General features: G+C 39.8%; 7 protein-coding genes across 13 annotated transcripts in view; 3 read left to right on the forward strand and 4 right to left on the reverse strand.

Annotated features, from left to right (window-relative positions):
* The first annotated feature begins 57 nt into the window (after positions 1–57).
* LOC112463211 (separin) lies at positions 58–3125 on the forward strand. The gene is made up of 9 exons (XM_025029440.1): positions 58–665; positions 795–1011; positions 1096–1385; positions 1455–1591; positions 1669–1885; positions 1996–2303; positions 2392–2559; positions 2721–2866; positions 2960–3125. The coding sequence occupies exons 1-9, from the start codon at positions 423–425 to the stop codon at positions 3100–3102; spliced, it is 1869 nt and encodes a 622-aa protein (XP_024885208.1). The 5' UTR covers positions 58–422; the 3' UTR covers positions 3103–3125.
* Positions 3104–5907, reverse strand: LOC112463212 (mannose-1-phosphate guanyltransferase beta). 3 transcript variants are annotated; one of them, XM_025029443.1, is made up of 7 exons: positions 5824–5907; positions 5268–5533; positions 4766–4931; positions 4247–4640; positions 3971–4132; positions 3648–3879; positions 3104–3559 (listed from the first exon to the last, which is right to left on the reverse strand). In XM_025029443.1, exons 3-7 carry the CDS (start codon positions 4916–4918, stop codon positions 3391–3393), a joined length of 1110 nt encoding a protein of 369 aa, XP_024885211.1. In that variant the 5' UTR covers positions 4919–4931; positions 5268–5533; positions 5824–5907; the 3' UTR covers positions 3104–3390. The 3 variants fall into 3 exon arrangements, with proteins under 3 accessions (XP_024885211.1, XP_024885210.1, XP_024885209.1); XM_025029442.1 differs by having other exon boundaries at positions 5268–5536; positions 5824–5896; XM_025029441.1 differs by lacking the exon at positions 5824–5907 and having other exon boundaries at positions 5268–5809.
* Positions 5908–6231: 324 nt separating this feature from the next.
* On the reverse strand, positions 6232–7470 carry LOC112463213 (26S proteasome non-ATPase regulatory subunit 8). The gene is made up of 3 exons (XM_025029444.1): positions 7349–7470; positions 7018–7090; positions 6232–6924 (listed from the first exon to the last, which is right to left on the reverse strand). The coding sequence occupies exons 1-3, from the start codon at positions 7454–7456 to the stop codon at positions 6305–6307; spliced, it is 801 nt and encodes a 266-aa protein (XP_024885212.1). The 5' UTR covers positions 7457–7470; the 3' UTR covers positions 6232–6304.
* Positions 7471–9413: 1943 nt separating this feature from the next.
* Positions 9414–12656, forward strand: LOC112463236 (elongation factor 1-gamma). The gene is made up of 8 exons (XM_025029494.1): positions 9414–9520; positions 9648–9797; positions 10393–10456; positions 10537–10679; positions 10992–11294; positions 11383–11718; positions 11808–11960; positions 12425–12656. Exons 1-8 carry the CDS (start codon positions 9509–9511, stop codon positions 12578–12580), a joined length of 1317 nt encoding a protein of 438 aa, XP_024885262.1. The 5' UTR covers positions 9414–9508; the 3' UTR covers positions 12581–12656.
* Positions 12657–13553: 897 nt separating this feature from the next.
* Positions 13554–15401, reverse strand: LOC112463237 (probable 39S ribosomal protein L49, mitochondrial). Of its 2 annotated transcripts, none has more exons than XM_025029496.1 (3): positions 14935–15401; positions 14123–14309; positions 13554–14003 (listed from the first exon to the last, which is right to left on the reverse strand). In XM_025029496.1, the coding sequence occupies exons 1-3, from the start codon at positions 15049–15051 to the stop codon at positions 13729–13731; spliced, it is 579 nt and encodes a 192-aa protein (XP_024885264.1). In that variant the 5' UTR covers positions 15052–15401; the 3' UTR covers positions 13554–13728. The 2 variants fall into 2 exon arrangements, with proteins under 2 accessions (XP_024885264.1, XP_024885265.1); XM_025029497.1 differs by lacking the exon at positions 14935–15401 and adding an exon at positions 14507–14811.
* Positions 15402–16135: 734 nt separating this feature from the next.
* On the forward strand, positions 16136–26953 carry LOC112463235. Of its 2 annotated transcripts, none has more exons than XM_025029492.1 (7): positions 16136–16255; positions 17305–21660; positions 22108–22183; positions 22826–23088; positions 23246–23401; positions 23500–23813; positions 24126–26953. In XM_025029492.1, exons 2-7 carry the CDS (start codon positions 17329–17331, stop codon positions 25864–25866), a joined length of 6882 nt encoding a protein of 2293 aa, XP_024885260.1. In that variant the 5' UTR covers positions 16136–16255; positions 17305–17328; the 3' UTR covers positions 25867–26953. The 2 variants fall into 2 exon arrangements, with proteins under 2 accessions (XP_024885260.1, XP_024885261.1); XM_025029493.1 differs by having other exon boundaries at positions 22108–22141.
* Positions 26954–39696: 12743 nt separating this feature from the next.
* LOC112463214 overlaps positions 39697–50998 on the reverse strand; it is a 105218-nt gene continuing 93916 nt past the window's right edge. For 2 of the 3 annotated variants that reach the window (XM_025029446.1, XM_025029445.1), the window contains 2 exons: positions 41097–41433; positions 39697–40865 (listed from right to left, as the gene is read on the reverse strand). In XM_025029446.1, coding sequence (XP_024885214.1) covers positions 40280–40865; positions 41097–41433 — 923 coding nt within the window. In that variant the 3' untranslated portion in view covers positions 39697–40279. Of the gene's footprint in view, positions 40866–41096; positions 41434–43163; positions 43295–50998 lie in introns of those variants that run through there. The other variant, XM_025029447.1, reaches the window with a different exon arrangement.

Genomic DNA, 50998 nt, shown 5'->3' on the forward strand with positions numbered 1-50998 from the left:
TTATACAAAAATCTCTTACTTAATTAAAGATACTTACTTAGTTATCGTAACAATTGCTTAATATAATATAATATAATATAAATGTTTAATATCATTACAAATTACAAAATTGTGTGTATATAACAGAACTCAATATAGTAAGAAGTATGAAACTGTTTAGTGTCGTTGAAGGTTGAAGAAGAAGAATGGCAAAAGTGATCGTAAAACGAGTACTTTGCACGTGTATTGTTTCAAGAAAATTGATAGAAAAAAATAATAATCAAGTGATTTGCATGATATAGATTTTCGTTTATTGTGAAGATACTGCAGCTTTGCACGCCCGAATGACAGAGTAATGAATAATTTATTATTAAGCGTTATTGTTAATAAAGCTGTATATATATACATACGGAAGTAAATTTAGTAAATTAACGGAATTAACCATGTCTCATGTTGCTGACAAAATTATACGAATCCTACACGAGTGTCATCCTAACAAAGACGATTTTGAGAATAAGACAAAAGACTCGAGTGAGTCGAAAGAATCAAGAAAGAAAATCGAGAAAGAAAAGTTGGAGAAAATCAAGAGTGATGCAGACAAATTTTTCGCAGATACACGATGCAACTATATAGCAAGTGTTGAATATGCTAGTTTAAATAAGATGCTGGCTCTGTGTAATTTAGAGGTATAGTTGAATCTTTAAATTGTCTAGATATAAAGGAAGGATTATTCTACAAGACACGCACGTATACTTGGTATATTGTGATAACTGTTGAGAGATATATGCAATACGTTATTATATATTATTTTTCAGATTGGCAACGAGATCACAGCTATTCATCATTTGGTTGAAGCTCACGCAGTGATACTTCGACAACACATTTTGCACAGATATCAAAAGACTCACGTGCGCGAGTCTGTGTGGAATGAACCTCAAATATATGGGCTGAGACCAACACATGTAAAGTTCGAGACAAAATTTACGGACAATAATGAAGCGTTGAAAACGAAACTGTTAAACTTACCGAAAGGTACGCGATACCACCTTTGTCTTTTATTGTATTTACCTTTTTGTACCTTACAACGTTATCAAGTTTTTCCACGTTTGTTCGCAGAATGGTACATGATTCAGGTTACTGCCCAGTATGAATCTCCGACTATATTAAGATACAAAAAGCGTACATCCAACGTAATGCATGCTGTACATATTACGATACTTCCTACGGGTATATCTGACATAGAACCATTGTGTATAACTGTACCAAGACCCGCGACGCAAGTGTCCTACGATATCTGCGAAGAGATTCAGAAACTATTGGATGATTACACATCCGTGCTAAAGACCACTTATACAAATCATAAGCAATATTGGATGATGCGTGCAGATCAAAACAATAAAATGAAGGTAAAGGACTTGAACGTAGGCTAACATACACATTTTGCATAAGGAACATTTTTAACTGATTAATTACAGATAGCTATAAATGGATTGGAGAATGTATGGTTGAGAGAATGGAGAGTATTATTTATGGCCGACCCTATTGAGAATTTGGAAATGGTAAATGAGATTCATCAAATGATTGACAAATTAATATCAGATTTCAAATCTCCGTAAGTAATGCTTATCGAACGTTCGTTGTGCTCGTTGTGTTGTTTAAGTATTAAATTTTATTGTTTTACTCTTTTAGCAATGAGATATCAAACAGATGTAAGTGGCTTTTGAAGAAGGTATCGATAGGTGCGGGTTTTCTCACGCGTGAGGAAATAGCGCGTGCGATCAAGTTTCTACTTCCCGAACATGAAAAACTTGCAAACAACATCATTTTATCTATTTATGGGAAGTTACCATACATAAAAAACCTAGAGAATACAAAGCGGCAAACGTTGGTTCTAATTATTGACGAGGTAAACATACAATATGAGACATGAATTATACGAAAGTACGAATTTATCCAAGTTTGTTTTGTATATAAAGTATATAATTGCTTTTATTTTTTTATTAATTTTTTCTTAAGCACATGGATTACATAGCGTTTGAAGCTATGGAAATTATTAAGAACCATCCTACTACCCGTTTCCCATCTCTACATGTAGCATATGCATTATTTAAAGAACACGAAGATACTATAGTGGATGGTTGTAAAATAATTAAAGCTAGAGAAGACATGGGAATTTGCGTAGTTAATCCTTCCGGTGATCTTGATAAAATGGAAAAACGTATGAAGCTTTTTATGGACTTTTGGTTACCGCAGTGGAAAAGCTGTTATAATGCACAACCTGGTGAAGAAATGTCTGAAGCGTTAATAAATCGTGACATTTTAATGTAAGGATATTATTTCTCTATTAAAAGTCCTTAATCTGTTTATTATTTGTCGGAGATTGTACTTTGCTTCTCTTTTTCTCTTTTACAGGTATACTGGTCATGGAAACGGTATAGAATATTTATCTGGAGAAGATATTGAAAGGATGAGAGTGAAGTCTACCGTTTTATTATTTGGATGTAGCAGCGTGAAACTACTTGTAATAGGTGGAAGATATCCACCTTATGGCGTTTCAAATCAATATTTAATAGCGTGCAGGTAAAAAGAATGTATTGAACTGTTATGTTCGTGTCGTGTATAAGAATTTCTTTCCATTTAAATCTACATGAGAAATCGCATGCCAAACACGCTCCTTTTTCTCTCCCCAATCTACACATAAATGCATACGATCATACGTAACACGTTAATTTACAATTCAGTCCTTGCCTCTTGGGTATGCTGTGGGAAGTAACGGACGCAGATATCGATAAAATGACAACAAATTTCATGAGCACGTGGATTCCTTCGTCTTCGAAGAAATCATGGGCTGAGGTAGACATGGATAGTTGGAGTTCTGGTACTCTGAGTTAGTATTAGTATTTGATTGAAAATATAAATCATGCGTTTGTGCTTTCTCAATATCATATGTTCTCGATAACTTTGTAACTAACGTTTTCAGAATTTACGAAGAACGGAGCAAAGGATAAAACAAAAATGGAGCCAGAAATGTTAAGGGCAGTGGCAAAGTCTAAGAATAGTTGCTCGCATTATATGACGGCAGCTGCGATAGTAGTACGAGGTTTACCAATAAAAATAGTTTAAATCCTCGCTGATATCATTGATTATATATTTTTGCAACACTGATGTGAGATAGGTAATTTAAGTTTCTAAGTGTCGTGTGTAGTATGTGTAGTTTGCCAAAAGACAAGACTACAGTACGTTCACTTGTGGAACAAAGTTACATTTTAATTTTAATAATTTAATTTTTATAATGCGAAGATATCTCAGAGACGCATTTTTTATATAAAAATAATAAAAGTGAATTAAAAAGTCGTCGTTTCGATTGATCGCTGCCTTCAAGCCGACTCAAGCTCAGATTACGGTCTTTGGTCACATAATAATCTGCGGTTCTGGTACAGAAGTGGAAATGCTCTTGTGCGGCAAAACCTGTCCGCCATTAATATATAATTCATCCTTCACGATAACGTCTTCTCCTAATACAGTTGTACCTTCCATTCGCACCCATCGTCCTACAACGCTTCTCCAGCCAACGATACAACTGTTAACATATTTTTAATTATCTTGACATGAATATTGTCACATGAATATTCTATGAGGCTTCACATATATTTAATACTAATACTTGCCCATCTAGCCAAGCATGCTCTTTTATCACAGCTGCTTTCAGAATAGTGCTTCGTTTAATACAACATCCGTCAGCCAAAACGGCGCCAGGACCAATCGTGACGTTGGGTCCGATTCTACAATCCTTGCCAATCGTAGCCGTTGGATCTATCAAGACATTGCCCACTATACCCGGCCCGGAATAAAGCTGTTCGGGATGCTTTTGCCTCAATGAGGCAAGATACATAGACATTCCTGAATAAAGTTATGGACACTAACAATAGTAACTAATAAGTATATGACGGAACATTGCCGTTTGAGAAAATTCTAATACGCAAGTATTTGCCTGTGAGAAAATCTTTAGGTTGTCCCACGTCCATCCAGAAGCCTGGCAATTCCATGGCGTATAACTCTCCATCCTGAGCCATGCTTGGAAAGACTTCCTTTTCGATACTCGTAGGTTTCAATTCTATTCTGTTTAATACGCTCGGATTAAAGATGTACATACCTATATTTTACAAAAAAGACAGGGAGAAGATATATATATTATGTGTATGTGTGTATGGGCGCACACGTCGTAAACTTTTTCTAACCGAGTTTCAATCTTTTCCCTATACCATACCTGCGTTAATTTTATTAGATATAAACTCTTGTGGCTTTTCAATAAAGCTCTCAATCTTTCCATCTTCTCCATATACAACTACACCATACTTTGACGGCTCCTCTACTTTAGTGACAACTATAGTTCCCTCTTTACCATGATTCTCATGGACGTCGAGGAGCTGTTTAAAAGGAAAGTCGCAAATGATGTCAGAGTTCAAAACAAAAAATGGATCATCACTGGCAGATAAATATTCACGCGCGAGCGCAAGTGGCCCAGCGGTACCCAATGGTTCCGGTTCATGAGAAAAGATAAGTTTTACTCCCAGTTTCTTTGCCTCGTGAACCAACTCTTCTTCCATCTCCCGCGCCCGGTAGGAAACGGCCAATATAACTTCACTTACATTTGTCTGTACCTAAAAGTTCAGGAAGTTCAAGAAGAGAAGTATACCTTGGAAAGATAAGGAAAATCATACTTTGACGACATTATACCACATACTTGGTACTATGCTAAGTCAATATTCAGAGTATTTATACATACCAGTGCTTCAATCTGATGTAGAAGCATCGGTTTATTTGCAAACTCGACAAGTGGCTTAGGCCGACTTAGAGTAAGAGGTCGCAATCTGGTGCCATAACCACCCACAAGTATTAAAGCACGCATGGTTTGTAATTTCTTTCTTTTTTCATGCATTCCTACGAATATTCTGCAAAAACGTCATATATATTATAATAAAAACAAAGGTATTCTCTATTTTTGCAAAACGTGTATAATTACGTTGCACGGTCTACACATTATAATAACGTTGTTGTGACACAACCTATTATCAAATCATCCTCTATTATTACGTATTAAATCACAATTTATGACGGAAGAAATCAACGACCTCCATTCTAAATTTGCAAAATGTAAAATTATATTTTACTCGATATTACTCTTGCCCATTTTATTTCACTACAACAAGTAAATTTATTTACTCTTATTTTGTTATTTCCATCCTAATACCTACGTTACATCATTTATTTAGTAATATAATACGTACCTGCATTACGCCGCGGTATTATTTATATTGCTTATTGCCCTCTTTGTTGTTGAAACACACAATGTTACTACTTATGTTAACTACCGTCTACCGTCTTGTTAATGAAGAAACTTTGATATATTGTCACTATTGTCAGTAGTATGGCGGGCCACGCCAGTCGCCACGGGCCACGGCCACGGAGCCAAGTGGCCACGTATCACACGTATGACGTATGGCGTCCAGCCCGTCCAGGTCCAGTGCGTGCAGTGATACCTGATACCGCTGGGCTGCTGACAAATTAGTTTACGTAGTTATCCGCGACACAGAAATTCGTGAGACAACAAGTGAATGAGGGTCACGTAAAGAAAAGATACGCTATAGATTTATGTTTATGATACTAGCAGCTTTTTACATTCACTCGCATCGATAATGTTATCTCGCGAGAAAGAAATGTTCTTATCGTAAACACGGATATGTTCGGGTGAACACGTAGCACTTGCTTCTATCAGTCTCTAGCGGATCTTACGTGGCAAGCGTGGCAATAATTGTCTTGTCACCGAGGTCCGAGATACCATACCTTGGCCTATATCTGCCCAGCCCAGCCCATGTGCTTAGTGTCATCGGTTGGGTATTCGAATGACAAAGAGACAAATATTTTTTATAATATTTTAATTGTACACAAATTATTTATAACGACATATATCCAGAGACACTTGTCTTTTCACATAAACATATGACGTTAGACACTTGAACGTCTTGAACTGTCTATCAGTATCAGTATCTAAAAGCCTAAGCCTAACTCTAACCTATAAGTATAATCGAGCATGCGACACGAGTTTCGAATATATCGCTCGATACGCGTGCAACTCGCTGAGATAGCTAGGCGCTAGGCGTGGTATGTAATCTGATAGGAAATTTTATATTAAATAAATTTACATGATTTAGTATGTTTGTGTGTAGGTGTGATGTAAAAGGCTTCATTGTATACATTGCACAAGAGTGAAACTGTATTTATTTAGACAAATAAAATACAAAGAGTTGCATAAAGATAAAGCACGTTACACAATCATTTCCAGCTCTCGGGCATAGTCTATCGCGAGTGTTGCCAATTCAGAACTCGGGATAGGCTCCTCGGATTTTTTCTCGCTAGTCGTGGTAAAATAAAAATAGCCGTCCTTTGATAGATTCCAGTTCTTTTTGGTGGCAAACGCTTTTATGTCTTTCTCCGTGGTTAAATTGAGCATCCTTGCGGCATCCTGAATGGAAATTTTGTCGTATGCGCTTTCCATGCACGCGCCAATCTCGTCGCGAACGGTATTTAATAAAATGTCTATGAAGAAATTGTAGGATGCGGCGGGCACGTTACCCTTGGCCAGGAAAATCTTGTTGTACGAACCCTCCATCAAATACTGCTCCAAGCTTAGAGGATGCCTTATATAAACGTTTGACTGTATCTGATCGGACGGCAGGAGTTCCAGTTCCGTGTGAAATTCCGCGACGCGATTTTGCGACAGCAGAAACAAGAGATTGAGACCGAGAAGCTGATATTTGTAAGCCGACTCCATTAAACCGGATTTATAATCGAAATAGTAACACTTTAATTGCGCCATGTATCTCTCGAAGGAAGGTATATCCTCAGTGGCGATGCTCCATTGTGCTCCGATTTCCAATATGTCTCCTGTGGTTCAAACAAGATATATAAAAAGTTTCATTTTTCAATTATATTTCACTTATGTATGTGAAACACTTAGCTTACTAACGATTAACGTACTTGCGATTAATAATTCATTTTGACTGGCCGTGCTATTTGACGTCGGGAGGAACATCAGGTGAGTGAGACCGATCTGTGCATGAAAATTATCACCAACGTGTCGATATTATATTATATTATACTATCTATACTGTGCTATCAAACAAAATGCTACATATCTAAAAGCTGAAACGTCAAGAAGAATGATGATTAAAATTCGAAAACAAAGTCGCGGCAAATGATGACAATCCATTTCGACAATCCACAAGAGCGATGAGGTTATGAGGTATGAGATCGCTTATCAACAATTATCTCGCTCGATACTACGAATCAAATATGTAATGTGAATTACCTTCAATTGGTTGAGCACGTCGCCACATTTCTTCAAATTGCACGGTGTTCTTGTCCATTCGCGTTTTAAATTCTGATATGAGGCAACAACATCCTCGAGGGCTGCCATCTTTAATCTCACCACGAAACACGATACATCGAGATCGACTATCGAGATAATATACCAGTTTTTTTTAGCTGCACTGGCTGAACTGGTGCACACTAGTGCAGTAAATTAGAGTAGTAAGGTCTCACTCCAACTTATTGGCTGCGTTCAGCAGACACAACTGTTGAGTTCGTCTTATCAACACTCCGCGTTGATTGGTTGGCTCTAAAAGTAAAAGCCAATCACGTTTGACTGCTACTGAGCGGCTTGGTCTGCTGAACGCGCCCATTATACCAGTTCAGCCCAGCTCAGTCAGTGCAGCTAAGGCCCAGTTCAACAGTGGCCAGTTAGCTTAACTAGTAGTTAACTCTCACTCTCCGTCTCTATCTAACCTTTGAGTTAAAAAGAGACAGAGAGTGAGAGTTAACTACTAGTTAAGCTAACTGGCCACTGTTGAACTGGGCCTAAAAGAAACAGACCAAATATGATCTCATTGTCAGATATGACGGGAAAAGCTCCAGGGTTTTAGTGAAAATTATAAAAATGGACACATTTACTAGATTTCGACAAATAAAATTGTAGATACTCTAGTGTGTTTCCTCACTTTTGTAATGCGGGGTCTACACGGCGAGTCGTGGGTCGTGGGTCGTGGGTCGTGAGTCGTAGGACGTGACCACGCACAATCGATTATTTTCCTCAACGTCGATTGTGCATGGTCACGTCTTACGACTCACGACTTTGCGACTCGCCGTGTAGACCCAGCATTACTGTTAGGGCTGGTTTATAATAGCCGTAACCGTTGATTTAAGCCGTAATCTTTAAGAAATTGACCAATCACAGTCGATTATTCTTCTCACATTCGACTGTGATTAGTCAATTTCTTAAAGATTACGGCTTAAATCAACGGTTACGGCTATTATAAACCAGCCCTTACAAAAAAGTGTGTGTCCGGGGCTTTAAGCTAGTGAAACTCAAGCAGTAAGCAAATCAGCCAATCACAGTCAAGAACTTAAGGCACGGCCCTAAGCGGTAGCGAATCCATACCGTTTATTTCTTATGCTATTTCTACAATGCAAGTCGTAAAGTCGTGAGTCGTAAGACGTGACCACGCACAGTCGCGTATTCTTCTCAACGTCGATTGTGCGTGGTCACGTCTTACGACTCACGACGCTCACGACTTTAAGCTGGCCACACACACTTTCCGTAGAACGTAACAGTAAGATTTCGACCAATCGCGTTGCTCGATTTGAAAACGTACGGTCATACGTTCCCGAATCGAATAACACGATTGGTCGAAATCCTACTGTTACTGTTACGAAAAAGTGTGTGTCCGGGGCCTTACGACTCGCATTGTAGACCTAGCATTACTGCTTAAGTTTTTCTATGTGTCAAGGCCCTTAAGCCTCGTGTCCACGATGCTAGAACTGTGTCCGAGTTTCGGTTTAAGCCAATGAAACTGCTACTTTTCTGTAAGAGCTGCAAGTTGATTGGCTTAAACCAAAACTCGGGCGCAGTTTTAGCATCGTGTACACAAGGCTTTAGGGCCGTGGCCGTGTCTAAGAGTTCTTGACTGTGATTGGTTGATTTGCTTAAGGCTATTGCACGTAATAAAGTTTTAGTCATAATCGTAATGCTAAGTCTACAATGCAAGTCGTAAAGTCGTGAGTCGTAAGAATTGACCAATCACAGTCGATTATTCTCCTCAAATTCGATTGTGATTGGTCAATTCTTACGACTCGCGACTTTACGACTCGCATTGTAGACCTAGCATAAGGCCGTAAGAAAATAGACCACGCACACTCGATTATTCTCCTTGAGCTCGAAGAATAATCGAGAAGTTTTTCTATGTGCCACGGGAACGCGCTCATCATTGAAGAATCACGAGATATGAATATCTAGATGCACATATGAGGCGTTCGGTCTGAAAGTGCCTAACTTCAGGCGCGAGGGCGCAACCAGCGGCAAGTGTGTTACTCGCATTTGTGACGTACTTCGCGATGCGCGTTTGTTCAAGTAGGGCGATCTTTACCGGCCTTCTACTTCCTTGTGTACTTCCTCTTCTCGTGACTTGATACGATGGCGTCCGGAGTAAGTAGCTTTCACGCGGTTTTTCACCGGTCAGCATCCGCGTCGTGGCGCGCCAACGCCGGCGCTAAATTGTCGGGAAACGAAGCCTACATAATGCCTTATCCGTTACACTATGAATTTTTTCCAGATTCTCTACACGTACCCGGAAAATTTCCGAGCCTATAAGGCTCTGATAGCGGCTCAGTTCTCCGGCACCCAGATCAAAGTTGCCCAAGATTTCGTTTTCGGCGAGACTAACAAGAGCGAAGCGTTTCTCAAGAAGTTTCCGTTGGGAAAGGTAAATAGAATCATTCGCGAACAATTACTTTCGCTCGACTTTCTCATGAATCTGTTAATTTCATTTTATTTTGTGTGCAGTACGTGTAGTTGACATGCTGTTTCTCTTGTCACATATGACGAGAAGCTATAAAATACTTTATTACTGGTACTTTTGATTTATAACAAATTATTGTAAAATACTATCCAGATAATGTTCTTTTTTTACGTTCCAACTGTTCTCATGATTTTCATATTAAGAGTATTCTATATAAAAATATAACGTTTCATATGGTATGGTTAGAATAATATTTGATGCTAATATTCTTACACATTATAGGAATGTCTTTTATTCAACTTTGCATAATAGACCAAGTAGAATAATGCAATGATTAATTTTTTATATTGGAAGTGAATAAGAAAAAGTAAAGGAAGAAGAATAGAAGAGCAGCAGAGAAGGGTGCAGAGAAAAGAGAGAAAGTTTTTATATACAAGTGTTTATAAATTGTCAATTTATTAGTAACGTGGAATACAAGCACCTTTCTCAGTTGCGCTACCTGTACAAATTTATATTTTAATGATAGAAAACATTTCTCAACATATGTACAATTTTTAAGGTCCCAGCGTTTGAAACATGTGATGGAACATATATCACGGAAAGCAATGCAATTGCTTATTATGGTGAGATTTCTAAAAAAAAATATGTGTATTTTTTTATTTTCTTCTGTTATTTATTTATAAAACATATGCCATATTTATAGTGGCTAATGAACAATTAAGAGGAAAAACTGATATTGAACGCTCGTTGGTTATCCAATGGCTGGGCTTTGCTGATTCTGAAATTCTTCCTGCCAGCTGCGCTTGGGTATTTCCTTTACTTGGAATAATGCCATATCATAAACAGGTATTATTGAAAAATTTTTTCTGTATTAGTCACATCATTGATTTGATCTTGCATACATGTATCCTCCTTCAAAGGCAAAATTGGCATAATTACATAGCCATTTTTTGTAACTCAGAGAGGTAGATTAAACTTATATGCGTATTATATTTACATGCTTATATAAATGGCATGTGTTTTTACAATATCGCATATACATTTGTCTTTGTACAATTATACCATTTATGCTCACGCGCGTACACACACACACAATAAAATTATAATGTAAAACACTAATATAACATTGGTTGATTAAATTTATATAATTCCTTTTAGACTGTAGAGCATGCTAAGGAGGACATAAATAAAGCACTCACTGCTTTAAACTCTCATTTGCTTACACGGACTTATTTAGTGGGAGAACGATTGACTCTGGCGGATATCTGTGTAGCTATGACATTGCTGCATTTGTATCAATATATTCTTGAACCGGAGCTACGTAAGCCTTATCAGAATGTAAATCGATGGTTTCAAACGGTCATCTATCAACCTGAATCCATTGCTGTAATCGGTGCCTTTAAACTGGCGGATAAGACTATTGAATATGATCCTAAGAAATTTGCAGAAACTCAGGGAAAGGTTATTAATAAACTATATTAATGCGCGCGCGCGTGTGTGTTAATACAGTAAAGATTATATATAATACATCGTAAATTACCTTATACAGAGTTCGAAAAAAGAAAAAAAGGAGAAAGAGTCCAAGAAGGAAGCAAAGGAGCCAAAAGAACCCAAGGAGTCGAAGAAAGAATCTAAAGTTGTAGCAGATAAAACCCCAGCAGCAGAAGACGAAGCCGACGCAACGGAAGAGGCTTTAGCTGCCGAACCGAAAAAGACGAATCCGTTTGCTTCGATGCCTAAAAGCTCGTTTGACCTTGATGATTTTAAACGATTTTACTCCAATGAAGATGAATCTAAATCGATTCCTTATTTCTGGCAGAAGTTCGACTCGGAAAATTATAGTATTTGGCTCAGCGAATACAAGTACAATAATGAACTAACTAAGGTATGCTTAGGTACTTGGTTGAGAAATATTTGAAGAATTGAAAAGTATTGTATACTTAATTAACATATGTTCCTCTTGCGGTTGTGTAGGTTTTCATGTCCTGCAATTTAATCAGTGGTATGTATCAGCGGTTAGATTCGTTGAGAAAAGGTGCATTTGCCAGTGCCTGTATATTCGGGAAAGATAACGACAATACGATCAGTGGCATTTGGGTCTGGCGGGGACAAGATCTTGTTTTTACGGTACGTTTTGTGCAAGCATAGTTTGAATGAATATACATATATGAAGGGTATAGGAGAAAAACAATCAATATCCATTCGGAGTAATTCCAAGAAAAATGCAATTTTAAGTTTTAAGACATCAGATAACATTAGCAAGTTATTGAAAAAAGTACTGAATGTAAGAACGGATAGTGTTTACATTGTATGTTGGAATCTGATGGTTCTTCCTCACAAGCGCGTAGATTATGATCGTTTTTTCCCCAGCACGGTCCATCTCGGCTTTATTTCCAATGAATTGTAACTGTTTTTTTTTTTATATCAAAACAGATAAGGATTATGAAAGTTCTTTAAAAATGCTACAAGATAGCATGATTAGATAAATTTTGACAAAAAGTAGTTTTCCCTTGTACTCTTCGTGTGTGTGTGTGTGTGTGTGTAAAGAATATTTGTGAGTAAAAAGTAAATATACATTTCTTTTTTTTTAGCTGAGTCCAGATTGGCAAGTGGATTACGAATCTTACAATTGGACAAAACTTGATCCATCTAAAGAAGAAACAAAGGAGTTGGTCAAGCAATATTTTAGTTGGACCGGCACAGACAAAGAGGGACGCAAATTCAATCAAGGAAAAGTTTTCAAGTAAACCTTGAATCAAATAAGATAAAATAAAAATAACCCTATTCGAATGAAATAAATCTAAAGAAATGATAAAAAGTTTACATATGCCCTTAAAAATCCTGCATTTAAGAGGATAAAAATCAGCACCCAAGATCTCTTTCGCCTAAATACATATTCCTTTCCCTCAATCTTTACTTAATATGAAATCGTTTGTATACATAGTCCATCTACATTGCTTTATCGCTTTATAATATATATTTTTAGTTTTCAAAAAGAGATTTTATCGCGTATGTGAATACACATACGTATGATATACACTCACTCACTCATATACACACACACACACTCTCTCTCTCTCTCTCTCTCATGCACGCACACAACATACATATACACACGCGCGCGCGTATCATACGTGTGTATTTATATATAATATAAATGTAATAAAGATAAATATTTAGAATTTATATTGTGCAGAAAATTTTCATTATTATTTTCATATTCACGATTTTGTTTATTATTTTTCATATACATCTCCAATTATCATTCTCGATCAGTCAATACCAGCTGTGAATTCTTAAATTGAGTGAATCTCCGATTGGAAAAGATATGACATATGCAGGTACAAGTAGAAGAAACTGATATTTTGCGCTGTTAAATTTACGAAAAAATTTATGTAATAATTTTATTGTGCGTGTATCATTTTGTCGCAGTCAATGACCATTTGATTTGGTATTTTCACGAGAGATGATACAATACTTGGATTATATCCATGTATATTTTCCATTCTGAGTTTAAGAATTGTTATATATGTAACATATGTATGTACTTAATACATGCTTAACGTTTTAAAAAGCTATATGGATAATTTCTTTGATATCGATATAAACATGTATTTTCACAGAAATAAATTGGATATTGTTAAAGTCCTAAAACGACATGTTCTATCTTCTCAACTCTCAACTGATAAAAATACTTATATATTAATTAAATAAACGAAGAATATTGAATAATTTTTTATTTAAACAAAAGTTGCGAGTTATTTTACAAGGTACTAGGATAATTTTGCTCGACGACATAAAATATACAGCAACAAAGTTTGTTTCGTAACAAAGATTCATGGTTTATTGCATATTTACAATATACAATTTAATATGAAAATATTTCTACTGATTCTTAGAAGCCTTTCATGTCCATCCATTCTTTAACACGACTAACGCAGTCACCTTTAAATTTAATTATACCTGCAAATTCGTGTATCTGACTAGCAACTTTTTTTCTCATGCGTTCCTCTAGGAATCGCTTCATATCGCGTTCCAATGCCCATATATCTCCTTGAATTTTAGTAATCTCTGTAACTTTTTTAGCTCCTCTGAGACTTCTAGTCAAATACACAGGCTGCATGTAGTTTTTTGTACGTTCCACAAAATAGGTATAATCCGTGGGCAAGGCTGTTAAACAGAGAGAGAAAAAAAAAATTCGTTACTCCAAGGTGCTACCCAAGTACATGCATTTTTTTATGCAAAAGATGCGATGTACGAATAAAATGTATTTAATATTTGTCGTTTACCAGACGCTGGTTTATAGCCGGATGAGAATTTGATATCTCCAGTAGCTGGTTTAGGTATAATTTTGTATCTGAGGACACGCTCTACATATTTCCACTCGGTTGGGTCTTTTGTTATCTCGTAATCTGTATAATCTTCAGGTGTTGTATATTTGGAAGACGATTTATAACTACCCCATCTCTGTTGAATCTGAAAGACAAAAGTGATTTGTAAGAAGCTTCATATATACATATATATATATATATATATATATATATATATTACATTGATAATGTCAATATTTATATTAACTTGGGCAAGTTGATACAATTAATCGCTATTCAGGTAACAAACGCAAAAATCTTTGTATGTTTATGATAGACTTGTAAAAATAATATTTCTCATACATATGATAAAACGATGATATATTTATACATGATTTTTCATTACACGAACCGTCGAAGAACTCTACATTCGTAGACAGTGATACTTGTTAATAAAAGTTGGCTCGCGCGAGACGGATATTTTCACAGATATTAATCGACGTGATGACGATATGTCACCAAACCTTTCACCGCGGCCGGGTTGAGCCGTCGTCTCGTCCCGACTGTCCGCTCAAGTGCGCTTAACGGCGATCGATCGACATTGCGCGGGGATGGTTAACGAGTCGACAATAACAATAATAACAAATACGCCCATGACTATTTGGCGAGAATGGGGAGAGAAAGAGAAAGAGAGAGACCCTTTGATGACGATGTCGTCCCAAAGGTATGCCGAGGTTAACGCGTGGTGGAAAGTCACGCTGCGAACTCGTCTCGAGAAATCTGTCACGTACCTGAGGCCCCGGGAACGCGACTCGTGACGTCGCGGCGCGATACAGTGGCTGCACAGGCCTCGGAAATTCCGGGATCGCCGCGAGGTTACCGCGTGCGAGAATCCGAAGGGCGGCCATTTTGGGGACTTTGGTAAATAAGGGTCGATCGGTCGGTCGACCGTCGAGCCGTCGAGTCAGTCGAGTGACTCGAGTGTCGCGGCGGTGTCGGTGAGACGTGAGACGGTGGCCGCCATTGATGCGCACCGTACGGGTACGGGCGTACGCGTACGACACGACGGGCGCGTCCTCCCTTTCGTGCTCTCTTTCGTCAGCGCGGCCGAGTCGCCGTCCGCCGAGTGCCGAGTCTGGAGCGCGAGTCTCGTATCGCGGGCAACCGCGTGCAAACTCGCGCCGCTATTCGTTTTTCTCGCTCGGGCATCAGGCCCGTGAGGCCCGTGGCCCGTGGCCACCGCTGCTGCCGCCGCCGCCGTCGTCGACAACGACAAGGCCGACGAAGGCGACGAAGCCAATTTCGATAGGTAATAGATAAACGTGGCTGTGCGCTCGCGCTAATTTAAACGCGATACGTGCTACGTGCTAGTTGCTACGTGCTACGCTAAAATCCGCGTTGTAACGCGGGGTCAGTTAGCGCGCACGTACCGTAGCGTGCCGTGCCGTGCTGTGCCGTGCCGTAACGTTCCGAGTAGCGGACAGCGGTGGCCGGAGCCGGAGCGGACGGTGCTCAAGGCTCAAGCCGCTCAAGGCGCAGCGACGCAGCCAGCGGGAATCGGGATAAAGTGTAGTGAGGTGAGGTGAGAGTGAGGTTAAAGTCAAGTGTGGAGTGGAGTGGTGTGGTGTGGTGTGGTGAGGTGAGGCGAAGTGAGAACGCAGCTAGTGGCCGTCGTTATCTCTCTCGCTCTCTCTCTCTCAACACCCGGCGTAGCGACGCTCGCGGCAGTGCGCGCGTGCTCTTTTTAAGCTTTTTAAACTGGCATCGATTCAGGAGCCGGCTCGGCGTGGCGCGACCGCTCCGCTCAGGATCTCGACCGGGCGGTGAAACGGCACGGGGCACGAGGGTGCAATCAGGTGCGAAAGCCTTAGTGGCCTTAGCAAGCGTCACGCACTTGACGGCGCGGCGCGGTGCCTTGTTATCGCGAACAGACTATGCTCCTGGGAGAAGCCGTGCGCCACGGCCGTCAGGTGGCGGTAGCCGGGACACAGTGCGACTGGGACTGGGACGGCGCATAGACACCCTGCAACGGGACTGTCTTTTCCACGGGGATTGCTGCCCGCGTTCTCTCGCGATCACCACGGACCTACGGCAGGATTTTCGATCCCCAAGGTAAGTTCTAAGCGTCACGAGGGTCGCGAGGGAGCCGACGATCGGCCGTCGCCGCGGGCCTGCCGCGTCGCATCGCGTCGCGTCGCGTCGCGATCTCGAAAGCCCGACTGCCCGAGCCCGAGTCGAGCGCCGACCTTTTGTTTATTCGTGGCGATTTTTTCCCGACGGTTTGTCGCGACGATTTCGTCGTCTTCCCGGAGAGGCCCGACCCAATTTCTCGGCTCGATAGTTAGCGTGTGACGTGCGCATTCTCGCAAACGCGGAATCGCCGCGATCGGCTGGCCGCGAGCCGAGATATCGCGCGAAATATTTCAGTCGCGGTACCGCGAGCGGCGCGGCGGAGTGGCGAGTGGCGAGCGCAGCGAGCGAGCGAGCGAGGCTGAGGCGCTCCGTGCATCCGTGTGCTAACGCAAAGTTTGTCACGTAATTTTTCTGGTCGCCAGGGCCGCATCTATCCACCCCGCTCGCTATCTCTCTCTCTGCCTCTTCGCCTCGCGATTCGTGACTTGAGACTCCGTGCTCCGTGCTCCGTGCTCCGTGCGGCACGTTGTCTTTGCTCCCCGTCGCCCTTTCGCGACGAGAGATGCGCTCTCCCAATGCCCGATGCCCGATGCCTGCCTCTCGCGGCCCCTCGATCCTCGACCGTGCTTCGCCAAATCGTGCGTTTCGCACCGCGCGAAATGGTATCGTGCGCTCGCGTTGCGCTCGCGCTCGCGCGCGCGTGCGAACGTGAACGCGAGCTACGACCTACGACTCCTTGCCGTTGCAAAACGTGGATATTGACTCGCCATTTTACTTTTACATCCTAGTCCATCTTTTCATGGATATTTACAAATGTCAGATATTTCGGTAGTTTCTTCGCGTACGTACTTATATCTTGTACTGTTCACTGTCGAGTCTTTTGCTCCAAGCTTGCTTCTCGAACTCAGAAAGCTTTCTCGCGATCGTTTCTTAATAACGTTCCAACGATCGTGTAACGGTTGCCGTAATACGTTGCGTTGTAATATTTAGACGAGACAGCTGTTTAGAAAATATAAATGACGTTACAGGAGCCTAATGTGGGTGGAAGTGAGATGGCATCCAGGGAAAAGAAACCCTTAGCGCCTTCCAAATCGAAACAGAAGGCGAATAACGATCCTGTCTTGCTATCCAATGAGGTCAAGAGTAAGAAAGGCAAGGCATTGCCGAATATAAAGCAGCAGCAGCAACTTGCGCAAGAGATATTTGATACGGTAGCGACAGGTAGTCAACTTCCTGTTAAATTAGAAGCGAGCTTGCCGCGTAGGAATGCCCTTAAAAATCTGAAACGCAAACAGAATTTAAGAGCAGCCAAGGCAACGCTCATCAAGTCCAAGGTTTCCAGGAAAGTGACCAACAAGGATATACACAGGGTAGCTCCTTACGTCAAGAAGGGTGCCAAGGGTGCGAAGAAAGTTAGGCAGCCGGAGGACGCGACCGTCAGGGCAGCCGATATCGCTCCGAAATTTTCAGAAAATCAGGCAAACAACGGGGACAACGAAGGCAAGGGAACTACTGAGACACCGAGTAAAAGTGCCAAGAGTAATCTCAGGACCAAAAAGACCAAATCCGACGGTCAAAGTAAGGAAGAGGCTGCCGCCGTTCTAGCTACGTCATCTAGCGCTAAAGTCAGTCCGAAACTTGGCAGAAAAGGAAAAACGACGGATAGTCCTGATTCTTTGTCCAAGAGTGCCAAAACAGTCAAATTGACAAACTTGAAGAAGAATAGTACCGGTCTCGTTAAAGTTACGGAGGCTGACAGCAAGGGGACGACGAGTGCAGGGAAAAGCCGGAAGAGCACCGGCAAGGACGTAGATTGCGGTAGTGGTGCGAGAAACAATCTTAGCGTTGAAAAATTTCCAAAGGCGGCTTTAGACAACAAGACGTCTATTGATCTTACTATAGATCAAGTCATTGCCTCAATGTTGAGCGACTCCGAAAGCGTTACGGACAAGACTGAAGGAAAGGTGACGAGGAGTAAGAAAATGTTGGTGGAGGAAAATATTGCTTGCGATATCGAGATAAAGAAAGAACCTGACGATGACGTTAAAGTTACATCGGACGGAGAGTCTATAGAGACGGATCAAGGATTTCATTTTCAAAACGCCATTCAGTTGAGAAAAAGGTCGAAAGTCGGCTATATCGATCAAATATCTCAAAGGAGCTTGCGAAATGGAAAGCAGCGTCAATTGTCAGATTTGGGAAATTCCGCGGATAACGATTCGAAAAAGCGGCACAGGCTCAATTCGGATGGGACTGTTGTCACGGATCATTTGTTAGAACATATCTCGGATTGTAATATAAATATCGACTCTTGCTTCTCGGATCCTGGTTGTAATGAATCTCCAAGTATTGTAGCATCGAACAAAGAGGAGGTTTGTTCCAAGGATGGAGCGTCTAATTTTAACGAGGACATTGAGACTGGATCGGGAATAGAGAACAACAATAACGGCGATCGCGCAGACAGGACAGGCGAGACCGGGCCGATTCTGCGTTCCAAAACGAAAGCTAAAACTGTCGAGTGCGAAGCAACGAGAGACGACGATGTTAAAACTGAAGACGCGCGAGTAGCGCCCAGGTTAGGCACCGAAGCACAAGAAGATTCGAAGAAACTCAATAATTTGGAGCAAGTGAAGAAAGATAATATTTTAGCCAAATTTACAGACAAATCTAAAGGTCGTAGAAGTAGTTTAAACGTAGACGTGAAGAAAACGGTCAATTCCTTTTACAGCGCAGATAAATCAGACGGTACGTCAAAATCGGATATAGATCAAATGATTGAAGACATTAAATTAAATATTGCAAAATCTATTGAAAACAGGATCTTTGGCCCGGAGAAAGGTCTTGGATTAAGTAAAAATTTTGACGTGCCCAAGATCGAAGAAATTGTCGCCCCACTCAGTACGGAGTCTCAAAAGATGGGATTAGAAGACAGTACCGATGAGGATAAGCCCACCGTTACGAGAAATGAAATCACGTCAGATAATTCAGAAAATTCAATACCAAGAGTGGCCGATACTGCCAAAGAGATCGAAGAGAAACTAGTCAAGTTTGATATTGGGGAAGCGGAGACACATTCGCAGAACGTCCAAGAGAACAAGGCCTCTGATAACGACATAATTAATGATGTACATAGCACTTGCGAATCTACATGTAATATAAATAATAATAGCGCTACGCAACAATCTTACAAGAATATGGTTGAACCAGAAGAGAAGAACGTTGGTTGTAGTACAGCCAGCGGCGCCTTAGTCAACGTCAGTGGTAACGAGTCAAAGACATTGGACGAAAATAAAAAGATTACGAGAAAGTCTTTGAGAATCAACGATAAATGTTCGGACAGCGTCAGCAATAACGAGACGAGGAAATCGAATAAAACACCAAATAAAACGGTCTCAAATAAATCGGATAACGTGGAGGATGTTTTAGCGGATATACAAAAGTCTACGAGCGAAGAAACAATTTCAGAGGATCAGCTTTCGGATGACAATGCTGTGGCTTTATCAGTATCCGCATCGATGTCTCCTGAGCAAGCGGAGGAGAGATTTATGGAAGGACGTATACAAACGAGAGGAACAACGGGATCGGAAACTGAAATCTCTCTCAACGTAATGGATAATTCAGAAGAGTCAGAAACATTGGAAAGTATATCTCGTGAGGTAGAAAGATTAGTAGCGGAAGACCACTCTGCCAAACCATTACCAAATACTACAAGTGACGCGATACAAAGTAAAGATATGATTTCTGATACCAAGATACCGGATAAGGAGCGGGAAATTCTAAGTACAAGTAATCAGGAAGCATCTAGTTGCTGCGATGACAATTCTACGCCATTAGGACCACCTGTCAATGACACAACTGAGACACCGTGCAAAAGTTACGTAGGTGGCAAGTCTACTGAAGACACAACTGAAATGTTACGAGAGAGCGATGTGTCTTGTAAGACGGCGCAAAGCGTAAGGCGTTCAAAAGTGAACAATAACTTGCTACATGTACCACGTGCTCTAAACTGTGATTTGAATAGCGTAAATTCTCCGTCTGTACATTGCACCTCTGACCGACTGAACGATGAAACTACGGAGCTCGAGCACGGTAATAATTGTAAAGAATTAAACAAATCTAGCGTTACGTCAAACATGACTGATTGTGAGAATATCTCGGAGCAAACGTCAGGATACGATGAAGCTGCTCTAATGGCCGATCAAATCAATAAATCCTCGGACGGTAAAGATCCTGATGAGCGGAAACTTGTTAACGAGGAAAACAGGAGGGTGTTGAGAACTCGCGATAAGCAGAGAAAAATTGAAAACAGGCAAGCCGCATCTCGCAACCGAGAATACGCCGACAACGCAAAAGTCAAGATGGAGGAAGTTAATGCGATTCAAAAAACGCAGATTTCCGGTCTACAGAACGACACCGATGAAGTAATACAGAGCTCGGTCGATGGTATCGCTAGTGTCGAAAGTTTTCCGAAGACGGAAGATGGAAATGACTCATTAAACAGCAACGAATTGGATGTCAACGAACTCGAGCCTCAAGCTCGTAGCCGTCGCTGTAGAGAGGTGAAAAAACGCAAAGAGGAATTGTCGCACGTGCCCGGCAGCTCCAAAACCAAGCGTGTCAAGCGAGATTTGCGAAGATCCGACCAGCAAAACAAAGAAGAGACCCTGCTGGACAACGAGGTTGCTAAAATCAACGAGAACAACAGATCATTCTTGAGCAAGTATGGCAGCGTTAGTGCCAACGCCAGTGCGAGCGCCAGTGCCAGCGCCAGTATCAACGTCAGCGTCAGCGTCAGCGTCGACCGCACAGACAGCTTTCGTGGATTCTTCGAGCAAGGTGGATTGGATAAGGTCGACAAAGATCCTAATTTGCGCAGCAAATCGGAAAACGACATAACGATCGTTGGCGCAAAGACTGGCGGCAAGAGCGAGAAACGACAACTCTCGCGAAACCTATCCGAGAATCATGTGTCGCAACAGACGATTGACAATATAGACAGTATGCTGGAAAACGAACGCAAGACTCTCAAGACACCGGAGCTCGTGCACAAGGATTCCGACGAGACGTCCACATCCAGTGAATCATTCAACAGCGGCACGCCAAAGATTCTGGAAACGCCTGAAGACAAAGAGAGGAAAGAGTCAATTTTGCGATTATTGGGACTCGAGTCTCTGGAGGAGGCGGCAAAGAGACAAAATCAGCAAAAGACGAAAAAGGAACAGTCGTCATCCACAGGTACTTTGAAGACGATCATCAGAGTATCGCAAAAGGAGAAGGACAAGGACAAGAGAGGATCGCGATCTCCGTTGAAAATGGTTCTCAAGCAGCAGGGACGTGGAGACGGAGAGGGTGATTCACCCGAATTTTACACCATTCAAAAGGAGGTGAGACTCAAAATCGAAATTCTCGCTTGCTCGATAGAAAATGTAACTCATTTGCTTAGCATACGAATTTTTCTCGTCATACTTGTCTTTCTTTTATTTTCTTTTGATTTTTCTTTAGCCATTTTTGTTTCTTCGACTGATCTTTAGAATTCATGACATCGATTGTACTTAATTATTAATTCAGGAGCAAGTCATTCTTAGTGTGCAATCTATATGTCATTTTTTTTAGAAATTTATCTTTATAATTTCCGTGTACGTGCCAGGACGTGCGCTTCATAATGCGGTCAATGAATTTAAAGACTTTCGCTTCAACGCTGCATGCGTAAAAGACGAAAATTTAAAGGAAAAGTTGAGGATAATACGCGGGTATTGAATATTAAGCTAATGAGTTATAATTTGATATATTTTTTATCAATCCAATTATATTTTGTTTCTTTTTTTTTTCAGTTTGGAACCAGTGGTTTGGGAGATAGCAGCTCTGGTGCGAACCGAAAGTTCACTACTAACCACAGACATTCTTGCGGTAATCCTGGTTGCGGGAATAACTAAATTGATAATCTTACTTATTTTTTCCCTAGTTACCTCTTTCCGAAAATTTCACATTTTCTTTTATTCTAAGCTGATGATCACGTAGGCTAGTGCAGTATAACGAGTGATGATTCACATTTCCATCTCGGATATTTTAGAGATTAATCGATAATCAAAATCGTTAACTTCTAGTCACGTTCTCCTCACTTTTTTTTCTTTCATTATCTTTAAAGTTACTTGCTATATGCTTAAGGCAATTAAAAGAATGCAATATGCGTTACACAAGATATCTTATATATTTACATGGTATATGGTTTAACTGAAAAGCGACCATATTTCGTTTATCTCTCTCTACGATCTGATATGGAATATTGTGCAACACTTGGTTTACAGACCACTAGTTCCAAAAACTTTATACTCACTCCACTGATATTTTTTATAACAATGCATGTGCCAATTTTTCACGCTGTTTGCTTTTCGAATTAAAAGTTACCAGCTAACTTTTAACTTTTGCGTTTTTACTAATATCTCCGTGTTCACATTAAATTGTTGGTTAAATTAGAAGAAAAGTTTTACGTCGAGATGCAACATTCGACAAAACATTATATTATCTAACTCGTCAATTTTACCATCGTAGATGACGATAATGAGGAAACTACGCCCAAGGATCGTCAGTCGCTTGTTATTCCAGAGAAATCATCATCTTTTTCTATACATCCTGGGCGCGTGTGCGCCGACGTATGTTGCTACTGCTTTGGAAAGTTTGGTTCTTTGGACACGCCAATGCATCTAGCCCAAATAAAATCTGATGAGAGGCGCAAAAAGATTTTGAACATAGAGAGACATCTTACAAAAGATTCATGTCTGTGTGACGCGTGCTATCGTCATGTTGATAGAAAGGTTTGTTCATTTTCGATGCTAATGATGATGGTATCTGTAATTTACGGATCGTTATTTATTTATATGTATGTATACACTTTGTACCACAAAATAATTAGACGTATAATTAATTCCGATATTTCTGACTGAAAACTTACCTAAAATCTTGCTTCTTTAGGCGAACACTAGCCCGACAAACATGCAGCAAAAGCCGCAGAAACAACATAGACAATTGATGATGGCAAAGTGCTCAGCTCGCGAATGTCGTGATCCTGCGCGGCATCATGCTAAACGCCGTTGGTTGCTCAAGATAAGACCTGGCCTTCAGAATCAGGTTAATATTTGTAACTCGATTGCTTACGTATCTAGGGATGTTGGTGTGGCGGTAAATGACGTGTCGTTTGTGCATGCACACGAGAAATATTGTTGCAGGTCGACATAGACTGGGACTCAAGTCAACACACCACGATGTCATTCTGCGTTAATCATTACGAGAAGGTTGGACGCTTCTTGACGTGCGCGCTCTGCAAGCGCCGACTCACTCGACAACACACTTACCCGCTGACTAACGCAGAAATCGACGACTTGAATCACCTGCTCGATCCGCAAGGAATTCCCGTTTTACTAGCAGTCGGCACATTCGTGTGCAAACTATGTCGTTACTTCGCACAGCTGCAACTCAAGTACAGGGAGGTCGACAATATGAGTGTGAATCACAGGAGCTTCTGCAAGAGTTATCGAAAGCGGTGAGTATACAGGCTAAAGCGTTTATGATCTCTAAGTAATCTCCACTTATGTGGCGAATATAAAGATTAACCCTACATCACTCGCGTGTAGTGTAAGATACATCTCGGCCCTCAAAAATCTATCAAATTTACAAAGTAAAATCTTTTTATCGTTCGAACGCAGCAAATTGTTTCAAGTAAGGAAAAACTTTTGAATAATTTTAATAAAAAATAAAAAAAAACCACGCGATTAATGTGGGGTTAAAGAAACGAGAAAGAAACTTGACCGAGAAGAAACGGAAAGAACTAATGATGATACCTTTCGTCATACAGGATTCTGCATAATCTCGGAATCGACGTGATTGATGACGAAGACGACGATTCATCCCAACAGGTGAATCAAGCGAGTCAGATCAAGGACAGGAAGAGCAAGAAGAGCATCAAGAATTTACAGTCCAAAAGTGTAAACTCCAAGTCTCCGGAACGCACGAGCGGTACGTCGGAGAAGTCGACACCGGAACCGAACAAGAATGAGAGTACGACGGAATGCAGCTCTGAAATGGGTAACGAGAGTCGCGCCCCCAGGTCGGTCAACGATGAAAATGTCAGTATGGGTGCTCAATATCTCGAGGGCACCATGGAAAACCTGAAAAAGCGCAAGATGCTCGATATGCACGCATATCCGCCGGGCACGTCGATCTCCTCTTTGTGCGACGGTGTGGTGGCGAATGGGATGACACTCGGGATGGACGAGGTTACCTTGACACGATTGCCAAAGAGATCGAGGCTCAGTAGTAACAATAACAATAATAACAGCAATGACATAACGCCTGTGGTGCAGAGACTCGGTGCAAATCCCTCCATAAGCGTACGTACGCTTTTCCCGGGCGAGGAGGAGATGAATCTTCACGTAAACATTGAGTTTCAGAATGTGCGCGAAGTCACGCCGCAAGGATGGGAGAAGTGTGCGACGATGATCCAGTATGATCGCGAGACCAAGCATCTTTGGCAACAGTTACAGCGACCGTACGGCAATCAAAGCTCCTTCCTGCGGCACTTGATCCTTCTGGAAAAGTATTACAGAGCCGGCGATCTGATATTGGCGCCAAACGCCTCGCGGAATGCAATCAACTACTCTACATCGGTGCAAAATAGACTGATATCATACGAAGGTCCGGAGAAAATGGATGAACCTATAATGGAACCGATTGCGACGGAGTACAGTAATCCGCGCCGTTTGAGCGGCGGCTACGTGCTGGAAAAAGATAGACTGTCCGTGCCCGGCACGAGTTTGATATCCAGATTGTCGACTAACGGCAGCGGCAATGCGTCGTCATCGCATTCGGCGAAAGTGAACTCGCCGCGGATGCTCAAACTCAACTCGGGGGTGTCAATTATAAAAAAATCGCCTCCAAGTTTGCAACGATTGAGTCTGCCGTCTACTAGCGGCAGCGGTAATAATGTCAGTGGCAATGGCAATGGCAATGGCAACGGCAGTAGCAGTGGTAATAGCAGTGGTAGTGGCAGTGGCAGTGGCAGTGGCGGTACTGCCGTGACGACAAACGGTGGTGGCGGTGTGAAGCGGAGAGACGGCCAGGTTTTATCCGCCGTTTACGGCAGCGGCGGCAAGGTGTTTCAATTGAGCGAGTCGGACATGAAGCGAATGCAAACGTACAAACGGCAGAAATTAAATGACAGACCTGTTGCCGGCACGAACAACGGGTCGCCAACTAGCGGAAGCATCAGATCGCAATATCAGAAGACGCAGATTGCTGTTTCCGGCCACAACCAGCAGTTTCAGAGGCACTTGCGAATGCAGCAAGAGATGTTGAGTCGTCAAAGCCGTGGTGACTTTGAACCACTGATATGCGACATTACGCGTACTGCTACATGTGCGAATGAAAACAGTCCGACAACCGGTCAAAATATCCTTCACAACCTCAATTTGCCCAAGTCGATCCAGGTGACAACCAAGCCGACGTCGTCGACGAACACGCCGATTCCGATTTTGCCGAAAATCCCGAAATCTTTGACGGTAATACCGCAAACCGTCACGAGATCTGTTGAAAAGTGAGAATGAGAGATGTAAGTAGACGTTGTGTACGCAGCAGTTTCTTTTTTTTTTCTTCGTTTCTTTTTCTCTTAAAGGAGAAAACGCAGTGCGGTGAGAATGGAAGATCGATGGAAGATTGGTACAAGATTTTACTTGTACGCTTTTTTACGCGTTGATATCGATCAAATCTCGAAATTGCCGCCAAAACGAAGCAAGATGATAATGATGATTATGGTCAGTGCTCTGAGAGCAATTTCTGCCTTATGTGAGCGCATCGCGATATGCACTTACCGAGCCTGAACGCTCAAAAACACACATTGATTTTACCTTATGATTAAGACGAGACAAACTATAGCGATTTATATATACTTGTTGCATCGATCGTGATCATAAACTTGTAAATAGATTAGTAGGATAATTCGAGCAAATTGAGACACTCTTTGATTCTAACGATATTATACATATATTAACAACCAAAGTTTCGCTATAAAATGCATTAACGAAAAACGTGTTTAACAATGCTGTTTCCACGGAAAGTGCCTAAAATGACAGGAGGTAGGCGGGAAACCGTTACATTTATTACGTAATTATGCATATGAGATTCGGATTCTCTCAATGCGGTACATACCGTAGGTACCTCGTACGTACCTCGCGAGTCTCTAGTGAATATTGGTACAATCTGTAGAGTGAGCTTTCATGAAGAAAGATCGATAATGGTCGAAGCTTACAGTGACAATACGAGCGGAATAAATTCACAAAGTTTACGGATTTCAGAATGTCCTGTATTATAGAAGGTGTGGGGCACCGTAATCAACAAGGGGAGCTTTCCGACTAGACGGAACAAGTCGACGCAAACGTCGTTTTATCTTTCTTTTCTTTGGCAATGAGTAACAAAGACAAAACGACACTTGCGTCGACTTGTGTCGCTTGCCGAAAAGCTCCCAAGATAATTCCCCAAGCAGAAGCCTCTCGTTGGACCGCCAACTGTCGCTTGTAAATATTTTCAGATACGATCAAATAGACGCGCATGTGTTTCCGTATTGAAAATGTCTTCTCAAAGATTAATCGATTAAAAAGGAAAAAAATAGATTTTTACGCAATCAGAAAATTTTATATCTTTACTCGATCTTTTCTCACGAGAGATCACTTCCTTACCACCGGCTATACCATCGATTTATCATATGTTCTACACACACTTAGAAAGAATTCATTATTTTAACAGCATTGCGTCGATTTTAATTTAAACATATACAGCTTTTCCTTTTTTCTTTATATTTAGTTAATTAGAAGCGTAATAAGAAATGTATGTATTAGGTAGATGAATAGACTCCTTTACGATTTATCACGCGAAAGGATTTAAATTGTAAAGATCACTTTACTCAACTTGCTTACTTCTTGATTTTTTCTTGCTCGACATATCGAACATACCTATTTTTTTGAAAAGGGAGATGGGTGGTAGGGGGAAAAAGAGTGCAAGGAAAATATATATCGAATCTTGTCCGGTTGAATGATTGTTATCGGTAGTTCGTTCCTCTTATCGCGTCTAAAGAGAGAATTGGACATGGTTGCGCGGCAATCGTATACCAGCGATATGTGCTTGCACACTGCAAGTCACTATATTTTATCTACGTAAAAATCTTTTTGGGCGTTTGCGAGAACGATCCGAACAAATGTACATTATATAATATTGGCCTGCTCGACCTTTAGGAGCGTAATGACAAGATCGTAAGTAATTAAATAACAGTTAATTTAGGGAGGGGGAGGGAGAGAGAGAGAGACGTTTAATTCAAAGTGTTAAGCTGTTAAGGGAGTCGAATACATGCAAAGTGAGTATAGATTTAACATTCTTATTGAGCTTATTTATTACGTTACTATCATTAATACGCATTGTACATATAGACCGATAGTACATTATTATAATTTTTAATCGATCCATAATGAAAAAACGATTATGATAGAATTGAAGCATCCAACTCATTTGTAGAATTGCGGACGATCGGACGGTAAGAATCGACGATCGAGATGTTGCGCGTGAGACTGCGAGGATTTTCTTATTTCGTGCGTTTCTTCTTGCGTACATCTATTATTCGATATTTGACATTCAACGCGCATTATCATCACGCCACTTGACTCCACTCCACTCCACTCCATCCCATCTTCCTGCTACACACATGCGAGATTCTCTTCGCACTGTTCATATCAAACTCGGTAGAAACCTTTTCATTCGCATTATGCAAAAAATAGCGAAACAAACCATCGGTAATAACGTGTTAAATAGTTATGTCTTTTGTATTATAAGAAATATTTATTATAATTACTAGTACAAATTATTAGTAATCATTATTGTCTGTCATTGTTGCAATTGTTCTATTGTTTTATTCATATATTTGTTTATCTACATAGAAATATCAAAAAGTTCAATACGCTTGCCAAATTTGATGTGTTTTTCTATTTGCGCTTGGATCACAGATGAGAATTTATTTATATGTTTGTTTACATTCAAAATCTCCAAGGGATTTTTCAGATCATGCACACGCATTGTGTCACCAAACGTACGTAATTATATACAGGGTGTCCTATTTTAAAGTTTACAGTGCTGTATTTCGAGAATCGAAGATTTTATTGAAAAATGTTTCAGACAAAAGGTGTATGGTTTGGAGGGGGACACATGATTCCGATATGAGTCGTATCGTAGATGTCGTTTTCTAGAAATTTTAAAGGCGACTAATTTCTTTAATCCTTAAATGCCCCCTGGGGTCCAGCAGACCCCAGACTCTTTACAATGATAAATTTTCAAATGTTCTTGCCAAAAATGGAGCTCATGCTCCCATTGGTGATAGTTGAGTGATTGACCTACCCGTTTGTACACTTAGCAGTACTCAGTTTACTTAATTTTTTATACTATGTTGAAATTGAAATTTTAACAATATAAGCATTTTATTCTCTTTTTTAAACCTTGAACAACATTAAAAAAAATTTTCATAACTAAAGATAAAAAAATCAATGAGTAAGGAGACATTTTTCATGCTAGGGTCTTTTAGACCCCTCATGTCATTTACGAGATTCTTGAGAGGTGTGGCATTTAAGGGTTAATGGAACTTGATTTAAGTTGTAGATCTTGTCGAAACGTTTTCAAAACACTATAATAAAGCTGTTTTTAATAAAGAATTTCCTGAGATATTTTAATATATGAAATATCGTAAAGTATTCACTTTTCAATGACTTTACCTTAATACTTTTATTCATAGAATAATAAGAAGAATAATGATATTAATTTTTCGGATAATAATATCTAATCATTTTTATATTTGCAATTTTGCAAAATTAAATGTGTATAAAATCCAATCGAAATTTTTGAAATAATTTTTTTTTTTCAACAATTGATTTTTTTCATGATTCTACGTATAAAAGTAATGAAAGTAAAGTCATCAAAACATGACTTAACATGAAGGACATGAAAATACTTTTTGCGACATATTTCATATTCTATATTAATAAATATTATGACAAAATTTAAAATATCTCAGGAAATTCTTAACGAAAGTGAACTTTATAATAGTGTTTTGAAAACGTCTCGACAAAATCTACAACTTTTATCTCAAGAAAAAAACCAAGTATTATTTACGAAATTAGTCGCCTTTAAAATTCCTTGAAAACTCGCATCGGATTCATGTGTCCCCCTCCAAACCATACAACTTTTGTCTAAAACATTTTTCAATAAAATCATTGGTTCCCGAGATATAACATTGTAAACTTTAAAATAAGGGACACCCTGTACAATAATTATAATAATCATTGCTATTATGGATTATCTTACTGTTCAACTACTTGCAAGTTTAGTTATAATACGAGACAACCAATTTATCATTATTCTAACTAATCTAACTATTGGCAATCAAGATTTATTATCTTATATGATTTGTACGAGTGTTTCTGATAATGTTAAATGTTATTTTTGAATATACTTGTACTATTTTACAACTCTTCTATGATGTCACTTGTTTGTTAATCGAATCGGTAATGATACGTCCAACGTTATATATGTTACATTTTCATAAAAATCGTAAAAACAATTCTGTGCGAGAGAATCTTGTATCTGCTGTGAAAACAATTCCTTCTGCTCCAATGTACAGATATTCTTTTATAAATTGAAGAACTGTGTGTGTTTGTGCGTGCGTGCGTGCGTGTGTGTGTGTGTGTGTGTGTGTGTAGATATACTCTAGGCAAGTATAAATACGCGAAACAAAGTATCCATTTTACCGCAAAAATATTCAATATGCGTAATCAACGCGTATACACACATACTTGACGTGCACTCGTGGATTCACACTCATGTGTAAAACACAAACACATTTAATAAATGCACGCGTAAATGCGTGCGAATGTACTAATAAGAACATAGGTATATTATATGTATATTAATTATATATATATATGACACTACGTTATAAATAAAGAATTCTTTATAAATATGGTACATATATATATATAATAGCAGACATAATACACTATAATATAAAGAAAAATACGTGTGACGATACCTACGTTATATATATATAAATACTTTATTTTACTAAGGATATTTTTGATATACCTATACATATATGAATATATGTATATCGAACTAAAGAAAAAAAAGGCAAATCACTAGCAATATAGTGATGATGAATATAAATATTGTTATATTGTGCGGAGATGTTTCCGAAATCGCAAATAGTCGTGATGGAGTGTGTCGCAAAAAAAAAAAGAAAAAGAAAATACATATACACACAACAATATACGTATATATAATGTACAAACGACACACATATATGGATATGGAAATGGAATAATTGATATCGAATCACCTATACGTGTCTATTTCAATTTTTTTTTTTCATCATTCTTATAATTGCTGAACTTTCAATGGTTAAGCTTGCAACTTGTTATTAGTGAGAAAATCATCAATGGATCGCAGTGATTTTTTCTTGCGTTCAACAATTCTTATTTTCTCTTTTTATTTTATATAAATCCGCTCTTTGATTATTGAAATTGTTTTTCAGTCTGTTTGATATCTGGATAAACTCAAACCGATAAAATATCACATGTTAATATTTAAGATTTATTATTGCCATAAATAATCCCGATTTAGATTACGATTAGGAGATTTAGATTACCATAGGCAGTACGTGTAAGTTTGTATTTATTTTTAATGCAGAAAAAACGGATCTCGTGTGTAGCGTTAATTTCTAATTTTTTGATATACATAATTTTTCTTTCAAAATACGCAGCGCATTACCTTGCAAAATATTGGCGAAATATTAATGCGAGTACGTACGCGATCCTTAACAATTTTTATCAAGTTTCACGAAAGTGAGCGAAACATAAAGAGAAATAATTATTGTTGAGAAAAGTTTACAATTGTGTGTTATATTAAATCAGGTTTTGAGAAGTATGACAAAACTTTCCCATACTTAATTGCACGTATACTTTTTTGTAATATTTTTCATCGTTCATCGATTCATCTAGCAGCAAGAATAAATTTTTGTTGAAAGCATGCCATTGAGGGAGAATTACATTATCGGTCATCGTTGTGACGATGATTTTAAATTGCAATAATTCTAAACAGTTATTTACTTGGAATGCTCAATACATCATCGATATGAATTTACTCTCGCCATTTGCACGCATTTCATTATTTCATTACTCACGGCACACTCCACACGGCGCGTCGCGGCGCGGCGCGGCGCGTCCGCCGCGGGTGCACACTACTGCACACGCGTGTCACGCGACGAAGGAGAAAGAATTTGCAGATCGCGAACGAACAAGAACTGAGTTTAAGTTTTAAGAGTTCTATTTTTCTGGCGGCAGAAAGCGTAATTATTGTAAAAGCATGTCGAATGGACGATTTTGACTCTTGGCTGCCCTGACTGATTGTCCTGGCATCGGTCTAGTGATAATCATTGATTGATGAAATGATGAACAATTTATTATCAAACTTGTAACATACACATTAAGAGATGAGATGTGAAAATTACTCGCGGGACTTGTCGATAACAAATTTTCCTATCGTAATTTTGTTAAATCCGATATGCAACGACCATTGTTAAATCTTTGGTTGATTTAGGTATGGAAAAAGTAGTTTTCAGACCCTGAATTTTCTGATCTGAAGAGAGAAGTCTTTCGGTTGCGCGTGAATGACAATTAAATCAATTTCTTTTCTCTCTATTTATAGGCAAAGTGATAGTACTAATTGCTAGTCTGTCTGTTCGATCTCGATTGCTCAAGTATCCAATTGATCCAGATTTCACGTGATCCACACCCCCGATCGGCATCGTGTCGCCCAAGAGTCAACGAACGTCCCGAGAATGTCTAAGGATCTTACCCTTGCGAGGAAAAGTTGTAAAAATAATGCGAATGGATGAAGGTGATGCTATATTTCGCGGTGTCTTAATTGTTCATTGCGAGATACGTGATTGCATAGGGCATAGACCACGAGTCATATCAGGATTAAACGGATATGTTTTAAAGGTGAAAAGAGAAGAGCTGCTCGTTAACGAACGATGAGTGAGATGAGCAATTGGGTGTGTGTGTGTGTGTGTGTGTGTGAGCGTGCGTGTGAACGCATGCGTGCGTGTGTGTACATACAATGCAAATTTTTGTAGGAATAGAGGCACGTGTAAAATTATTTTATAATGACATTATTTGTAACATTGTTAATTATATTCTGGTTAGTTTTTTCTGCGAAGGAAATTATTTGCAATATTGCAAAAATACAACGAGTTTGCTCAAATGTGACTGACGCGTTAAAAAATTGATCCCGATCGCGAATGTCGCGATCGCGCTCATGATAGCAACAGCTTCATCCACTCGTCGATCGATTATTTCACTTTTTTGGTGACGAGGTACGTTGGCCGTGAACGATTGGATGTGAAAGCTAGCCGATTCACGCCTAGATGGACACAACTTTTCGGCGACACGTTTTTGGCATACCGGCATACGCATCAGAGAGAGAAAGAGAGATGATGGGGGGGGGGGGGGGGAATATTCTTGTTCTTTACGCACGTTTCTTATAGTCCGAATGGAATTTAGAATTGCTCCGCTTTCGCGCTTTCATCCTTTTGTGCTTTCGTGCTTTCGTCACGAAAAAAGTGAAAGGAGTAAAAATATCGCGGCCTTGATAACGAGAGCGGATCTCGAGGAAAACTGCGAGTGCAAAAGCGAATGTGATGGAAAACGGAGAGGACGTCGCGTCACGCAAAATGTTTCGGTGTTGTTTGCGTGTGCGTGACCGAGAATATTTTTCAGAAAGGTGATATTTTATTAGTGCGTAAAGAGATAAAACACAAGAGATAAATCGCCGCGCGCGCAGTCGAGAAAAAGAAAGAAAGAAAGGAAAAAGCAATACGAACGCGCACTTACAATTAAATTTTTTAGGCAGGTGTCGGACCTCTCGAGGCCGATGACATTTTATTACACGTTTTTAGACGTCGGAGATATGCCGAGGGAGGGACGACGCACGCGCGCGGCTCGTCCCTCTTGTCTCTCTTGACGACCGAAGCGAATTGACGAATCGCGAAAACGCACTCCCTCGTGTCTCTTCGCGTGCCTCTCTTTCCGATACTTGGTTCTCTACTCTCGGTCGACTGAGCTCGATTGAGTTAGGCGGAAAATTAGAAAATTAATTTGAGCCAAGTCGTTCGAGATCGGGTCGAAAGCAACGATTCGATTCATTCATCGATCTTTTTTAGAAACTTAGAAGCGAGGATTAATTTTAGTTAGCTGAGACTCTCGATTTAACGTTTATTTTTTTTCAACCTCTTGAAGTTGAAGAAACAAAGTTCAACCAACGTTTAACCCTTTATTCTTAATCTTTCATCGGGTACCTGGCACACGTAGGCTTACCCTTGCATGTATTTCTCTCACGCTCTTTCATAAATATTAGGAAATATTCAAAGGGTATCGAACATAGACCATCGGTCTCTCACAATCAGTCTAGACTTCAGATGACTTGTTTCGACATCCAACAAGTGGGACAACAATTATGGAGCGCAGCGATCCATAATTGGGGACTTGTAGATTTATGTTTGCGTTAGGTATCTCGATGAATGAATTATAAGATGTATGGCGTGCGAAATATATATATTGTAGAATGTAGACTAATAGCGATTTTGGATTCAACTGAACGTAATCACGTGACGCGTCAACTCGATCGTTTATCCGGTTTATCGAGTCGAAGATTAAAGCAAACGCGCGGTGTTTGTCACGATGTCGCGCGGCGCGGGGGAATCGCCCGCGATAGATGTGAATGAAACGCACAACACTTGTAACGCAGAACGGGGTTTGAGAGTGTTTTTGCGCGACCACGATGTGCCTCGTTTCGATCGTTCGCTCTTTGCGCGCGACCGAAGCCTTCTTTTTAAATAATAGGATTCTTCAAAAGATTAGGAACTATCACTCTTCGACGTAAGGATGTACGAGCACATTTGTATGCAATGGCAATTTTCATCGGGCTCGGGCTCGGATCGATTCGATTCGATTGCTAAAGTATAATTTAATGGTAATTAAGATCTATCTATCATTGTTACGATAGAGCGACTTTTGACTAGTAGCACGATTAAGATCTATCGTCGTATTTTTATATAAGAAGATTATTTTAGATAATGAGAATTATCGCGATATTCTCGTATGTACTTGCGTCTCATCCCGGCGATTGACTTTATATATACGTTCTTTTAATCGTTTCTACCTAGTTCTTTGAAGGTTGCAATTGGAATTCTTGTAGTTATTGTTACGAGTGTGATAAGTGCGAATTATAGATTCGTAAATGTATCATTGTCGCGCGAGCGATCTAAATCACATTGCCGGCCGTCGCAGTCGACGACATCCGATATTTCGGTATCGGGCCTTAACGAGAGTCGTCGTCAAGTGTTCCCCGTTCGATTAAATGAAGACGATCTCGAACGACACAAGAATGCCCAAGTGATAAAGTACTGGCAAGCGAACGAGAGCGATTTCCGCTTCTTAAGAGAAATCTTTTCTATTCTAATTTTATTCGCGGTAACGTCGATCGAGAGAAGAAAAGCGGAAAGAGTTCGGTGGGATCTATAAGTAGGATCGTGAGAGGCGCACCGAATGTTGAGATAATAAAACAGAACGAAGGGGAGGAACCAGGGGACTTTGTCTGTGTGTCCGAGCTCTTATCTTGACGCGCGTCCATGCTCACACACGCACACGCTCACACACACAACGCATACACATCACACACACAACACAGGCGCGGTGTTACTATTACGTTATTTAAATTAACACACGTTAACGCTAGTATGATAATCTTTTGTTTATTTAGTTTTTAAGCGTAATAGTTATTATACCATTAATTCTTCATCCTTTATGTATGTGTGTATGTATGCATGTATATATATATATATGTGTGTGTGTGTGTGTGTATATATATATATGTATATATATATGCACACACATATATACTGCGTGTGTGTGTGTGAGCGCGCGCGCTCGCGCGTGTGTGTATTCGCAATCTCAATAAAAAAATAATAAAAAGAACAAGAAAGCCATCAAAAAGTGTGCAGCCTCCCATTTCATTACCACTGCCATTGCGATTTACATATATAATGTACATGATGATAATTATATAACGATAAATAAACAATGTATAATATAATATAATATAATCTTGTCATTGTTTCTCATCTTGATCATTGTTGCTTGCGAACGAGGAGGCCGAGGAGAACGAGGAGGAAATCGAACAGACAGCGGTTGTTGCTTTTACAATTGTTGTTTATTTGCAATTTGTTCATATAGTTGGTAACTGATTTCGATTATAACTGACACTAGAAACCTAAACAACGTATGAAACTTTATACATGTCTAATTATCTTACAATTAGTAGTGCTAAGGCGACTATTTACAAGTAAACGCCGTGAGCCGTGTTTTTCGCGACGAGGTGTCGGGAGAGCTATACACATGGATTCTTACCCGTTACCTATATGCACATTGTACACATTTTTTTCAGAAACGTGGCCCAGGCGTTTGAAGGAAGTTTGGATCTGTCTGTGCGTTTGCGTTCAGACTTTGCCACGGAATTGTCTCTACCCACATAGTGCTTCCTCTGCTTTTTCCAAGATATTTCCTTCTTTTCAGTTATTTGAAAAATATCGAATTGTCGAAAATAATATCGTTAATAACAAGGATGGCTGGACTGTACGGCAAAATTCATTTCGGTTTCGTAATGCGGGCAGTATCCTATATATAATCGATATGTATACATCTCTAAAAAAAAAATATATATGTGTATATATATATATAAACATATACGTAGGAATCTTTTACTCTCGAAAAAAATCTAGATTTTATTTCTAGAAGATAGCGACTGCGACTTTCGCGCTAGAAACACTTGATACACGTCAGATGCTTCTCGTGATAAAAATAAAGATTCTTCGAATTTGACAAGATGCTTGCGAGTCGATGGCAGAAGCGACATGTATATGGGAGACAAATCATTCCGAAACATTATCCAATTCCTTTTAGCACTTTTGTGAAGGATAAATAAGTTAGAGAAAAAGAGGATTGTATGCTTGCCGACGCGATGGACCAACGAACGATGGTTGCGCGCATACGCAGCCAATCGGTAACCGTGATAAATCGGTAGGTCTTTCTTCGTGCGCTACTTGAAAAAGTTAAGAAGATAATACAATCGTTGCGGTTTGTGTCGCGGGCGTGGAAGAATGTCGCACAGAGTGCTGCGACATCGCGTTCATCGCGGTTTGAGTATATCGTTTCGTGATATTGAACAATTTCGTAACGTAAACGTATAACGAAAGTTAGTATTCGTATGTATGCGGCACGAGCAGAGCAATTGAACATTGAAACACGGTATTATAGTTTCTGAGTTTCGTAGAAATCGCCGATAAAAATTATCGTGAAAGAAAAAACGAATTGGCAAATACACCAGAAATGAAGACATTGCACTATGCAAAATCCGTCAAGAGCTCCTCATGAAGGATTCGTAAAGATACTTTGTTGCTCGACATGGTGATTCAGCTATCTTCAACGTATGGTACGTATAATCGGAAACGTTAATGTCGTCCAGTGCGTCTGCATTCTCAAAGAGACTTTATGATGTATGATTCAACTATTCCTTCCGTTATTTCGCGTAATGAAGCAGTTAAGTATATTATCACAGCTCCCAGTAAATAAAAAAAAGACGTTTCTTGAATGTCAAGGCGCATTAGACGGCATTAATGCTTCGTACAGTTCGTACATACACCGTCTGTGTGTACAATGTACACAAATAATATAAACGCTTCCTTAATATAAAGCTAAATTAAAGTTCAATTTTGACCAAAAAAAAAATTTTTTTAAGCGTTAAGAGTAAAAAAAATTAACAATAATTAAATTTAAGATGCTTCATCCAGCACTGTGGTCGATAATAAAATAACAAAATATATATTCTTGTGCGATAAATACAAAATTTTTCTCTAGTAAAATCGCGATAGTCACTTCTCGATGAGCTTCCGCGTTGATCGTCACTATTCTCTTTCTCCTTCACCATCAGACCCCATCACACTAAACGCAACGTTTTAACTAAAGAGAAGAAAGAACCTCCATGATAAAAATGACGATCAAATGTACGGCCATTGAAAATCAAATTTATAACGTGCCTATTACAATACGCTAAACTAAAACACCCGAAGGACATAAAATTCGACGTTATCGTTTGCGGAAAGTAAGAAATTGGAATTTTCCTCCCATGTCTGAATTTTGTCACTGATTTTATAATAGATTAGCGGATATCAAATTCTGTGATTTCTCCATTTCGTTCAACTTTAACTCCAGTAATAATATATGTATGTATGTATGTATACAAGATGATTCTCCGTAGGAGAGAGAGAGAGAGAGAGAGAGGGGAAAGGAAGGGAGGAAGAGAGGGAGTGGAAAGGAGGGAGAAAGAGAGATGGGGGAGGAAAAGCATCAGTAGGGAAGTACAGCTATTGCTTATTAAGGTGTCTACTCCTCGAATATAAAGAAATATCATTAACAAAAATGATACAATAACGTATATACAACAACAGCTGAGGCTCGTTATTGTGGTGTTACGCGATAGCGTGTTGTCTTTCGTCGCTTACAAGACGATCTTCGGAGGATTGCTCCGGAATAAATTGCACCGCACGTAGAACCACCGTTTAAAAACAGTCATTCACATTTGAGAGAGAGTGCCGAAATTTATATTGATAACAATACTAAATTTCAAATTTTTCCACAGAAAAAACTGCATTGCAAAGATGCAAGATGCATATGTTTTCTACATATAATAGCTAATCGGAGAGAAGTCGCTGTAGAGCAATATTCTCGAACGCAACGCGGAGAAAAAAAATCGCATGGAAAGCTTGCCATTTTTTTCTGTACGTCAGAAATTATGCACGTTCATGTCTCGTCTTTGAATAACAACAATTCAAAATAGCGGCAAAAGACAGTCGTAGCAACATATGTTTGCGGAAAAAAAAAAAAAAAAACACCAAGAAGTGATGTTTTAATCTTCAATGTTACATCCGATGTCCGAAACGTTTGCCAAGTTTCAAATTATATTGGCGCTAAGCTGCTTTCCACGCGCGTTCATAGTTCTACCTCGGTGTGCTATCTCTCTCGATGTAATTCATCCTATATCCTTAACATGTTATTAAAAATCTATCTGTGTATGTACAAACAATGTGTGTATATACGCGCGCGCTTTGCGTGTGTCATGCCGAAGATTGCATCGGTACCGAAAAAGTTTGTGTCGGTGGAGAATAGTATGCAGACGCGTATGTCTCCAAGATGCTTCGGCACTGCGAAGTGCTCGTGATTCAGGCCGCGGGCAAGATCGGGCGGATGATGCGGAGGACAAGGAGCCAGCAAGGACATCGGCACGTGACTCATGATTGCGTGTACAAGTTCGCTTGCCATTCGCGGCGTCGACAGTGGTAAATTCAGAAAAATCATATATATTATAACTATATATTTTCAACTAAATTTATAACGATTTACAAAAAAAGTAAATTTGAGATAGATATTTATAAAATAAAATGGAAAGTATATATATATATATATATATATATATATATATATATATATATATATATATAGAGAGAGAGAGAGAGAGAGAGAGAGAGAGAGAGAGAGAAATTATTCCATGAAAAAGAAAACAATTGCTAGTAAAGGAAGATATACTCTTATGTTATAAAAGAAAAGAATTGAAATGATTGTATAATATACCGAGTTGGCTGAAATCCGTCGTTTATCAACCATCAACTTTAAATAGATTTGATATTGTCGCATAAATAGATCAAGCGCGGCATCTAAAGAGCAAAGCCAGCAATTATGCCTGCCAACGTAAAGTCGCGTTACAAAATCCGTTACAAATTCTCGATTTTGCGATATTAGCATATTAGTATAAAAAGACAAATGTTTACAAGAATACAAATACAAAAATTTACAAAAATAATTTGTAAACTACTGATACTTTCTTTATAATTTATTTTTATTGACAAGCTTTTAATCGCTGGTCTCACCTTTATATAATATTGAAAATTGAAAAGGTACACATGATTCTATGTATGTAAATCGTTGAACTAATAAAAAATGTTCTTACTAAGATTATTGCTAAACAAAAACTGAAGAATGACGTTGACGTTGATTATTGGATATCTCGCGTGGATAAGCGTTGAATATTGAGTCAGTGCCGTAAGTAGATTATTACCATCAAGAGTCAGACTTGACCTGAAAATATGATATCGTCATATATATATATATATATATATATATATATATATATATATATATATATATGACCGATATATCGTATATATACATATAATATTTACTACAAAAAAAATCCACGTAGTAACTAAATATACAAATTTGAATCTTTAAAGTAAAAAATGAAGCTGAAACTTTCAATTACAATTCCGACGTTGAATTAAGGATGTTAATAACGAATCGACTGCATTTTTAAATCTCATGAGCATTAGGACGGCAGATATGTTATTTTCGTCCCACTTTGAAATGTAACTTTTTGTCGTCAAAATGTAACGTTTTGTAGTTCAACCGTTTAAAGTAAAATGTGGATATCTCTAAATTCTTTTTGCAAGTTGTTTTAAAACTTATGTCGCGAGTCTAATGTTAATAGATAAATAGCACGCTATCCAAGATAGAAAATTTTGCCCATCTGTTTTGTTTGCCCACGGTAAGAAATGTTTCATAGTACTTTACGCATCGGCATCGTTCGACGCACGCGGTTTTCATCTACGGACGCATGTGGATAAGCTACGAGGATAAGGCGAACGATGGGTTCACACGCTCGACTCCTCGTCAAGGCGATTCTGTGTGCCGCAAAGTCGGCATCACCGTCGCCATTGGCGTCCCGTAACACCGTTGGCTCGAGACACGATATCGCCGTCTAGGTTTCCAGGCCCGGCACCAGACTGTGGAAGGTCTGTATGTCATGGAAGGCGCGGCCGCAACTCTGGTTGTTGTTGCGCTCGAACTTGGTGAGATCAAAATGCTCGTCCAAGGATTGCAGCTCGGCCAGTCGTTCCTCCAGCGTCTTTGCCGAGTCGGCGAATCTGGAAAAGTCGCAAAGCCGATCGGGATCGACGTCGGTCACTTCCATCATATCGGTTCCCGATCTCGAGAGTTGCACGCTCGCGTCGTCGAGGTCTCCGACGACGGGGAAGAGCATGGAATGGCAGCTCGTGCTATCGACGCCGTTGCCGTTAGTCATTGCGGAGGTGCTCGTGCTGATGATCGTGCCGTTCGACCGCACGTCAGCCACGCCACTGCTCAGGCGGTCCTCCGGGAAGTCCAGATGGTGATTGCCGTTGTGATGCGATGCTGATTCTGGCTGAATCTCATCGATGTGCGAGAGCAAACGTGGCGTCGGCGGCAAGATGTAGAAGTCACTGAATACGTCGTCCTGCAAGTCCAAGTCATCGTGTCTATGCCGCTTGGAATTGAGTCCGTCGTTTCTCGAATCGTCGGCCAACCTACGTTTCATCACAAATAATGTCGACATGAGAATTACTTTGCAATGGAATCTAAAATATGGCACAAATATGCCAAGAGTTTTCTTAAGCAAAGATAAGAAGGAGAGGGAGAGAGAGAAAGAGGAAGAGGGAGAGGGGAGGGAGGGAGAGAGAGTCTGAGGCTAAAATTCTATCAGAGTAAAATTTATTCGAGATTATTCTATGCGTATATAGTTATTCGGTGCGTAGTACCTTTTCTTAGAGGAGGTTTCCTCATCCGTTACGTCGGCAATGAGGCTCCCGGCGATGTTATTCTCCTTGCTGGCGTCGTCCATGTACGATGCCACCACTGGGAGGGTACCGTAACTCCGTGTTTTCTCGTCTCGATTTTCACGCTGCAACCGTCGTACCGCGTTATTTATGAGAACCGATCGGCACAGGCTCGCTTCGGGGTCCTCGATTCTCCTCAGCTTGCCGGCAGAAATCTTGAGCAGACGGCGGCGTTCCTCGCGGGCGCGATATTTGGCGGAGATCATTGTGGGTCGGCTCCTGCGGATCACCAGATCCTCTTCCAATCTCATTTTAGAATCTGCGCCAATCAAGAGAAACACAAATGTTATTACAGTTATAATTTTTATCGTTACTATCGTTAGTAATCGTCAAAGGCCACGTCCATTAAGGAGCAACATGGGCTTCTCGAGTGCTTTGTACATTTTCAAATATCTTTATAAAGGCGATATTTTTTTCGCAACGTCGCGTCGGCGCCGATACAAATGAAATACAAAGCGCTGCGCGACACAGCGAAACGCTACTTTACAACAAGAGTCCCGTTCTTTCTCGTGCATACACTCGTGAGACGCTTAGTAGATTATTAGACTTCCGTCTAATATATTTGTAAATTAACGTATTTATTTATACAAATTATCATTAATCGACTAAAAAACTGCTGACTATTTGTTCAGTGATTCAACTTGTCACCAATTGTAAAGAAGGGAGTCACTTGTACGGTCTGCACTCGTCAATATCTCAAAATATAATACACAGCAAAAATATTTCGTGAGTCACAGTGATCTACAGTAGTCGAAAGGGTATTTGACGATTGCCAGTTTATTTTTTATTAGTAAACAATTTCAGCCTATGATAAGATTCATATCTTTTTTTTTAGTGTATCGCGCGAACTCACCAAGTATCTCCACAGAAGAGTATTCTATCGAGTAAGTAAATTATCCTTTACCTTTACCGGGTAAACAATTTTTAATGGTCGACAATTACTACGTTTACGCGAGCGTTACTTACTTCTGTAGTAACTTACGATAATTCACTCGTTCACGCGGAGTAAATTATCGTAAGTTACTACAGAAGTAAGTAACGCTCGCGTAAACGTAGTAAGAGTATTTGATTTATTACTATTTATATATAAACGCGACAAAAACTTTTCACACGTGGCGTTGTTATGTTTATTATAAAAGAGAAAGGGGGAGGGGAGGGGAAGGGGGGGAGGGGGAGAGAGAGAGAGAGAGAGAGAGAGAGAGAGAGAGAGAGACTACAGCGACTCCCTATTCTCCCTAACGGTACATGGCATGGAGAGGAGACGGTAAAACACGCAAGCGGGAGAGGCGGGAGGCTCTAGAAGGCAGGTCTGGCAGGTTGCAGGTTAGCGGTACGTAAAAAATTAATTTAAAAAAAAGGAAATTTTTTGTTCAACTTTGACATCGATTTTTGGGCATATTTGAACGGAACTCTTTTTAAAACCTATAGGGAACTCTAGAACTCATCGAAATCTATCCGGAACTACCATAAAAAATTCATTTTTTCAAAAATGGGAGGCGCCGTGAAGCCCCCCCCCTATTTTTAAAATGGTGTTTTTACCACTTTAAATGACGGAACTCTTTCTAAAAACTATAGAGAACTCTAGAACTCTTGCTGGGGAATCCAGAACTCTAATAAATTTTTCCGAATTTTGAAAAAGGGGGGCCAACTTCACAGACATGACTTGGTATGCGGTGTTCCGAGCATATTTTTCTTGATTTTACTTACGAGAAAATTCAATTCGAATAATTTAAAGACATGCGCCTCGTAAGATACAATTTTCATACAGCGCGATTTAAGTGCGCAAGATTACTACCTTCTCGTTTTTCTTGACACTAACTTTCTTCGGACTGACGAAATGAGCTTGATAATTACGTCTCACAGTATATCCGCATGTTTTGTCAAATATCACATATCGCGCAATGCAAAGGCTATACATAGTATATGGCGACTCCAAGGTAGCACTCCGAGATAGATATAGATATAAAAACATAACAGTTCATTACTTACTATGCCTTATTAACGCATCAGTTGATGCGTAGTAATTTACCATCGTAGATAGATTTTGTGTCGCTATCGTCGCTATTATGTCAATATGTGTAATAATATTTATTACACAATATCAATGTTAAATTTAGATACACACACGTCGTTATATCGTAAATGTCAATAAAATAAAAATTTTTACTTTTAGTAATTACTCCAAATATCTTTTATATTTGAGTTAAAAACATTATTTTTTAATTTAAAAATTTAGGCGTTGAAAGAAAAAGATATCGCGATCTAAACTCACTTTCTCGATTACTAACTCGCTAACTAACTCGAAGAGATGATTCAAAGTGTGCAAATGCTTCGCGTACCGCCAATCGGCAGGGCAGGTTAATCGCCTTCAGGAAGACGACGGTGATTAACGGCTATCGCGCGTTAAATATGCGCACGTGCGCGCCACAACGAGCCTAATTGTGAGATGTGGGTATGTATGCGTGTGCGTAAACGCGAGTATTGTGCGCACCTTCGTAGTCGAGATTAGTGTAAAAGTTTTTTCCGACTTTCCATTGAATATGAAGATGTCTTTTCTGCTGTTAGATGCTGACTATTCCAGCGCCGTTTTACGATGGATATATATGGCTCTGCGAATGTCGCGCATAGTCAACGGAGTAATGTCGGATTCTATTTAACAGCTGCGCGTTATCGTAGAAAGTATTATAAAATCATGTTAGCGTATATTAACAAAACATTATACACATAGGACAACGAAACATAGGAGCAGCGTAATTCTTATCGCGACATTTAAGAAACATTTAAGAAAATCTTAATTTTATAAGGCTATTAAAAAAATAGGCTAAGATCCAAAAGCCTTTTCGCGTTAGTTGATTGAAATAATATAGCAATATATTGTGTTTAATTTTTAAGACTTAAAAAACGCGCACGAGCGACTTTAACAAATCGAGTTATCACTTTAAAACGTTCACAGCCAAGACTGCCATTATCGTAATCTTATCAGCAACAGCATTCGCCACCGTGCGCGCATTGCAGGATATATGTGCATATTTCTCGGTCGTACGTCCGAGATATCGCATACGTCATATGCGAGCACGAATCCTTCGTACGTGTAGCAGTTTCGTGTCACGCGACTGACGCATGAAGAGCCTATATCCGTGAGATAAAGGCCACGATTTTGCATAAGGACACACAAGTACACGAGGTAAATGGAAATAAATGCCTTGACAAGGGAGACACCCGGTATACGAGGGACATACCATATTGTGCCGCGTAACTTACGCCGGACATTTCGTTCATTGTTCGAAACAGTTTGCGGATTTCGATTGCGAATAGTTGAGCTATATAAATTACAGATAGTTTATCGACGAAAGATGAATGGATCATATAATAGTTGGCCAATAATGTTTGCGCTGCGCGCGAGATTTCACGCACATTGCAGACCTCTAATATCTCTAAGTCTAGATAAATCTATACGATACGATGGCAGATTCTCTGTGAATGTTTCGGAATTTCCAATAACGTAAGTGTGTGTGTCGTATCGAACTCTACGGCTTAGTCGCACCTCGCACCTCGTACCTCGCACCAGTCAAGACAGTCAAGACAGTCAAGTCGAGCACCGACTGTTTTAGAGTGTCGGAAGAAGTCACGTCTGTGTCAGTAAATTCGCGCTGCTCGGCAAATATTGTTACATGAGCCCCACTTGTTATAATATCCGCTACGTGTGCGAGTCGAAGCCTTCATACCACTATCATATTTCGCTCAAACTTACAAATGATCGGAATCTTTACGGAAAATGCTAGGCATAATTTTGTTAATTTTAATCTTTTCGCGTCTTACTTATGTAATTCAATTTTACCGATGCGTTATGCGCAAAAAACGCATTTCTCATTGTCAGATGTACATTTGCAACAAATGAGAGTTCTAATACGGAGATGCTGTATGTACATACGATAAAACAAATTACGGAACACCCTTTTATCGATCGCGATGGAGTCTCCGGCGCGGGGCGCGGAGCGCGGTGCGCGGGTACTCTTGTGCCGAGCGGCGAGCGGCGAGCTACCGATTAGCGGAGAGTGCGCAGACTAGACGCCACTGATCTTCCTTCGTATTGTCTCGTTCGTTGTACTGTTCTTAACGGACGAATGTGGTTTTTAATCAGTTGCTACGCAACTGATACCGGCCGGACGGCCGACCGGCTTTAGAGATATAACTTTGCGTGCAAGTGCATGTAACTTTGTTCTCTCGTCTTTCGCGGCGCGGCGCGGCGCGGCGTGTAAGTTTCCCCGCAGTATGATAATTTAAAAAGTTATGTGAAATACAAAAGCTCATAAACGTGCTCGCGTGCTTCAATTTTTAGCGAAATCGATCTGATCGCGAAAAATCGAAAATATTTCGCGTTCAAATAGTTTTGACGTCACCGTACTATGATTTATACAGTGGTGTGATACACCCTGTATATTTCGATGAACGATAATTTGATAATGCTGTATATCTTAATATTCTTTAATAACAGAGGATTACAACGTACATATAACTATAACTTCAATTATAGCTCTCAAACAAAAATTTGTTTTTTATTATCGAATAGACAATTCCATATATTGCATATATAACGTTGTGATTGTGAAGATATGTTGTTATTACGAGATTATTTAAATTAATTATTAAAGCGTTATGAAAATTCGACTTTAATAGTATTGACGACGTACATACACGAAAACGACATACATGCAAAAGATGTTGATGGAGAACGAGCAAACAGCTTTCAAGTTCAGTGTTAATCGCGAACGTGATGATGTCATCGCAAGAACGATCACTGTTATTAATACTTTATGTATACGTAGTTCCATTCTATGCATTTAATTCGTGCTTTTTTGATTTTTAATACGAATGAAAGGCTCAAGTTTGATAAGTCAAACCGTTCGTTCGATGGATTCGTGCCAGATAATCCAATGCTGACGATTCAGCTTGAGAGTGTGAGAGTGAGAGTGAGAGAGAGAGAATGGGAGAGAGATTACTCGCTCCGTCCGCTCCGTTGTTCGCTCATTAAAATTCGCTATCCGCGATCGAGTGTACGTATATCGATCACAAGTCAACGGGCTCATAAAAATTCATTCGATTCCGGAATAAAAATACGTCTCGCGAGTTTCGTTATAAAGTTTAAATAGGACGCGCTTCTCCATTTCGATGCTAGTACAAAGTATTAAGCTATGAATCTACTATCACGCATATGGTGATGTTTTGCAACAGTCTTCACATTCCTGGAAATATATTTGCAAAATTAAAACATAGATATGTTTACTTGGATCAGCATTGGACAAAGAAGATATACAAGTGCAAATTGCGATGAGTGGCAGTCGTTCAGTAGTGGCAATAGTCGTTTTCTATTTGTGAAAACAATTTCTCGATTCCTTTAGTTTTTAATCCTATATTTTTATAATTCCAATAAAAACAATTTTTGGAAACTTGGTTATCGGCATACGAAATTGTGTCTCCGTTATATCAAATGTGCGTGATTCTCGAGTTCGACTAGTTTACGTTGCGAAGCGCACGCAACATTGATATTGGCCGTGTTCCAAACTCGTAAGAATCGCCTTGACGACAAGACTTTCTAGAACTTGTGATGGCCGGCGATTAATTTGCATTCCGGCATTACGCGAATATCGGTATGCTACCAGTCGCTCTCGGTAAAAGTGACACGCGCGATCAGAGGAGTGGTGATGCGAAATTCCGTCGCATCACCACGGTGCGCGGCGCGGCGGCGATGCAGGCCACCGCTCCGTGCCGCTTCGCGCCAACCTATAAATAATTCCTAATCCAGTGATCGATCGTCTTTTCCTCTCGCGAAGCGCTCCGCCAAGCAAACGATCGACGGGGTAGCCCTTCGTTTTTATCGTACGAACGGAATTGAAGGATTAAGTCGCCATATGCGTGTCTTTCATGCTTTGACCCCTCGACGCCGCGTATAATGTATAATGCGTTGCGCATGAGGGTACGATTTAAACTTGAACAGTTTTAATTATACGCGAACGGTTTGTCACAGGACTTGGATTAGGACGGACTAGTTAGAATATCGAATTAATTACAAATGCAATAATCTACGAATTTGCAAACACAAAATAAGATATTAAAAAAGATAACTACGTGGTGTAAGACATTTATCTATCTTTTATTCTCTCTTGTTTCAAGACTTGTTGCTTATATTTACAATAGAGTTGTAAATAGATTATAAAATCTCAATTCGTGCCTTCGATCACGATTCGTACACGATCCATTTAAATTCTGATTCATAAAATTTGCCTTAATGACGTAACAACAATACTGATGCAATATAAAAATGCAACAAGATTATAGAGAATGATGTCACGTGATAAATTATGTTATGCAAGATGAGAACAAACAAAGGTTATAAGATTATAAGATATATTACGGTAGCGGTGATACGAACAACATAAAATCATGATCGTGTAGCGAAGGTTTCCGAATTATTTCAGCGAGCGACATTAAGCCGATTGAGCGGAAGGAAGAGAACTGCGACGCTTCTAGGTTGAAGACTACTTCGAGCGGCCCACTTTCTTCTCTTTACTTTCACACTGCTGCGCTGCCGCTGCAGCCGCCGTTCTTCTTTCATAGCGTTTGCCACCCGGCCGGAGGCTTCGGGTAACTCGACGTGAAAACTGCGAGAGGTTCCTTGTATGTAAACGCTTGTATCGTGTGTACATACAACACTACTACAGCTGTCACCCTGCTTGGCGCTCAATGACATATTTGCCGACTAATTTGGGATTGATACGTATTCTTAACGAAAATATCTGGACGATAAAATTTCTCGGGGTAAAGGTAAACTTAGTTTACTCCTTCGCTTAGGAGTAAACGCTTTGCGTAAATTTTAGCTTCAAATTAAGGTGCAAATAAACGGATTAACTTATATTCTCCAATTGACTTTACGTAGACCTTTTTAATTCGAGGCTTAAAATGACAAAGATACGTTATAGATAACGATTGACGCGATAAGTCGTCCTAGATGAGACCAATCGACAACGTAAAATCAAATCCCAATCGATTGAAGAATATATTTGGAAAGAAAAGCTGACAAAGAGGAACGGAAAGCGGAATACTTTGTATACACGACGCGCGGCGGCAGCCACGCTCGATATCGTCGTCGTTCTTACAAGACATGCAAGCGTGGCGTCGAACAATTTCTAACGGGTCTTGATTTCCTCGGCCGCGCCGAGGGAATTAAGAAGAGAGTAGAGCCTGAAGGTTAACCCACGTTCGCGAAGCAGCAATGCGCGAGCAGTGCCCCTCGCCGGTATGTTCCTCATCCGAGAATCGTGTCCGTGTCCGGTACTCCGCAAACGAGAACGGATGCATATGTTTCGCATTAATCAGGGAACACGCACACGCTTTTTTTTATGTAAACTTATGGCGCTTCGTGCGTTGTGCTATTTTTCCATTCACGAAAAAGTACAACTAATATTAAATATTGAGTCATGCGCAAAACTCTAAAAATCGATTTTTAAATTGCACGTAATATTTTCATGTCAATAATCGCCTAGTTATAATAATTATATACACAATAACTAAAAGCGCAATCGTCGAAGGTTACTATATCTATTAAAAAATTTCAAGTTAAATCAATAAAAGGTCATTCGCGACATTTGGATATATTCAAAGCGCTAGGTACGTATAAGTCGCGGTTGTGTCTGATTATTTTATTCCACGGTTAAAAAAAAATTGTGTTTAACTTCGTAAGGCGAGGGCGTTTCCGACTCTTTCGATGTTTTTTTATATTACGAAAAGTTCAAGTGTGCCCGCAAAGAGCGTAGTAGCGTAGTAGCAAAGTACTTAGCATAATCTCGCTTCAAGATGGCTACGTCCTGACGAAGTTGCCTCAACTTTCGGGCGATACTGGCGATAGTGTACATCGGCCGACGATCGATGCCGGATGCCATTTTCGAATTCGAATTCCGGCCGCGGACGAATATCGGAGAAACACGCTCGAACCTCGAATTATCTCAAGTTGCCGGTGCATAGTCAACGTCCCAGTTCCGTAAGTTATATTATGCGAGTACGCAAATAACTGCGAAATGGAATTTTAAAAGGGAGGCCAACGTGCGTTCGCCGATGCGTATAGCGTATAAAGCAGATATCTCACGCGCGAGCTCGAGACTCGAGCACCGGATATCGTCTCTTATACACGCGGGTGTCCGTTCCGTCGAGTAATACGCGTGCAGCGAAATAGGCTATGGCAACAAAGTCACGCGATTTTGCTTGAAAAACATTTATTCGATCATTTAACATCGAAAGAGAGTAATCGAGCAATCACGTGTGCATTGTAACGTAAAGTTTGATTACGGAAAGTTGTATTACTTTGTAAATTAAACGATCCTAAAAAAGTTTCTTTAATGTAGCGCATAGTTACTTCCCCCGGCGCAATCTGACCCCGTTTTACGATATCGAAAAAAAGTTTTTCATCTCGGAGATTCCTGCATTATTAGTGCGCGCGCGCGCGCGCGAGAGAGAGAGAGAGAGAGAGAGAGAGAGAGAGAGAACGGCGAGCATTTCATCGGATCATGTAATTAATATACAACTATATATAAAACAAGAACATTGAAATATGAAACGTGTAATATGTGTTATTTTTTACAGCGTTTACCATCAACCGACCGATTGTATTGGACAAAGTAATGAATTTCCATCGGAAAATATATCGGAAGTGACTGGATGCATCGCGTCGTGACTCGTGAAACGTTAACATTGTTGTTTTATATCTCGAGATAAATTCTCTAAAATATAATGGATGGAAATTCACTATCAAGGTATAACAATCGTCGACAAAGAAAAATTTGGAAATCAATGTGTGACTGATATATATATATATATATATATATATATATGTATGTATAGATATATCACACGACTTTTATCTGTGACAATTTCTTGTGCTTATCGATAACAAGAAACGTTATCGCACCCGTATCGAACAAAGGGTCGCTGTATAAAAAGCTGATCGAATGATATATTCTCACTCTCACGCGTTTCTCTCTCTCTCTCTCTCTCTCTCGTAAAGATATTTTTATTTACATCATAAAATTCTTATTATTATATAAAAATTAATATATTTACGTTATTCAAAGTAAGATATCTAAGTAAGGAATTTTTTCAAAAGGAAACATGTCCCTGATTTTCAGTGAAAAATTAGGGGTTTGCGACATTCGAGCATAAAGCATTTTTCGTGTCCCGAGAGTTAATATCATCGACGATATCGATTACGTTATAAGTATCGGGAATCGATAACGAGATGCATCGCCTTCTCTCTCGGCATCGCATCGATCGCAATACGACCTGTAGTATCTAATAGTGATTCGAGTCTTTAATGATAACGTCAAAATTAGAATATACATGGTTTAGAATATACGGTTTCGCCGTATAACTGATGTAGCAATACAAGTTGAAGAAAATACTCGTGTCACATTAATATTCGTTGGTGGAAAAAAAGATATATTTTACAATATACAAAAAGAATGCCTTGATACATAAACTGACAATGAGAAGAATGCGATACTCTCGAACGACCCATTTTCTACAAATGTAAAAAATATTTGTAACTTTTCTAAATGCAACATGAGTTAGCGATTCCCTAAAAAAATCCTGCTTTTTTATATCGTTGTGTATTATGGAAAGTTTATAGAAATCTTGTCCATAAATATTTTCTTACTATTCTTTTAAGAGTTCAATTAGAACTCAATATAGTATATTGACTACTCTCCTTATGTGCTTGATTTAATAAGCTGTGTGTGTGTGTGTGTGTGTGTGTGTGTGTGTGTGTGTGTGTGTGT

The sequence above is a fragment of the Temnothorax curvispinosus genome, unplaced genomic scaffold (assembly GCF_003070985.1).
Source record: "Temnothorax curvispinosus isolate PA1 unplaced genomic scaffold, ASM307098v1 QBEX01013129.1, whole genome shotgun sequence".
In the NCBI taxonomy this organism is placed as follows: Eukaryota; Metazoa; Arthropoda; class Insecta; order Hymenoptera; family Formicidae; genus Temnothorax; species Temnothorax curvispinosus.

Coding starts and splice junctions, on each gene's coding strand:
- LOC112463211 (XM_025029440.1), top strand. CDS start 423: ATGTCTCATGTTGCTGACAAAATTATACGAATCCTACACGAGTGTCAT. Junction 666..794: donor TGGCTCTGTGTAATTTAGAG/GTATAGTTGAAT, acceptor ATTATTTTTCAG/ATTGGCAACGAGATCACAGC. Junction 1,886..1,995: donor TGGTTCTAATTATTGACGAG/GTAAACATACAA, acceptor TTTTTTCTTAAG/CACATGGATTACATAGCGTT.
- LOC112463212 (XM_025029443.1), bottom strand. CDS start 4,918: ATGCATGAAAAAAGAAAGAAATTACAAACCATGCGTGCTTTAATACTT. Junction 4,133..4,246: donor ATCTAATAAAATTAACGCAG/GTATGGTATAGG, acceptor TGTAAAATATAG/GTATGTACATCTTTAATCCG. Junction 3,880..3,970: donor ACCTAAAGATTTTCTCACAG/GCAAATACTTGC, acceptor AACTTTATTCAG/GAATGTCTATGTATCTTGCC.
- LOC112463213 (XM_025029444.1), bottom strand. CDS start 7,456: ATGGCAGCCCTCGAGGATGTTGTTGCCTCATATCAGAATTTAAAACGC. Junction 7,091..7,348: donor ACGTGCTCAACCAATTGAAG/GTAATTCACATT, acceptor TTTCATGCACAG/ATCGGTCTCACTCACCTGAT. Junction 6,925..7,017: donor AAATGAATTATTAATCGCAA/GTACGTTAATCG, acceptor TTTGAACCACAG/GAGACATATTGGAAATCGGA.
- LOC112463236 (XM_025029494.1), top strand. Junction 9,798..10,392: donor AGAAGTTTCCGTTGGGAAAG/GTAAATAGAATC, acceptor ACAATTTTTAAG/GTCCCAGCGTTTGAAACATG. Junction 10,457..10,536: donor CAATGCAATTGCTTATTATG/GTGAGATTTCTA, acceptor CCATATTTATAG/TGGCTAATGAACAATTAAGA.
- LOC112463237 (XM_025029496.1), bottom strand. CDS start 15,051: ATGGCCGCCCTTCGGATTCTCGCACGCGGTAACCTCGCGGCGATCCCG. Junction 14,310..14,934: donor TCGCGTTCCCGGGGCCTCAG/GTACGTGACAGA, acceptor TTTGTCTTTCAG/ATTCAACAGAGATGGGGTAG. Junction 14,004..14,122: donor CGGCTATAAACCAGCGTCTG/GTAAACGACAAA, acceptor TCTGTTTAACAG/CCTTGCCCACGGATTATACC.
- LOC112463235 (XM_025029492.1), top strand. CDS start 17,329: ATGGCATCCAGGGAAAAGAAACCCTTAGCGCCTTCCAAATCGAAACAG. Junction 23,402..23,499: donor GACCTGGCCTTCAGAATCAG/GTTAATATTTGT, acceptor ATATTGTTGCAG/GTCGACATAGACTGGGACTC. Junction 23,814..24,125: donor TGCAAGAGTTATCGAAAGCG/GTGAGTATACAG, acceptor TTCGTCATACAG/GATTCTGCATAATCTCGGAA.